General features: G+C 37.5%; 5 protein-coding genes and 1 pseudogene across 5 annotated transcripts; 1 reads left to right on the top strand and 5 right to left on the bottom strand.

Annotated features, from left to right (window-relative positions):
* Window positions 1-4683: 4683 nt before the first annotated feature.
* Window positions 4684-5625, bottom strand: LOC136174686 (olfactory receptor 8K3-like). Its single transcript, XM_065944866.1, has one exon. The coding sequence runs from the start codon at window positions 5623-5625 to the stop codon at window positions 4684-4686; it is 942 nt and encodes a 313-aa protein (XP_065800938.1).
* A 9823-nt stretch (window positions 5626-15448) lies between these two features.
* LOC136174647 (olfactory receptor 8K3-like) lies at window positions 15449-16390 on the bottom strand. The gene has a single exon (XM_065944822.1). It carries the CDS (start codon window positions 16388-16390, stop codon window positions 15449-15451), a length of 942 nt encoding a protein of 313 aa, XP_065800894.1.
* A 12922-nt stretch (window positions 16391-29312) lies between these two features.
* On the bottom strand, window positions 29313-30272 carry LOC136175526 (olfactory receptor 8K3-like). Its single transcript, XM_065945800.1, has one exon. The coding sequence runs from the start codon at window positions 30270-30272 to the stop codon at window positions 29313-29315; it is 960 nt and encodes a 319-aa protein (XP_065801872.1).
* A 14883-nt stretch (window positions 30273-45155) lies between these two features.
* Window positions 45156-46097, bottom strand: LOC136174648 (olfactory receptor 8K3-like). The gene has a single exon (XM_065944823.1). It carries the CDS (start codon window positions 46095-46097, stop codon window positions 45156-45158), a length of 942 nt encoding a protein of 313 aa, XP_065800895.1.
* Window positions 46098-53200: 7103 nt separating this feature from the next.
* LOC136175525 (endogenous retrovirus group PABLB member 1 Env polyprotein-like) lies at window positions 53201-54660 on the top strand (annotated as a pseudogene).
* Window positions 54661-70774: 16114 nt separating this feature from the next.
* On the bottom strand, window positions 70775-71713 carry LOC136174998 (olfactory receptor 8K3-like). Its single transcript, XM_065945290.1, has one exon. The coding sequence runs from the start codon at window positions 71711-71713 to the stop codon at window positions 70775-70777; it is 939 nt and encodes a 312-aa protein (XP_065801362.1).
* Between the last annotated feature and the right edge of the window lie 376 nt (window positions 71714-72089).

Raw genomic sequence — 72089 nt, 5'->3', positions numbered from 1 at the left:
TCTTTGCGATCCCATAGACTATACAGTCCATGCAATTCTCCACGCCAGAATACTGCAGTGGGTAGGCTTTCTCTTCTCCAGGGGATCTTTCTGACCCAGGAGTGGAACCAGGTTCTCTTGCATTGCAAGAGGATTCTTTACCAACTGAGCTATGAGGGAACCCCATTTTGACAACAAAAACGTGTAGAATTTCAGCATAGGATAAAATTATATATATTTTTTTCTTTACAGTTAGTATTTTCTAACCTGAGTCTAATGAGATATATTATCATCTAAAAAGGTTACATTTTCCCTTGCTTTTATATACAAATGCACAAATATATGAGCACCATTTATCAAAAAGAGCAGCTATTTTCTGTTTTGTATCAATTCTTCCTAATTTAGGGATTCATATGTATCTGGAAAACAATTCCCAATCAGCGTTGCTCCAGTATCCTATCGATCTATTCCTGTGCCAGTATTACGGTTTATCAAACACTCTAGCCACTGTGTCTTAGTATGTGCGTGAACCGGGACATGCCCCTTGGTCTTCTTTTTCAGAAGGATTTAGCTATTCTTGACTGACTCCTTATACTTTTCATATAAGTTTTACAATCAGTGCATATTGATGGAGTTCTTTTACTTCTAATGCATGGATACAACTAAAATACACTTGACTTTGTCTTTCACAGGTTTAGTCTGTGTCTCTAAACCATTTACAGTATCAAAAATGCTTCATGGAAAGAACCTGGCACAATTTGAATTTCTTTCAATTTCCTATTTTTCATATTAGAGCTGGCCAACATATTCTTTACAGGTTTCCATTTTCTCATCAGAGATCCCCGGTTTGGATCCATTGACCCAGTAATGTATGTCAGATTAGGTAAATATGCCCCGGGTGGCGGGGGGGAAGGACTGGAATCTCTCAATTGTTTTGAAAACAATCTCCAGTTGAAATTAGAGTTCATTTAAAAATAAGCATTTTTACAGTCACTGAAGCCTTAAATTAGGATTCTAAAAGTTATGTAGCATTAAAGTTTGTTAGTTGAACCACTGCCCCACAGCAGCTTAGCATTTTCTACCTTTCTACTTTAAAGATACTAACTTATCTTTACGTATACAAAAGTAGAAATTCCAATAGGTTCCAGCTTGTTTGAGGAGTTATTCCAGAGGATATAATTATGCATTGACAGTGAGCTGAATCCAGACAGTGGATGTTCCTCACTGCCTCCTCATCCTTGGAATATATGTTCTGCTCAGCATTCCTATAACAGGCATTGTTTAGGGACACAACCCTGAGAGAGGAAGGTGCTGATGAATAATCTGGACTGAATATATGACTGAATCCAGTTAAGGTTTCTCCACAAAGTTTCAAGATTCTGGCAGGCAGGCAGGGGTTGCAATTTACAAAAAATTTGGTCTCCCAAGACAAGCTCATTTGTTAAGTTCCCTTGTTTATTAAACCTACCACCTTCCATCTGGAGTGGTCAGACTCTTTCTGCTGTCTCTATTTGCCCTCCATGTATGGGGGCTAGTCTGCAACCGAAAACAATTATCTGTTAACATTTCCTATCTTGTCTTTACATTCCTTTAACATATTGCTCATATTTATGTTAATATTCACATATAAAATTTCAATGTATTTTTCTAGTTACTCTAGTATTTTTATTGGCAAAAAGATGGGGAAACAGTGACTGACTTTATTTTGTGGGGCTCCAAAATCACTGCATATAGTGATTGCAGCCATGAAATTAAAAGATGCTTGCTCTTTGGAAGGAAAGTTATGACCAACCTAGACAGCATATTAAAAATCAGACACATTACTTTGCCAACAAAGGTCCGTCTAGTCAAAGCTATGATTTTTCCAGTGGTCATGTATGGATGTGACAGTTGGACTATAAAGAAAGCTGAGCATCAAAGAATTGATGCTTTTGAACTGTGGTGTTGGAGAAGACTCTTGAGAGTCCTTTGGACTGCAAGGAGATCAAACCAGCCAATCTGAAAGGAAATAAATCTTGAATATTCATTGGAAGGACTGATGTTGAAGCTAAAACTCCAATACTTTGGCCACCTGATGCGGAGAGCTGACTCACTGGAGAAGACTGTGATGCTGGGAAAGAATGAAGGCAGGAGGAGAAGGAGACAACAGAAAGTGAGATGGTTGGATGGCATCACTGACTCGGTGGACCAAGTTTGAGTAAGATCGAGTCATTGGTGATGGACAGGGAAGCCTGGCATGCTGCAATCCACGGGGTCACAAAGAGTTGGACACGACTGAACTGAACTGAACTGAACTGAAAAATCTCTAGGTCCATTCATGTTCCTGCAAATGGCTTTATTTGATCTTTTAATGACTGAGTAATATTCCATTGTATATATGTGTATATATATTCATTCCTCTGTTTTCGGACATTTATGTTGCTTCCATGTCTTGACTTCTGTAAACAGTGCTGCAATGACATTTGGTAGTGTATATACTTTGAATCATATTTTTCTCCATGTATATGCCCAGGAGTGGGATTCCAGGGTCATATGGTAACTCTACTTTTATCTTTCATGTAACCTCCATACCGTCCTCCATAGTTTCTGTACCAATTTATATTCCCACCAATATTTTAGGAGGGTTCCTTTCTCTTCACACCCTTTCCAACATTTACTGTTTGTGGATATTTTGAAGATAGCCATTCTGGCTGATGTGAGGTAATATCTCATTGAAGTTTTGATTTGCATTTTTCTAATAATCAGTAACACTGAACATATTTTCATATGTCTCTTGACTATCTGTATGTCTTATTTTGAGAAATGACTAGGTCTTCCAATCATTTTGATTGGATTATCTAGATTGTTTTGATGTCATACAAACTTTTCACTAGCCCTTGGTCTTGGTTATAGATTTTCCCTTACTGCTTTATCTGAATGTTTTATGCTTTAGCATTTTACACTGAAGTTTGTTTGTTTGTTTGTTTGTTTTCATTTTGAGTGCATTTTTATAAGGTTAAGGTCAGCATTATTTATTTGTTTGTTTTTGCCTTTGTACTACCAATAACGTCAGCACATGTTTTTATTTATTTATTTATTTTAATTGGAGGCTGATTACTTTACAATATTGTATTGGTTTTGCCATACACTGACATGAATCTGCCACAGGTGTACATGTGTTCCCCATCCTGAACCCCTCTCCCACCTCCCTCCCCATCCCATCCCTCTAGGTCATCCCAGTGCACCAGCCCCGAGCACCCTGTCTCATGAATTGGACCTGGACTGGCGATTCGTTTCACATGTGATAATTTACATGTTTCAATGCCGTTCTCCCATATCATCCCACCCTTGCCCTCTCCCACAGAGTCCAAAAGACTGTTCTATACATCTGTGTCTCTTTTGCTGTCTCATATACAGGGTTATCGTTACCATTTTTTAAAAGCTATCATCCATTTTCTGGATATACCATCTTTTATATCCATATATATATATTAATATATACATATATATATATATATTAAAGGGGATATTGGTTGTTTTGTGTCATGTTGTTTAAAAATTGTATTCCAGTGAAGGTTTTTTATTAAACTTCATGGGATAAACAAATAATTTTATTGCAAGATACTGAACAAAGCATATATTGTAGACTAATAGCCTCAGTAAAGTTGCAGAATTATTAAGTAGAGTTAAAGGTAGCACACGGGAAAATGTAGAAGTCATTTATAAAAAGCAAGATAGCTGCATCCCTGCTATGTATCAGACCTTAGAAATATGGCAGAGTGCCAACAATGAGATCGGTTCCCTTTGCTTCTCACAAGCAGAATAATGAATTGTGTAGTTAAATACTGAAAGTCAGTTAAAACTTACTGCATAAACAGTGTTGATAAAAACTGGAAGCATCAGCCCAAGGAAAGAGAGCCAACACAATTAATTCATCAGTACTTCCTTTACTCAAGAATGCAAAAAAGTAGAACATTACTTTTAAACATGGATAAATATTTTTATTCAAAAAGACAAAATTATTTTACTACCCCTTCAATCAAACTACCAGTTATGAAGAAAGAATTACTACTTGAGAGAACAAGAGGTACCAATCTGGGAGCTACTGAAGGATCCCAAAGATTGTCTTGATTTAAATGTCCTGTGATTTCAACAAAATGTATGGGTTGAGACAAAATCAGGCTGCAGTTGGACCTATGAAATGCTGAATTGCAACATATTTTCAGTTAATAGACGAATAGATTCTTATAAAGAATTAGAAGAATTCATGATAAAAAATGTGGGATCTCAGTGTAAAGAATAAGGGTATTTGAGAAAATGAATGTGATTGATGACTTCAAATACACAGATGAAACATACTGGGGAAAAGTATGAAGGCAAAAACAAAAGAAAATAAAAAACTCACAGACACACCATATGTTGTAATTTTATTCCAAAAGATGAGAAAACATTCAGAAACCTGGACAGTCATTTCTTTGTCTATATCCACCTAACACAGTCTCCTAACATTTACTTAATTTATGTACAAAATTGGTCTTTTGTGCTCAAGGCATTTTTTTCTACTATTTTTTTTTCATTAATCTCTTTGCATCAATTAAAAGTGCCTAGTATATATATTATAATCTATAAATAATTGTTGAACATATTTATACTCACTACTTAATTTGGAGGTACATAGAACAAAATTTAGAGTCCATAACCAGTTTATAGAAATTGTATTGCATGTTAATAAAAAAGGTTGCATGACTTTTTCCACATCCTATGTAGTGCACATTTTACATCTTTATTCCTCAAGCTATAGATTAAGGGATTCAACATAGGGATGGCGAGAGTATAAAATATGGAAGCCAGTTTATCAGTGTCAAAGGAATGGCTGGACTCTGGTTGCACATACATAAACAGTAAAGTCCCGTAGAACACTATGACCACAGTCAAGTGGGATCCACAGGTAGTAAAAGCCTTGTGCCTACCTTCAGCAGAGCTCATCCTGAGAATGGATGCGAGGATGAGAAGATAAGACACAAGAACTACTAGAAGAGAGAAAATCAAATCAAACCCAGCTAAAATCAGAATAATCATTTCTACTTCATGTGTATTTGAGCAGAGCAAAGATAACAAAGGAAGACTGTCACAGTAGAAATGACTAATGACTCTGTAGCCACAGAAAGATAAATTAAATAATTTTATGGTGATGAGAAGAGACACAAACGTGCTGTAGACATAGGGGATTGCTACTAGCACCCAGCACACTCTTTGTGACATGATGACTGGGTAGAGGAGAGGGTTACAGATGGCCACATAGCGGTCATAAGACATTGCCGACAGAATAAAAATTTCGCTAACAATAAACACAAGAAAGAAAGCTAGCTGTATAGCACAAGAGTAATAGGAGATTACATTTTGATCCTCAAAAAAATTTACAAACATTTTGGGTCCCACAGTTGTTGAATAACCAAGATCTGTAAAAGCGAGGTGTCTAAGAAAGAAGTACATGGGTGTCTGTAGCTTGGAGTCCATCTTGGTGAGGATGATCATGCCCAAGTTGCCCACCACTGAGATCATGTAGATGATGAGGAAGAGCCCAAACAATGGAGCCTGCAGCTCAGGGTGGTTGGTAATTCCCATAAGGATGAATTCATTTAGCACTGTTCTATTGTGTGTTTCCATTCAGGTTTATTAGAGAATCTATTCTGGGTAGAAACATAAACATAGTCAATAGGTTCTATGTATCATCACCTGGGAGAGTTTCACTATACAAAGCTAGTATAAACAGATTAAACTTTCCAGTTTAGGATACTTGAAAATAAACTCATCTGGTGGCTCAGATAGTAAAGAATCTGCCTGCAGTTGAGGGGATCTGGGTTCAACCCCTGAATTGGGAAAATCCCCTGGAGAAGGGAATAGCAACCCACTCCAGTATTCTGGCCCAGAGAATCCCAAGGACAGAGGAGTCTGGCAGGCTACAGTCCAGGGGGTTGCAAAGAGTCAAACATGACTGAGCAACTAACACTTTCATCTTCCTGTCTACAATAAAACATATAGTGAGAGAGACAGAGAGAGTTGCTGTTTCTCAACTGGAAATTATGCTACTAGCCAAAGGACATTTGTCAGAATTAAGAAGACATGTTAATTGTTACAAGTGGAATGTGGAAGCTACCAGCATATGATGATTAGAGGTCAGTGATTCCTCTAAACACCCTATAAAGCACCATATCTGTCTAAAATATCAATAGTACTAAAGTTGAAAAACCAGGATGTTATAGATAGATGATAAATAGATACATATATACATATATAGATGTAGAGATACAGACAAGAAATACAATATATAACAGACATAGATAGGACAAAAAAAAAGTTAAGACATAAATTTGAGGGCTACATATATAAACTATTATTGTGCTGTTCTTATAAACTTTCTATAATTTCTATCTAGTCATTTATATAATTGCGATTACATAGTTGACATGTCTGGAGAAGGCAATGGCAACCCACTCCAGTGTTCTTGCCTGGAGAATTCCAGGGACGGGGGAGCCTGGTGGGCTGCTGTCTATGAGGTCGCACAGAGCCAGACAGGACGGAAGCGACTTAGCAGCAGTAGCAGCAGCAGTGACATGTAAAAATTAAATTTAATAATATGATGATGCATATGCCAATTATACAATAAATTATGATGCAAGTAAATACTATCCATTGTAAAATTTTAAAACCAGAATTCAGAAAGTCTACAGAACTTGCTACACCAACACAGAGTTCCATACATTTCTATGCACAGTTGACATATGCTGAAACAGTTGACATGCTTGACACATTTTAGACAGCTGTATAAATAAGAAAACTATAATAGATTGCAGTGAGACATATTTGTATATCTGTGAAGAAGCATATAAGATGTATAATAAGTAGGTAGAAAGATAGATGATAGATAGAATCTCTGTATTAAATTTCCTTATGGTATACAAAAAGGGCTAGTTTGGGCAAATAATTCAACTTATCTGAAAGCTTATTTTCAAACACAAAACCAACACAACTACAGGATTGTTGGGTGGGAAAATGAGGATTAAATAATTAAATGCCTTTATGTTACCTGAAAATCAAGTAGCTATTGGTTTAAATATATATATATGTGTATATATATATATATACACATATATATAAAATGGAGACAATATCTTAGCTCAAAGAGATCTTCTTTATGGATGTAAATTCATCTGCACTGTGACATACCTTATTTGTCAGGGCGATATGATTAACAGGTGAGGATTATATAATGTACGATGGAATACACACAATTTACTCCAAGTCTTGCCCTTTCTGCAGAAATAATATTGGGCCATCAGAGTGCTTGGGTATTTTTTATCTTCTAAGTTTTTTAGTTATTTTAATAAAATATGAATAAAACTTTATTTTGATATATATTTTCTTAAAATATTAATTTGACCCAAAGGGCATATTCATTATAATGGACTTCTACTAACTTGTAAGAATTCAAATGTACTTTGTTATGCAAGAACCCAGGGTAAAATGAGGAAATTTGAGCAACTTGGAAGAAAGAGAAGTCATTAGCATTGTTTTCATATCTTGAATATCATAACTTGCTTTGAATAAAGAGATGCTATGCTTTAAAAGGGTGCTGGGAGCCAGCACACGAGATCCCACCCATGACAAGGTCATGAGGGAGAAAACCTGACGGGCAAGGCGGATCAGGTTTTCAGGGATTCCGAAAAGCTGCCCCTGGCGCTCACCTTAAAGATGATATCTGTCGTTCTGGTGCTTGCTTCAATAGACTACTCCCTAATTTCTGTGACACAGGCAGAAGGCCTTCTCCGATCTCTTCCCAAATAAGAATCAATTTAGAACTTTAACCAATAAGTTTCCCGGGTGGTGGTATTTTATGAAATTATCCAGGGTGAAAGGAGTGTTTTAGTTTAAACTCCTTTGCTGGTATTTTAGTTTGTTTGGCAAATGCGTCTATGCCCTTGGTGCTAATATGCATGATTGCTTATAATACCCTAATCAGAAAACAGCATAAAGAACCTGATCACGTAAAGGCCCTAATAGGCACAGAGCACTTCGAGGGTGAGGAAGCCCTATTAGAGAACATAAAAATATTATTCTAAAAGTGGTTATAGTTAAAGATTTAGAAAAATAAGAGTTTAAAACTGTTAATTTTAACCGGGAATGCTAAACAAGGGCTGCCTCACTGGAGCTGCAGAGTCTTTGTGTGGTAAACCTTTTAGATAAATTTAACTGATAACTCCTGCAAAAGGACTGACCTTTGTGTTCATTAAAGAATAGATTACAGAAAACAGCTTTGCATTCACCTAGGTCATAAAAAGTCAGTAGGCCCCAAGGCCAGAAGATAATGTACAAGACCCTCATAAACAAAGAAGTATGCAGAAAACACCCTGGTTTGGTGAAGAACAAGCTCATGTAATGTTAAACTATCTTCCCCTTAGAAATGTACTAATTTAGGGTTTAAAAGCCACGGTAAAAAATAAAGCATTGCCAGACTCTGCCAGAGCCTGCAAACACCCCCGTCTGGTCACTCTCTCTCTCTCTCTCTCTCCCTCGCAGACTTGGCCTTATCAAGGCTGGTCTCACGTGTCTTCTCCCTCTCTCTCACCGACGCCGTTCATTCTGAGAGCATCCCCTGGATCCTGCCGAGGCTGGACCCCGGCAAGGGGACTTCCCCGGTGCCTCAGTGTTAAAGAATTTGCCTGCCAATGCAGGAGACATGAGTTCAATCCGTGGGTCAGGAAGATCCCATGGAAAGGAGGCAGCAACATACTCCGGTATTCTTGCCTGGAAAGTCCCATGGACAGAGAAGCCTGGCAGGCTACAGTCTGTGGGGTCGCAGTCACCTGGAACTCAGCAACTGAGCACAGCGCCGCTCAGTATGATAAAAACATGTTCAAAGTCCCTATGTGCGTAATAATGTGCTAGGGTGATGGGATAAAATACATACAGAATGGCTACACATGGGTCCTTGCACGCCATTGTAAATTTACATCTTACGCCAAAGAAATTCCTTCAAACTATAATACAAAACATAATTATTTTTATATCATTAAATAAAAATATATCTGAAGGTCCCTAATAATACACACATCAAGAATATAGCAGTGTAAGAAGTGGATGGCAGATTAAGGTAGATAATTGTTAAATTTAAAATATTGTGATCCTGAATGTTTCTTTAAAGAAATAGAAATGATACAGGTTAAAATAAAAATAACAGTGACAGTAATCTCTAAAGGATCTCTATAAGAAAAGGAATAAAAGCACAATTTTATAACATTACATGTAAAAATGATTACATGAAATCTGCATTTAATTCACTCAAAATACTGCTTACAATTTTATGACCTCTTAATCACCAATCTTGACTTGATGCATACACTTTTCTTATATCAGAAATACTGAAATGTGCATCACTAGAGAATAATTTTAGAAAAATATCTTCAATATATTTAATAAGAAGCACGCCAGGCCTCCCTGTCCATCACAAACTCCCAGATAAGACTGAGCGACTGAACTAAACTGGACTGAACTGAATATGAAACTCGTTTTTGTTTCTTTGGTTTGTTTTGTAAATATGAAACAGTGAGAAAATACAAACTTGGCAAATTTCAATTTTCCTGTAAATATGAGAAAAGATAGAAGTGTTTTTTCTTTTCTCTCACGCTTCAGCATTTTACAAAAACCAAATAGTTTTCTCAAAGTTTAATATCTTTGTTGAATACCAATTAATTTTTTAAAGCTAAACCTCATGAGATAATTATATATTTTTTGTCAGCTCTCACTTGAAATCAAAGAACATGTTGATCATTGTACCATTACCGTAAAACTGGCTACTTAAAAGTCTCTTAATATGCGAATAATGTTTTCTATGTCTCAGTGTGAGGTGGGAATTTCATTTTGCCTCATCAAAGGATCTGGAAAGAATTATACTTTTACATGCATTTAAATAATCATTCAATATTAAATTATGTTGAGGGAAGGTCACAAAAAAGCACATGGAGCACTAACTAACTAAGAATTCAGAAAGAGTTAAAAAAGAAAGACAAGACCCCCAGCTTCTGAGTTTTCCCAGTTTCTAAACATTCGCATCTCTTTTGTTGTTTGTCATTTGCTCTGCCCTCCGTTAGAGATATCATCGTTTATGCAAAACAAATATCATGGTAATGTTTCAAAGATGCTTTTCAGCATTTTGCCTGTCATCCTATGGACTAGCATGCAACATATTATTATGAAAAGACAGGAAGAGAGGTCCTATTCCTGCTCAGGAATTATGGAGTAGTGGAAAACAAACAAAACGGTATCAGAAATGGTCTCATTTTGCTTGGGCTTTGCCATTGAGCTAAACTAGAACTTTGAGTATGTCACTGAAACATTGTTGATATTGAAAATGAGGCATCACATGCAATATCCTGTCATTTTACCTGTAAAAGCATCTCTCATGACTCTCACCTGTATTCCTGACATGGCTAAGTGAGAAGAATTTATGGATTTCTTTCACTTTTTGAGATTCTCCCTGAGGAGATGCCAAGCAATTTGTTGATTATCCCTAAAGTATTGAGAGCAAAACAGCATGTCTAGAGATTGTCTTTTAATTGCCTGGGACATTTTTCTTTCCTTCCTTACTTCCTGACTTCCTTCCTCCCACCCCCCCTTCCTTCTTTGCATATATATACATGCATTTATATATCTTTTAAATCTTGGTTGACTTTTCTTTTGTAGCACACACGACTCTTGATTAAATCTTGCATCTATAGGGCGTGCAAACCGAGAGTCAGTATTTCCACAGGTTCTTCTCAAATGTATGACTGTGGAGAAATTTTCAACATTGTTTTATTACAGTATTTAATATATTTAGGAAATTGAAATAATATATTATGCTAATATGAGATGTTTCCTCCTTGATTTGTTGCCCATGTGATTGTTTTTACTTATATCTCAGAGACAGAAATTAGTTACTTCTTATTTCTGGAGAAGGAAATGGCAATGCACTCCAGTATTCTTGCCTGGAGAATCCCATGGACAGAGGACCTGGTGTCTACAGTCCAGGGGTCACAAAGAGTCAGACACAACTGAGTGACCAAGCTCACCGCAGCACTTCTTATTTCGTCGTGAGCTTCTGTCACAGGCTGTTTACAACTTCTGCTTTTTTCTTTTTCTTCACTGCATAAACTACCGTTTTAGTTATTACAGTCTGTTACCCCATTCCAATAAGGACCTGTGTCATCACAAGCTGCCTGCGCCTGCCTCTTTCCTCCTCTGCCACCATTCCCAACCCTTGGTCATCACTAAGCTTTTCCACTGCTACACTTTTTCATACAGAAAATAGGGATTGGAATTTTCTCTCAACATAAATCTCTTGAGATTCTTTGGCACTTTTGTGTGTATAGATCATCTGTTCCCTACATTGTTGAGTAGTATTCCATGGTATTGATGATAATCTGTTTAAACATTCACTTATGGAAAGACTTATGGGTTCTTTCACTTTTCTACTATGATGAATACAGCTACCATGAACTCTCACTTAAAATGATTGCATTTTTGGTGTTGAAGGTTTTCCTCTACTCTTCTAGGTTCTTTTGACCTCACATAGATGGACATTTCTGCTGTTTCTGAGCTTTGACCACGACACAAAAATAAATAAATGAATCAATAGCTAAAGGGGAGGAAAAAATCTTCTTTACACAGTAGCTTTTGCTTGGATTAATAATTAGATTGACAAAAGATTAACAGGATCAAACCATATATATTTTATTTAGTAATTGTACATGTAGACGGGAGTCATCATGAGATTAATTAAGATCCATGAAATGGGTAGGCTTAATTGCTTATATGGGCTTCACAGGTGGCCTAGTGGTAAAGAATCTGCCTGCCAATGCAGAAGACAGAAGAGAATTGGGTTCAATTCCTGGATTGGAAAGATTCCATGGAGTAGGAAATGGCAACTCACTGCAGTATTCTTTCCTGGAAAATTCCTTGAATAGAGGAGCCTGGTGTGCTAGTCTATAGGGTCACAAAGAGTCAGACACAATGGAGCAACTGATCACACAAATGTTTACATGCTATTCTGAACCAAAAGTAGCAATTATAGGAAAGTCACTAAATATAAATGGGAAAACTAAAGACAAAGGAACTTAATTCTGAATATTCACTAAAAGGACTGATGTTGAAGTTGAAACTCCAATACTTTGGCCACCTGATACAAAAAGCTGACTCATTGGAAAAGATCTTAATGCTGGGAAAGATTAAGGGCAGGAGAAGAGGGTGACAGAGGATGAGATGGTTGGATGGCATCACTGACTCAATGGACATGAACTTGAACAAACTCCAAGAGATAGTGAAGGACAGGAAAGCCTGACGTGCTGCAGTTCATGGTCACAAAGAGTCAGACATAACTTAGTGACTGAAGAACAACATTTAAAATGAAAAAAATATATATTAGCAAACTGTAAAACTCTACATATTTTGTTCTCTTTCTGGTTTATCTTTTGAGGGACTATACAATGCACAGCAAGATTTAATTTAGAAATGGGATATTGGGATATATATATAGTCACAGTTTATTTTTCTCAATCCAAATATTAGATTCTTCTACTTTTTTCTGTTATAAAAGTCACACTTATTCACTGAAGATAATTTAGAAAAGTATATATCCAAAAATATTAATTTAAACATTTTCATGTTCTCAGAAGCTATCAATATTAATCATTTTACTGTATCTTTGTCCAACATACATTTTCCAAAAACCAAAATTTTTCTACATTTATATTTGGCATGTTTATATTCAGTACATATTTTTCTTAATAATTAAAAAAATCAACTATATAAATTCCTCACATTTTACCTCACTTGAAAGAGTACCTACAATTATTTTTTTATTCCAATAAATAATTTTAATTTGGATTTAATTGACTATATAAAGAATTTAATCCATGATGGTGGGGAAAAAATGTTTAATCTATGATGCAAATAAAGTTTCATGAGTGTTTAAAATACTAAATATAACCAATGAAAGTGGAAATTTAGAAGGGTTAGAAGAATTCACAAGACATAATATTTATATAGTGGTACTTATCTTACTACACTTTCACTAGAAACATACCATAGAACAAACCATGGAATTACCTTCTTTTGCTTCTTATAAGAAGAATTATCAAATTGATCTTAATAAAAATATATCATAAGCTCTTATGTACCAATATTGAGGAAAGTCACCCCATGAGAGAGATAGCAAGCCTAATTCAGTATAGTATAGACCACTTATGTAAAGATGCACAAATATTAAATAAGAAATATTCTTGATCTTCACAGACATCAGGAAATGTAACAACCTCATGAAATAAAGGTCCGTATAGTCAAAGCTATAGACTTTCCAGTAGTCATGTACAGATGTAAGAGTTGTACCATAAAGAAGGCTGAGAGCTGAAGAATTGATGCTTTCCTATTATAGTGCTGGAGAAGACTCTTGAGAGTCTCTTGGAGTACAAGGATATTAAATGAGTCAATTCTAAAGGAAATCAACCTTGAATATTTATTGGAAGGACTGATACTGAAGCTGAAGCTGCATAATTTGGCCAACTGATGGGAAGAGTAATCTCGTTGGAAAAGACCCTGATGCTGGGAAAGATTGAGGGCAAGAGGAGAAAGGGGTGGCGGAGAATGAGGTGGTTAGTCAGCATCAATGACTCAAATGATATGAGTCTGCTCAAACTCAGGGGGATGGCATAGAACAGGGAAGCTTGGCATGCAGCCATCCATTGGATCTCAAAGAGTCGGACATGACTTACCAGCTGAATAACGTCATTAAACAAAAAGAAACAGTTAGGAATCATAATCTCCAAAAGTTATAAATACAAAGTTGAAAGTGTCCATGGGAGACCTCAAGAGATTTATTTTTTCTGCATCTCTGAGATATAATTGGCTTACAGCATTGTGTAAGTTTGTGGTGTACAATATGTTATCTGATACGCTTACACACTGCAGCATGATTACAACTTAGCATGAGGCAATACCTCCATCAGTAGAAGGAGAAGGGAGTGTCAGAGGATAAGATGATTACATAGCATCACTGACTGAATGGACATGAATTTGAGCAAGCTCTAGGATTCCCTGGTGGCTCAGTGGGAAAGAATCTGCCTGCCAATGCAGGAGATGCGGGCTCACTCCCTGGGTCAGGAATATCTCCTGGAGAAGGAAGTGGCAACCCACTCCAGTATTCTTGGCTGGGAAATCCCATGGAGTGGAGCCTGACTGGCTACAGTCCATGGGGTCTCAAATAGCCAGACATGACTTACCAACTAAACAATAAAGATGGGATATAGTGGCGGACAGAGAAGCCTAGAGTGCTGAGATTTATGGGGTTGCAAAGACTTGAACATGACTTTGAGGTTGAACACCACCAACAACAATATCTCCATCAAATTACCGTTTCTTTTGTGATGAAAGCATTTAAGTATTGCTTTCTTAATCTTCAGGCATACAGTAGAGATTGCTAACTGTAATCAAGGAAATTGATCTTGATTGGAATGCCCACTGGTACAGAGAATGAACTGGTTGAAATAAAACATTGTGCTGATTTTGTGGGTTACTGAATTGCAAACTGTGCTGAGTTAATGGCTTTCTAGGGCTCATGTATGAGAGCAACTTCACGGATGAGAACAGGTCAGGACTCTAGCCTCCTCCATGCAGTATGGAAACACCTGGGAAAGTTCAGATAATCCCTGAGGTCCGATCATCGCGCTACACTGGGCCTCCTTGAAACCACAGTAAGTTTAAGTTTTGTGCTGTGTTCTCAGTCATATCCAATTCTCTGTGACCCCGGGGAGTGTAGCCCACCAGGCTTCTCTGTTCATGGAATTTTCTGGCAAGAATACTGGAGTGGGTTGCCATGTCCTTTTCCAGGGAAGTTTAATTTTTCAGATGCCTTCGAAGTGTATGGGGGCTCAAACAGATAGATATCCTTACAAAAAAACATATGCATACGCCCAAATACAGACATAGTCATGGGGAAGTTCATTCTAGTAGCTGAGAATGTATGGCAAAACCAATACAATATGGTAAAGTAATTAGCCTCCAATTAAAACAAATAAATTTATACCAAAGAAAAAGAGAAAAGCAATAATCATTTAAACTCACTTTTTATATCTACCATTCTTCCTTTCTCACACACAGCATACCCACTTTCCTCACCTGCTTGAATATCTGTAGTGTCCTCACTAATTCTTGTGTATAATAACATTTATTTAATTATATTTGTGATTAATCTCTCTTGGTCAAATAAGGCAGATATTTTCTTGTTTTGTGTGCTAGTAAGTACAACACATTAAAGTGCTACTGGCACATAAAAGGCAATCTCTAAAAGTACATTGAACTTATTTGTGTTCACTATTCCATTTAAAGACACATAGAGAATCTAAAGGATAGGAATCTAAGGGAAGCCCAGAACCTAAAGGATAGGAACTGTACGTAGGCTTTAAGAGGAACTGTTACAAAGCTTATTCCACACCTTTTGTAGTGCATATTTTACATCTTTGTTCCTCAAACTGTAGATCAAGGGATTTAACATGGGGATAACAAGGGTGTAAAATATAGATGCCATTTTATCTGTATCAAAGGAGTGTCTAGACTCTGGTTGTGCATACATAAATATCAAAGCCCCAAAGAACACAGTGACCACTGTCAGGTGGGATCCACAGGTAGAAAAAGCCTTGTGCCTGCCTTCAGCAGAGTTCATCCTGAGAATGGCTACAAGGATGAGCAGATAAGACATAAGAATTATTGGAAGGGAGAGGATCCCATTAACACCTGCGAAGATCAGAATGATCAGTTCAATTTCTTGTGTATTTGAACAGAGCAAAGGTATCAAGGGGAGACAGTCACAGTAGAAATGTTTGATGACATTGTAGCCACAGAAGGACAAATTAAAAATCTTTACAGTGATTATAAGAGACACGGATATGCTATAGAGGTAGGGGATTGCCACCAGCACCCGGCACACCCTTTGTGACATGATGACCGTGTAGAGCAGGGGGTGACAGATGGCCACATAGCGGTCACAGGACATTGCAGCCAGAATAAAAAGCTCACTAATCATGAACATGATAAAGAAAGCCAGCTGGGTGGCACACAAATAATAGGAGATTGAATTTCGATCCACAATAAAACTTGCCAACATTTTGGGTCCTACAGCTGTTGAATAGCCAAGATCAGTAAGAGCCAGGTGTCTGAGAAAGAAGTACATGGGTGTCTGCAGCCTGGAGTCCACCTTAGTGAGGATGATCATGCCCAAGTTGCCCACTGCTGAGGTCACGTAGATGATGAGGAAGAGTCCGAACAGTGGAGCCTGCAGCTCGGGGCGGTCTGTGATTCCCATGAGGATGAATTCATTTGGCACAGTAAGATTTTGTGTTTTCATGCAGTTTTATCAGGATATGTATTCTGGGTGGAGACATCAAGCATAGTAAGCAGATTTCAGGTATTATCACCTGGCAGATTTTTCATATGTGAAGCTTGTATAAGTAAAATACATCCTAACTTCCCAAAACAGGATATTTTTTAAAATCCCTTATCCTATGTATAATAATATGCATAAATAAAGATAGAGACAGAGTCTGAGATATTCATTAGTTCTCAAATAGGAGTTATTTTACTAAGCAAATAACAGCTGTCAACATCTGAAAGACACACTGGTTATTGCAAGTGCAAGGTGAGCAGTGCGTGCACATAATGGTCCGTGGTCAGTTATGCCTCTAAACATCTCATAGCACCCTTATCATCCCAAAATCTCAGCAGTGCTAAAGCTGAAAAACAAGAAAGGCATAGATGGTATACCTAGACATAAACACAGAGATAGATCAATATCCTCTGTCCGTGGGATTCTCCAGACAAGAATACGGGAGTGGATTGCCATGCCCTCTCCAGGGGATCTTCCTGACCCAGGGACTGGACCTGTGTCTCTTATGTCTCCTGCCTTGGCAGGGAGATTCTTTACCACGAGGGCCACCTGGGAAGCCCCATATAAACATATAGATACACATATAGGTGTGGATACCTATAGACACATGGATAAAGATACAGAAATGTATGCATAGAAGTACATTAGAAATGAAATAAACTTAAAAGTGTGATTCATATATAAATTTATACATATATAAACTTATATGATACACATTTAAAGTTTTCTGCTAGTCATTTATGTAATTCAACCACATTGTGATATTTATAAATTATACTTGATAATATCACTTACATATCGCTTAGCACATGTAAGAATTGTATTATTCAACTATGTGAGAATTATGATAAAAATGTAAAGCCATAAATTCCAAAAGCGTAAAGAACACGGCGGGCTTCCCCGGTGGCTCAAATGGTGAAGAGTCTGCCTGCCATGTGGGAGACCCGGGATTGGTCCCTGGGTTGGGAGGATCCCCTGGAGGAGAGAATGGCTACCCACTCCGGTATTCTTGCCTGGAGATTTCCACGGACAGAGGAGCCTGGGGGTCGCAAAGAGTTGGACGCTTTCACTTCACTTTCATAGAACCTGTTACTTCAACGCCTAGCCCTCAAAATCCTTTGTTCAGGTGATACAGACTGAAATAGTTAACAGACAACAAATATTGGACAGTTGTATAAATAAGAAAAATATAATAGATTACAGTGAGAATTATGCCTCTATAAAAATATGTGTGGCATGTATGTATATAGATATGCTGCAGCTGCTGCTGCTAAGTCACATCAGTCGGGTCCGACCCTGTGCGACCCCATAGAAGGCAGCCCACCAGGCTCCGCCGTCCCTGGGATTCTCCAGGCAAGAACACTGGAGTGGGTTGCCATGTCCTTCTCCAATGCATGAAAGTGAAAAGTGAAAGTGAAGTCGTTCAGTCATGTCCGACTCTTCACGACCTCATGGACTATAGCCTACTAGGCTCCTCCATCCATGGGATTTTCCAGGCAAGAGTACTGGAGTGGGTTGCCATGTCCTTCTCCAGTAAACATATATAATCTCTGCTATATTTTCTGTTATATACAAATGATTACTTTGGGTAAATAATTTATCTGAAAATATTTATTTTCTTATGCAAAACTGATATTTCTTTACAGGGTGGTTGGGAGAGAAAAATGAAGATTAAGGGATTCAATATGTTTAGGCTTACCTGGAAATCAGATAAAAAACAAATATATATACATCTTCCATGTGGCAATAACTTAGCTCAAAGAGAGTTTCTTTATATATTTGTGTGTCAGTTCTTCTGTACTGTGACATTGTCTTATTTGTCAAGGCTGTGATGTAATGATCAACAGGTGAGGACTAGGTCAAGTAGAATGGAGCACATTTAACTTACTCCAGGCCCTTCACTACTCCCCTCTGCAGGGCTAAAATTGGACCTCTGAAGTCTATAAAGTGGGTTCTTTATGTTCTAGTTTTATTTATTATGTTAGCAAAAATGAAAGTTCATTATGAGGCAAATTTTCCTAAAACATAATCTTTCCCTAGGAACATTTTCACTACAATTGGCATATATTAATTTGTATGTAACAATTCAAATATACATTGTCATGCAAGAACCCAGGAGAATGCGAGGAGATCTAAGCAAATGGAAAGAAAGAGTAGCCATTGGCATTTTTTCCGCATAATGAAGATTCATTAAAAACTCCGTTTTGAAAAGAAGATGCTGTGTTTTAAAAAAAAAAAAAAATGTGTAAGGTTACTATGTCACACAATGCTACGCTGTTGTTTAGTCACTAACTCCTTTCTGACTCTTTGTGACCCCATGGGCGGTATTCTCCCAGGCTCCTCTGTGCCTGAGGTTTCCCAGGCAAGATTAGTGGAGTGGGTTGCCATTTCCTAACCCAGGGATCGATCCTGCATTGACAGATGCATTCTTTACCACTGAGCCTCCAGGGAAACCCCACACAATACTATAGACATGAATAAAATACATTAAATAGATATACATGGATTATATGTTACTTAACTTTTTTTGTATTTTAAGGTCACAAAACTCCACCAAAATGATAATGTAACACAAAACACAAATCAACATTTTATAAAATCAAATGAAAGTGTATCTGAATATGATAATAATAAACATAGTATGAATATATCAGAATAAGAGGTGGGCTTCCCTGGTGGTTCAGACGATAAAGACACTGTCTGCAATGCAGGAAACCTGAATTCAATCCCTGGGTTGGGAAGATCCCTTAGAGAATGGAATGGCTACCCACTCCAGTCTTCTTTCCTGGAGAATTTCATGGACAGAAGAACCAACGGGCTACAGTCCATGGGGTCTCAAAGAGTCAGATACATCTAAACAACCAACTCACAAGAGTAGGAGGTAAATGGCAGATCAAGGTAAGAGGATTATTAGGTGCAAAACATTGTCAACATAAACACCTCCTTTGAAAAATATAAATAACATTGGTTACAATAAATTATCAGTGACTGTAGTCTCTGAGTGGTCTGTAAGAAAATTAGTTAAAAAATTTATAACATTAAAGATAAAAGTATTTACATGAAATTAGCATTTTGCTCACTTAAAATATTGTTTACAATTTTAAGACCTCCTGATAGTCTACCTGGACTTGATGCAAACAATTTTCTAATATCAGAAACATGAAATGTATATCACTCAACAGTTACTGTAGAGGAATATCTTAAATAAATGTAACAATAAGTAGTATAAATCTTGTTTTCTTGTCTTCGTTTTGCAAGCTGAAAAGCTGAAAAGAAAAATCAGACTTTGTAAATTCCAATTTTCCTGTAAAGGTAGGAAATGATAGAAATCTTTTTGGTTGTTTTGTCACAGCTTTATCATTCTATGGATAGACCCAAATAGCTATCTCATAGTTTAACATTTTTTTTAAAAATCCTGATTGTCAGTTTTTTAAAGCTGTGCCCTGTGAGATAATTTTATCTAATTTGCGGTCAGATTCCACTTGAAATTAAAGGACACGCTGAAAATTGCACCATTGCCATAAAACTAGGTACTTAAAAGCCTGCTAATAACCAAATAGCAATTTCCACATCTCATTGTAAGGAGGAAATGCTCTTTTGTCTCATCAAGGGATCCAGAAATAATCATATTTATGTACTGAAGTACATAATCATTAAATATTAAATGATATTGAAACAGTCACCAAAAAACACCCAGAGCACTAAATGAATAAGAATTTAGAAGAACATCACAATGCGAGATTGAATACATGAGGCTTCTTATTTTTGCCAGTTTCTAAATATTCCTGTGTTTTTGGCAGTGGTGGTGTTTCAGTTGCTAAAGCGTGTCTGACTCTTGTAACCCCTGGACTGCAGCCCGCCAGGCTTATCTGTCCACGGGGTTTCCTTGGCAAAAATGCTGCCATGCGTTGCCATTTCTTTCTCTGGGGGTCTTCCTGATCCAGGGAAGGAACCAGGGTTGTTGCAGGCAGATTCTTTACCAGCTGGGCCACCACGGACACCCTCACGCATCTTTAGTTTTGCTTTACTTACTCTTGGTTTTGCCTTCCACTGGAGATATCGTTATTTGTATAAATGGGCTTCACGATGATATTTCAGAAATGCTTTTCAGGGATTAGTCTATAAATATGTGAATATTTTCAAATAATTAATATGAAGACAGAAGAGGAGTCCTATTCCTGAGAGGACTGAATCAGAAATGGTTCATTTTGCTCAGGCGTTGCCAGTGAATTAATGTGAAACTTTGAATTTGTCACTGAACCGCTGTCAGCATGTTGGAAACACGGCATCACATGGAACACTCTCTCACTTTACCTGTAGTGAAGTCTGTCGTGACTCCCCCATGTGGCTCCCACATGGCTAAGGGGGACAATTTATGGATCTCCTTCACCTTTTGGTACTCTCCCTGAGGAGGTGTCAGAGAATTTGCTGATCATCCCTAAAGTCCTGAGACCACAGCAAAATATCTGGAGATTGGCTTTTCAGTTTTCTAGGGCAATTATTTCTTTCCTCTTTATTCTTTCCTACCTTTTTTTTTTTTTAAACTCTTGGTTAACTTTCCTTTTGTAGTATACAAGTCTCTTAGTTAAACCTATCTCTAGAGCAGGCCCATTAAGTCTGCAAGTCCACAGTGGTCTTCTCAAATGAATGATGGTATAGAAATATTTAAAAAATTGTCCTATTTAATTATTGAAAAGTAGGGAATTATATATGGGCTTCTTAGGTGGCTCAGTGGTAAAGAATCCGCCTACCTAGCAGGAGACACAGGTTCTATTCCTGGGTCAGAAAGAGCCCCTGGAGAAGGAAATGATAACCCACGCCAGAATTCTTGCCTGGAAAATCTCATGGACAGAGGAACCTGGTGGGCTACAAACCATGGGGTCTGAAACAGTTGGACACAGCTGAGGGACTGAGCACGTATGCATGCTATGAGCTCTTCACCAGACCTAGATCCTAGATATAGATTTCCCCTATTGCTTTATCTAAATATTTTATTTGTGGCTGTTATTTAGTTGCCAAGTCATGTCCGACTCTGTTGTGAACCCATGGACCGTAGCCTGCCAGTCTCCTCTGTCCATGGGATTCTCCAGCAAGAATACTGAGCGGATTGCCATTTTCTTCTCCAGGCTCTAAATAACAGCCACAAATAAAATATTTAGATAAAGCAATAGGGGGGAATCTATGTCTAGGATCCCAACCTGGAGTCTCCTGCACTGCAGGCAGTTTCTTTACCACTGGGCCACCAGGGAAGCCCCAAGTATTTCATAGTTTAGCATTTGACAGTCAAGTTGTTCTTCATTTTGAGCTAACTATTGTATTAGGTCAACATTATTTATTTGCTTGCTTAGTTTTTCCCCCATATCCCTAACTACCTCTGCACAATGATTTTAAAAGGCTACACCCCTTCTTCTGAATTACCTTTGCAACTTTAGGAAAAATTAGTTGAACTATTTGTAAAAATCTATTTCTGTGTTGTCTATTCTGTTCCATTAATTTATATGTTTGTGTTTCTACCAATATCAAAATCTTGACTATTTGGTTATATAATTAATCCTAACATAAAGGAGTGTTTTTTCCTAGTTATACTAAATTTTAAAATGTGTTTTCATTTATGTTCTGCCCTTAACCTTTCAATAAAATGCAGTATATCCTTGCCTCCTTTGTCAAAGATAAGCTGTCCATAGGTTCGTGGATTTATCTCTGGGCTTTCTATTCTGTTCCATTGATCTATATTTCTGTCTTTGTGCCAGTACCATACTGTCTTGATGACTGTGGCTTTGTAGTAGAGTCTGAAGTCAGGCAGGTTGATTCCTCCAGTTCCATTCTTCTTTCTCAAGATTACTTTGGCTATTCGAGGTTTTTTGTATTTCCATACAAATTGTGAAATTATTTGTTCTAGTTCTGTGAAAAATACCGTTGGTAGCTTGATAGGGATTGCATTGAATCTATAGATTGCTTTGGGTAGAATAGCCATTTTGACAATATTGATTCTTCCAATCCATGAACACGGTATGTTTCTCCAACTGTTTGTGTCCTCTTTGATTTCTTTCATCAGTGTTTTATAGTTTTCTATGTATAGGTCTTTTGTTTCTTTAGGTAGATATACTCCTAAGTATTTTATTCTTTTTGTTGCAATGGTGAATGGTATTGTTTCCTTAATTTCTCTTTCTGTTTTTTCATTGTTAGTGTATAGGAATGCAAGGGATTTCTGTGTGTTAATTTTATATCCTGCAACTTTACTATATTCATTAATTAGCTCTAGTAATTTTCTGGTAGAGTCTTTAGGGTTTTCTATGTAGAGGATCATGTCATCTGCAAACAGCGAGAGTTTCACTTCTTCTTTTCCTATCTGGATTCCTTTTATGTCTTTTTCTGCTCTGATTGCTGTGGCCAAAACTTCCAACACTATGTTGAATAGTAGTGGTGAGAGTGGGCATCCTTGTCTTGTTCCTGATTTCAGAGGAAATGCTTTCAATTTTTCACCATTGAGGGTGATGCTTGCTGTGGGTTTGTCATATATAGCTTTTATTATGTTGAGGTATGTTCCTTCTATTCCTGCTTTCTGGAGAGTTTTAATCATAAATGAGTACAAGTGGTGCTGGGAAAACTGGTTAACCACTTGTAAAAGAATGAAACTAGAACACTTCCTAACACCATACACAAAAATAAACTCAAAATGGATTAAAGATCTAAATGTAAGACCAGAAACTATAAAACTCCTAGAGGAGAACATAGGCAAAACACTCTCTGACATAAATCACAGCAAGATCTTCTATGACCCACCTCCCAGAATATTGGAAATAAAAGCAAAAATAAACAAATGGGACCTAATGAAAATTAAAAGCTTTTGCACAACAAAGGAAACTATAAGTAAGGTGAAAAGACAGCCCTCAGATTGGGAGAAAATAATAACAAATGAGGAAACAGACAAAGGATTAATCTCAAAAATATACAAGCAACTCCTGAAGCTCAATTCCAGAAAAATAAACGACCCAATCAAAAAATGGGCCAAAGAACTAAACAGACATTTCTCCAAAGAAGACATACAGATGGCTAACAAACACATGAAAAGATGCTCAACATCACTCATCATCAGAGAAATGCAAATCAAAACCACAATGAGGTACCATTACACGCCAGTCAGGATGGCTGCTATCCAAAAGTCTACAAGCAATAAATGCTGGAGAGGGTGTGGAGAAAAGGGAACCCTCTTACACTGTTGGTGGGAATGCAAACTAGTACAGCCACTATGGAAAACAGTGTGGAGATTTCTTAAAAAACTGGAAATAGAACTGCCATATGACCCAGCAATACCACTTCTGGGCATACACACTGAGGAATCCAGATCTGAAAGAGACACGTGCACCCCAATGTTCATCGCAGCACTGTTTATAATAGCCAGGACATGGAAGCAACCTAGATGCCCATCAGCAGATGAATGGATAAGGAAGCTGTGGTACATATACACCATGGAATATTACTCAGCCGTTAAAAAGAATTCATTTGAATCCGTTCTAATGAGATGGATGAAACTGGAGCCCATTATACAGAGTGAAGTAAGTCAGAAAGATAAAGAACATTACAGTATACTAACACATATATACGGAATTTAGATAGATGGTGGCGATAACCCTATATGCAAAACAGAAAAAGAGACACAGAAATACAGAACAGACTTTTGAACTCTGGGGGAGAACGTGAGGGTGGGATGTTTTGAAAGAACAGCATGTATATTATCTATGGTGAAACGGACCACCAGCCCAGGTGGGATACATGAGTCAGGTGCTCGGGCCTGGTGCACTGGGAGGACCCTGAGGAGTCGGGTGGGGAGGGAGGTGGGAGGGGGGATCGGGATGGGGAATACATGTAACTATATGGCTGATTCATGTCAATGTATGACAAAACCCACTGAAATGTTGTAAAGTGATTGGCCTCCAACTAATAAAATAATATTAAAAAAAAAAAAAAAAAAATGCAGTATAAAATCACCTCTGCACTAAATCTTGCTGAGATTTTATTTAGGTTTGCATTAAATCTATGGATCAATTTGGGAAGAATTTTATGTTAAGTATACAGATCTGAGCTAAATATAGCTACTAAATTATTCAAATCTCCTTTGATTTTTAAAATTGGAGTTTATACTTTTCAGCATACAGATCCTGTGCAAGCTTTGATAGTTTTTATGTACATTTTCATTAGCTATAAAGTGACTATAAATCATCTTGTTTTATTAATACCTATATGTATATATAAATATTTTTATATAATTTTTGTTAATCATATATCTTGTCTTCTTTGTGAACTCATGTTTTTCCAGATTGTTTTACTTTCCATAGTTTTGTGGAGATTGTCTATTAGAAAGCATATCTTTTGCAAATAGGGATGTTTCATTTCTTTCTTTGAAATTTCTATGAATTTTATTAGTGTTTTTTTTTTTCTTTTTCTTTTTTTTCTTACACTTGAACACTACTGAAGCAGTTAACAGTTTCACTTTCACTTTTCTGGGAATATAAAAGCAATAATTTCAATGAGCCCAGTCTCTTGCACATTTCCATTAATAAAAAGATGCTAATTTATCAATTTGAGACGTCCACTTTTTCTTTAATTTAACAGTAATCTGGTAATCTGATGATGTTCCAACTACCCATGTTTTGGTTTAAGTGTCTAGGATAGGATTTTTTAGAACGTTGACTCTAAATTTGAATGTCATCCAATGAGGTATGTGATTTGTTTGAGCCTTCACTGCTTTATCTCAGCAATCAATTTTGTACTGAAAGCTCATTGCAGGTCAAATGCAATATGAAAGTAACACCTAAAGACAAAGTTGGAGTATTCAAACTCATGTTTTAAAGATATATATCCACTTTAGCATATAAGTGATTGCACTCACTGAGTATTTAAGAATCACACTTTGTTTATTCACCCATTCGTTTGCTCAGTCATTAAGTGGCTCCCACTCTTGCAACCTCACGGACTGTAGTCTGTCAGACTCCTCTGTCCATGAGATTTTCCAGGCAAGATTATTGGAGTGGGTTGCCATTTTCTTCTCCAGGGGATCTTCTGGACCCAGAGACTGAACCCAGGTCTCCTGCATTGGCAGGAGGATTCTTTACCACTGAGGTACCTGGGAAGGCCCAAGCCTTTTTATTAACTCAAAAGTATTAATAATAGGCCTTTCTATGGCATTTGTATGGGTTTCTCTGATGACTCAGTGGTAAAGAACCCACCTGCTAATGCAAAGGCGCAGGTTCAATCCCTGGGTCGGGAAGATCTCCTAGAGAAAGAAATGGCAACCCACTCCAGTATTCTTGCCTGGGAAATCCCACTAACAGAAGGAGCTTGACAGGCTGTAGTCTATGGGGTCATAAAGAGTAGACACACTTAGTGACTAAACAATGATGACATGGCTTATCTATGGAAGCAAGAGACATTCTAAAAAAAGGCAAAATGTGTAGCTTCCTCTCCCAAGGTCCAAAGTTCTTTCCAAAGATAGCCTAAGAAAGCAAAGTCCTTTGTGTGCCTCCAGCTATGACAACAGGTAGGCAAAACTGGGATTGAATTTTTCCAGAACTGGATATTTTCCAGAAATGAAGATAAGAGTGACAAAGTTCTCTTATGGATTGGAACTTGTTCTTAAGGGTAACTCCCCTGAGAACCGGTATGGCTGGACAAGGGAATGCTGCCTCTCACGTCATGACTCTGGCCCCAGCCAGCTGGCTTGCCTTGATACAAGTCCGACAACCAGCATCTTCAGCCAGCAGAAACCAGAGGGAATGCCCCCACTGGTTACAAGGTCTCAGGACAGAAACAAGATGAAAGGAGAACTTGAAAGTCTATGCTTTCTCCACAAAATGGCTTTTTTCTGTTTTTCTCTTTAACTTATGGAACATTTATTATTCATACACACATGAATCTATTTCTGATCTATCAATATCTTTTCATTGATATATATTGCAAATTGTTATATCAGGAGCAGACTTTTAAAAAAATAACTGTAGCTTTGAAATAAGGCTGTATACCATTACTGTTTGTCTTAATGCTAATATTGCAAGTTTATTCCTGCTTTTAAAGTTAGTTCAGCTATTCTAGATCTTTTGCTCTGTATGGTTTGATTTTAGCTCCTTTATGTATTTTGGTTTCAGCTTCTCAATTCCTATCAAAAAAGAATTTCTGCTTAAATTTTAATTGTGTTTGATTTGAGAAATTGTGATATTTACCTAATATTGAATAAATCAGTAAATAAATATGGTAAGATCTCATTTGTTTATGCCTCCATTAATATATTTCAGGAATATTTTCTAATTTTTACCATACAGGCTTGCATATTTTGTATGTATCTTTAAACATTTCATAATTATGATGAATTTATAACAGGTATTTAACAATTTAACAAGGTTTTCCAGTAGTCATGTATGGATGTGAGAGTTGGACCATAAAGAGCCTAAGAATTGATGCCTTTGTACTGTGGTATTAGAGAAGACTCTTGAGAATCCCTTGGACTGCAAGGAGATAAAACCAGTCCATCCTAAAGGAAATCAACCCTGAATATTCACTGGAAGGACTGATGCTGAAGATGAAGCTCCAAAACTCTGGCCAGCTGATGTGAAGAGCCGACTCATTGGAAAAGACCCTGATGCTGGGAAAAATTGAAGGCAGAAGAAGAAGAGGGTGACAGAGGATAAGATGGTTGGATGGAATCACCAATTCAATGCACATGAGGTTGGCAAACTCCAGGAGATAATGAGGGAAAGAATGGCCTGGCGTCCTGCGGTCCATAGGGTCATGAAGAGTCAGACACGATTTGTTGACAGAACAATAACAACATTTAACAATCCCATTTCTAATTTTTCATTTGTAGTATATAGAAATAAAAATTATTGTGTGTACTGATCTCTCTTTGAAACATTCTTAATTCACCATTTAATTCAATGCTTTTTTTTTATAGTTTAGATTTCCACTTGTACAATCTCATCATGTACTAATAAACAGTTTAAATTCCTTCTTTCCAATATGGACTGTTTTTTTTTTTTTCTTTACCATATTGAATACCACCTCCATTAAAATGTCAATATCATGGGAAAAATTAGTCCTACTTGCCTTTTTCTTGATTTAGTGAAAATGTTTTTGAGTTTTTAAGGATGATGAACAAAGAACAGTACAGTCTCTATATGATGTAAATACAATTTCATAAATGTTAAAAATAAAAAATTAAACAAAAAAGTGACAATTTAGAAGAGGATATTTTTATACATATTATATATATAACAAATTGTCACATATCTTATTACATTCGTCTTAGAAATATTGACCAAATCATGGAATTTTGTCTTGTGTTTACTACAAAGAGATGATCAAATCATGGCAATCAAACAATAGAATAAAAATTATAGAATATAATAAAATATATTAAATACAATGTATAATATAGTACACATATATGCATACATATATAGTAAAGGAGTTTTTACACACTCTTATGAACCAATACTGAAGAAGGTTATCCCATAACAAAGGCACAAAGCTAGTTCAGCATAGAGTAGACCTCTTACGCAAAAGTACAAAAATAATTAAAACACCAATTTTAAATAAGCAATATTTTTGTTTTTCAGACAGATAAGGAAATGTAACTATCTTGTTTGATCAAAAAGCAGATAAGAATCAAGATCCCAATAAAATATAAAAATATAACTCAAAGCTTCCATGGCAAACTCTCAAAGAAATTTACCTTTTTTCCCTCTGGGTTTGTTGTGACATAATTGACAGTTAATATGGTATAAATTTAAAGTCTACAACATGTTGATTTGATGAATTTATATAGTTCAATATGGCCACAATTTAGCACTAGCTAGCATTTTCATGTTACATGATTACCGTTCCTTTCTCTGAGGTGAAAATACTTAAGGCCCACTCTCTTAGTGACTTTCAAGTATAGAATATTGTGAAAAACAATTAAGAAAATGTATCTGGCTCAGAGAGTACTTTGGCCACCAGATGCGAAGAACTGACTCTTTGGAAAAGATTGAAGGCTTTCCCCTGCTGGGAAAGATTGAAGGTAGGAGGAGAAGGGGACGTCAGAGCATGAAGCTGTTGGATGGCATCACTGGCTTGATGGACGTGAGTTTGAGCAACCTCTGGGAGTTGGTGAGGGACAGGGAAGCCTGGTGTGCTGCAGCCCATGGGGTAGCAGAGAGCTGGACATGACTGAGCGACTGAACTTGAATTTACAGAGAAACGGTCTGATTTAGATAAATATGTTGTGAGTTACTGAATTGCTAAATGTGCTGAGTCTAAGGACTTTCTAGGGCTCATGTATAAAATCAACTTCACTGACCAGAGCAGAGCAGGATCCTAATATCTTCCACGTGATAAGGGAGCATCTGTATCAATTGAGATGAATGATGAATTCAAATCACTGTACTACACTGAGCCTCCTAGAAACCACCATAAGTTTAATTTTAACACATGCCTTAGAAAAGTACAGCGAATAGAAAACAGAAGTATGTGCTTACATAAAACCACATGTACATGCACAAACACATGTAGACACTAGGAAATTTATTCTAATAGTTGGGAATAACAAAAATTCTTTGAATCCTTTTGTATATGCTATTGTTCCTCATTTGACTCTCTTTACTTGTCCTTGCAGAGTCCTAACTCATTCTAAGGTATGGTGCTAGTTGCTTAATTATATTTGTAATTCATCTCTTCCCCTTGGGAAAGGCAGATATTTCCCCCCTCTGGGTGCTAATGTATATATAGCACATAGAAGCATGATTAGCCCTTGGAAGGCAATTTCTAAATATGTGTTGAACATTGCCATACTTTTATTCTTTTTAGAGACACACAGGGAACATCTTGAAGCCCATCACCTAAAGTATAGGATTCATATTGTACAGAAGCCTGAAGAGAAAGAATTGCATAGTCTTTTCCACATCCTTTGTAGGGCATGTTTTACATCTTTGTTCCTAAAACTGTAAATCAAGGGATTTAGCATAGGGATAATGAGAGTGTAAAATATAGATGCCATTTTATCTGTGTCAAATGAATGGTTGGACTCTGGCTGCACATACATGAATATCAAAGCCCCGTAGAACACTGTGACTACCGTCAGGTGAGACCCACAGGTAGAAAAAGCCTTGCGCCTGCCTTCAGCAGAGCTCATCCTGAGAATGGATGCAAGAATAAGAAGGTAAGAGACAAGAACTATCAGAAGAGAGAAAATCAAATTAAAACCAGCTGAGATAAGAATAATCAGTCCAATTTCATTTGCATTTGAGCAGAGCAAAGATAACAAGGGCAGACTGTCACAGTAGAAGTGCCTGATGACATTATAGCCACAGAATGATGAGTCAAATATCTTTACAGCGATAAGAAGAGACTCAAATACGCTATAGAGATACGGCATTGCCACCAGCACCTGGCACACCCTTTGCGACATGACCACTGGGTAAAGCAGAGGGTTGCAGATGGCCACGTAGCGGTCATAGGCCATTGCTGCCAGAATGAAAAGCTCACTAATAATGAAGACAAGAAAGAACGTGAGCTGTGTAGCACAAAAGTAATAGGAGATTTCATTTTGATCTGCCACAAAATTTACTAACATTTTGGGGCCCACAGTTGTTGAATAGCCAAGATCAGTGAAAGCCAGGTGTCTGAGAAGGAAGTACATGGGTGTCTGCAGCCTGGAGTCCACCTTAGTGAGGATGATCATGCCCAAGTTGCCCACCGCTGAGGTCACGTAGATGATGAGGAAGAGCCCAAACAATGGAGCCTGCAGCTCGGGGCGGTCTGTGATCCCCATGAGGATGAATTCGCTCAGCACGGTTCCATTCTGTGTTTCCATCCAGGTTTATGAGGAAACCTGTTCTGGGTAGACACAGCAGCAGGGTCAATAGATTTGGTGTAAAATATCCTCTTAGATGGGCTAGTATGCAGAACTGGTAAGTAAGATAAATTTAAATTTCCAGTTTAGAATATTTAAAAGTAAGTCCACCTGCCACACATTAAAATATGCATAAATAGAGACAGAAGGAAATACGAAGGTAGATCAGGTCTTCTCAATTAGAGTGATTTTACTCCCCCAAGAATATTTTTCCACTGTCTGGAGACATTTTGGCTCTCATAAGTGAGAGTTGAAATGCTATTGGATTCTAATGTTTATAGGTCAGTTAAAGAGCTCAATATCTTAACATGTCAAATATGCAGCCTGTAACATTATTGAGCCAGTAGTCACAATAGTATCCAGGTTGACAAACACTATAGTATAGGTATAGAAACATAGACAACTAGATAAAATAATAATAATAATTAATAATTAATAATAAATAAAAAAGAAACACAGACAACTAGACAGACATATGCAAATATAGATAACAAAGCAAAACCGAGAAGTTAAACAATCATAAAACTTTAGGTATTATGGATAATTATTGCACTATTCCTTAAAGTTCTATTTTTATTCTTTATAAGATATAACCACATAATGGCATTTTAAAAATTCATCAATCTTAGGATATAGTTCAGTTCAGTTCAGTTGCTCAGTTGTGTCTGACTCTTTGAGACCCCATGGATTGCAACACACCAGGCTTTCCTGTCCATCACCAACTCCTGGAGTTTACTCAAACTCATGTCCGTTGAGTCGGTGATACCATCCAACCATCTCATCCTCTGTTGTCCCCTTCTCCTCCCGGCTTCAGTCTTTCCCAGCATCAGGGTCTTTTCAAATGAGGCAGCTTTTGCATCAGGGTCTTTTCAAATGAGGCAGTACTTTGCATCAGGTGGCCAAAGTATTGGCATTTCAGCTTCAACATCAGTCCTTCCAGTGAATATTCAGGAGTGATTTCCTTTGGGATGGACTGGTTGGATCTCCTTGCAGTTCAAGGGACTCTCAAGAGTCTTCTCCAAAACCACAGTTCAAAAGCATCAGTTCTTTGGCACTCAGCTTTCTTTATAGTCCAACATGACTACTGGAAAAACCATATCCTTGACTAGGTGGACCTTTGTTGGCAAAGTAGTGTCTTTGCTTTTAAATATGCTGTCTAGAATATAATGCATATATTAATGATACAATAAATTTTCAATTCAAAAATCCCAACATTCATATAACCCACTACTCAAAACATAGTCTGTGAAAGGTATTTTTCCTTCAGATGGTACTGACTCAAATTTAGCACACTTGACAGGTATGAATAAGTGTATGACTAAAAAATGGATAATGGACCACAGTGGAAATTAAATTTGCTTACATGGTGAATCATACCAGGGCATACCTGACTATTATAGGACACGTATGTCTGTGTATAGGACATATATGTCTGCAAATTCAGTTTCTGCAATGCCTTCATTTATGGTGAGAAGAGGGCAGCAGAGGATGAGATGGTTAGATAGCATCACCAACTCAATGAACATGAATTTGAGCCAACTCCAAGAGACAGGGGAAGATAAGTAGGCACAGCATGCTGCAGTCCATGGGGTCGCAAAGAGTCAGACAGGATTTAGCGACTGAACAGCAACTACTAAGGGTTAATCTGGGTCAACAGTGTGGATTATTAAAACGCTTTATGACCATGTGTAATGGAAAACAGTGTGCACAGTTTTGGGGAAAGATTCACGAAGAGTCAATAATTCAATGGGTCTATCTTACATGGAAAGAGTTCTCAAATGTCAAATACATAGTTTTGTGGGGTTTTTTAATGTTTATTTGTTTCTAATAGTGATAGTAACTTACCCAAAAGAGATTTTCTTCCTCATATAAACATATTCTCTGGACTGTGGTTTTATGTCTCTGTCAGGGCTATAGTGATGGGTGAGTGAGGAGCTGGTCAAGTAGGATGTAATACATGTAATTTATTTCAGTTCCCACCCCATCCTCATCCCATAATCAATGTAGATTCTACGTCACAGAATTAAGGTGGAACTTGGCGAATGTCTCTGAAATATTGTGGGTACTGGTAGCATACTGTGCCACAGGAAATGTTATGTTTACCTGTAATGAGTTTCTGAGTTGACTCCTTCCTCTATTTCTTACACAGCTGTGAGAGCAATATATGGATTCCCTCACCTTTGAGGCTCTCTCTGAGGAGATGTCAAGCAATTTGCTGATTAGCCCTAATGCCTAGGAGAACACAACAAAGTGTCTGGAGGTCTTTCAATAATCGCCAAGGACAATTTATATTCACCAGTGAGAAAGTTTAGTACTTATTTGACTCCTATTTTTCACTCTTAGTTAACTTCCCACTTTTAGCACATGGGGCTCTTCATTCAAATGTTGTATTAATACATTTAGGAAAGGCCCGTTTCCACAATGTTCTCCTCAAAGGGGTGACATGGTAGAGACATGTCAAAATTCTTTTTTAATATATCATTTTTTAAAAAAATTAAAGGGAGTTAAAATTACACATTAGGTAAATGTGGCTTGTTATTTCCTTGATTTAGTTGGTTTTGCTGTTTTTCTTCACTTCTGAGGCAGACATTAGTTGCTCATTTTTCTCATTTCATAGTTAGTTGCCATTTTCGACTAGTTACAACTTCTTTTGCTTTTTTTCCCCTTAATGGCATAGTGCAGCATTTCCTTTATTTCATTCTGTCCAATTCCAATCCCTATTCTAATTTTCTTTCCCATCTAGGAATATTTTATACTATGAGCTCAGTATGTCTTATAATGTATTCAGATCTTTGATTTCTTTAACCAGCATAATTTTCAACATACACATCCTGCACATTTTCTGAGTTTCTTACTATTTCATTACCCTTTGTATTGTAAATGGCATATGTATATGTATATGTGTATGTATATATACACAAACATGCATACATAATCAGTTGTTTCAGTTGTATCTGACAATTTTCAACCATATGGATTGTAGCCCACCTCTGTCCATGGGATTTTCCTGGCGAGAATACTGGAGTGGTTTGCCATCTCCTCCTCCAGGGGATCTTCCAAACCCAGTGATCAAACCCACGTTTCCTGTGTCTCCTACATTGCAGGCAGATTCTTTACCACTGCACCACCTGGAGAGTCACATATATGTATATTTTTGGTTCTTGCATGTTATACATTATATCAATATATTCATATATATATGTGTATATAATATATGCATTGACAAGATATTTGCTTGTTGAGTTTGTATCCTTTTATCTTGCTGAACTCACAATTGTGAGGGGATTCCTGAACTCACATTCATAATAGTGTTCCTTGAGGTTTTCTGTTAGAAAACATGTCATTTGTAGTTATAAGAGAATCTAATTTCTTTGTTTTTCCCACATTGTATGCCTTGTATGACATCTTTTGTTAATTTCTGAGATTTCTTGTTTGATCTGCTTTGTGCAACTATATATGAATCTTCATTTTAGAATTTTTTTGCAACTAAATTTTAGATTATCTGATCTTTGAAGTCTGTCATCCTTTACTATGCTTAATTATTTTTGAGAGTCATTATATTTTTGTGTGTACCAATAATTTATTACTCTTTAGAGCAGCACAGAATCCACTTGTCACGATTTACTTATTCATCCTCAGTATAGAAACATTTAGATGGTTCCCAGGGTCTAACTAATATAAATAAAGCTTCTAATGACATTTGCATACAAAGAAATCTGCTGTCCTTTCTCTCGGGTAAGTACAAGGCAGTGGAATGGATAAATATTATATCACAGGTGAGATATGTTTAAAGTTTTAAGACAACTTTTTTGGTATTTTTATTGAAGAATAACTTACTTATAATGCTGTGTTAGTTTTAGGTGTATAGCAAAGTGATTCAGTCATAGGTAAACATTTATATTTTTTTCATCTTCTTTTCCCTTAAAGGCTATTACAAAACATTGAGTATAGTTTTCTGTACTATGCAATAGGTACTCATGGCTATCTATTTTATACACAGTCATGTGCTTATGTCAATCCCAGACTCCTAAACTACCCTCTTTTTCCCCACTCAGGTAGCCATCAGTTTCTCTTCTATGTCTGAGGGCCTATCTCCATTCTTTATACAGTTTCATCCACATTACTTCTTTTCATATTCCACATATAATTGACATCATACAGCATTTGTCTTTCTCAGCCTGGTTTATTTTATTGAGTATGATTGTCTCTAGATCCATCCATGTTGTTTCAAATGCCATTATTTCATTTATTGTTACTTATTTTTATGTCTGAGTACTATTCCATTCTGTAAATATACCACATTTTTTGTCTGTCATGTCCAACAGTTTGTGACGCCATGGACTGCAGCACGCCAGGCCTCCCTGTCCATCACCAACTCCTGGAGTTTGCTCAAACTCATGTCCATCGATTCAGTGGTGCCATCCAACCATCTCATCCTCTGTCGTCCCCTTCTCCTCCTGCCTTCAATCTTTCCCAGCATCAGGGTTTTTTCCAATGAGTCAGTTCTTTACATCAGGTGGCCAAAGTATTGGAGCTTCAGCTTCAGCATCAGTCCTTCCAGTGAATATTCAGGACTGATTTCCTTGCGCTTTCCGAGGAAACCAGCTTGGGCTTCCCTGTGGCTCACCTGATAAATAATCCACCTGCATTGCCAGAGACCTGGGTTTGACCCCCGGGTTGGGAAGATTCCCTGGAGAAGAGAAAGGCTACCCACCCTAGTATTCTGGCCCAGAGAATTCCGTGGACTATATATATACATATATCCCAATATAAATGGGCAGAAGGTCTAAATAAACTTTTCTCTAAAAAGATATACAGATAGCCAATGGGCACATAAAATCATGCTCAACTTTGCTAATTATTATAGAAACACAAATCAAAATAGAATGAGATACCATCTCACATACAGTCATCATCAAAATCTCTACAAACAATAAATGCTGAAGAGGGTGTGGAGAAAAGGAAACCCTTCCACATTGTTGATAGAAATGAAATTGGTATGGCCAACATAACAAACAGTATGGAGGTTCCTCAAAAAACTAAAAATAGAGCTCCTGTATGTTGCTGAAGAAAAGAGTGAATCTTAAATGGATTTAAAATATTTATACCATTTTATTTTCTACTAACAATGTGTAAGTTTAGGTTCCTCCAAATACTCACAAACTACTATGTATTCTAGTTGACATATAGTATTATCTATTTGAAATCTAAATTGAAAGTATTCAATATGTAATGACACTGAGCATCTTTTTATGGTATGTAGCAGTTCCTGATTTTTACATTTATATTCTATAGAAAGTAGCATATTTTCTGATATATTATGTATCAACTTAATAATGTGATTAAGTTTTAAATGAATGAAAAATATACAAATGTGTAACTCAGTATTTTTTTTTTTGGTTTATAATCTGAAGGATAACCAAAGGTGCTCTAACATGTGTTCTAGGAGTGGGACATCAGGTTATGTTTATTCACAGTCTATCTTTTCAAATACATGTGCTGTTTGCATTCCTGTGGATTTCTGCTCATTATACATCATCTCAGATGTGCATATTTTTATGTTTATATATGAATAGATGAGACATATATATATACATTCATTAATAATTTTAAATGACCTATAAAGTATAACTAATAATTATTCTCACTTGATTATTCTTATAAATTATTTTATTCAAATTTGTTTTGTAGCATTGATTATTTTAAATCCTGATTATGTACATAGAAAACAGTCCAATATCTCTATGATGTAAATAAATCTATTGAATGTTAAAAAGTAATCAAAATAAGCAAAAACGAAATTAGGAAAGTTAAAGAGTTATGTAAGAAGTATGTTCAAAAGACATGGCAGATTTATAGAATACAGAATATTACACTACACTTTCACTAGAACTATCACCTTTCAAATCATAGAATCATCTCATGCTGCTTTCTCTAAGCAGGATCACCAAATGCATAGAGTCAAACAATGTATCTTAATCAAAACATGATACACATTTTAACCAAATTTGTGGCAAGTGAGCCAAATGAAAGAGAGGCAAGACTCCTATTTGTCATAGAGTAGACTTCATACTGCAGTCCATGGGGTCGCACAGAGTCGGACACGACTGAGTGACTTCACTTTCCCTTTTCACTTTCATGCATGGGAGAAGGAAATGGAAACACACTCCAGTGTTCTTGCCTGGAGAATCCCAGGGATGGCGGAGCCTGGTGGGCTGCCGTCCATGGGGTCGCACAGAGTCGGACACGACTGAGCGACTTAGCAGCAGCAGCAGCAGCAGACTTCATATGTAAGGAGACAAAAACAACTAGAATATTGCTCATTTGTTAATGTGTTCAGAGCACTCAGAAGTTTAACTGGTGCACAGAAGTCAGTCGCTAAATGTATGTAGAAATTATTTATCCTTGCATTTCCCTCTGAGAAAACTTTAAAAATTTCAATGTTCATAGCCCAATTCAAGGAACCACACAGCAAAATGAACTTAAGAAAAGATATTACATAGTTCTTCCCATAGTCTATGAACAGCATATTTTACATCTTTGTTCCTCAAGCTGTAGATCAAGGGATTTAACATGGGGGTAATCAGCATGTAAAATATAAGTGCGCTTTACCACCATTAAAGGAATGACTGGACTCTGGTTGAACATATGTAAATATCAAAGTCCCATAGAACACTGTAGCCACAGTCAAGTGGGATCCACATGAAGAGAAAGCCCTGTGCCTTCCTTCATCAGAGTTCATCCTGAGAATAGCTGTAAGAATAAGCAGGCCAGCCACAATAACTATTAGCAGGAATGAAGTTAAATTAAAACCTGCAAAGATCAGAGTAATCAGTTCAATTTCACGTGTATTTGAACAAAGCAAAGATATCAAAAGGAGACAGTCACAATAGAAATGTCTGATTACATTGTAGCCACAGAAGGATAAATTACAAATTTTTATAGTGATTAGAAGAGACAAATGTGCTATAGACATAGGCGATTGCCACCAGCATCCAGCATGCCCTTTTTGACGTGATAACTGTATAGAGAAGAGGGTGACAGATGGCCCTGTAGTGGTCATAGGACATTGCTGTCAGAATAAAAATCTCACTAGTAATGAACATAGTGTAGAAAGCTCCCTGAATGGCACAAAAGTTGTAGAAGATTTTATTTTGATTCGCAAGAAAATTTGCCAACATTTTGGGTCCCACAGTTGTTGAATAACTGAGATCAGTAAGGGCCAGGTGTCTGGGAAATAAGCACATGGGTGTCTGCAGCCTGGAGTCCACCTTAGTGAGTGTGACCATGCCCAGCTTGCCTGCTGCTGAGGTCACGTAGATGATGAGGAAGAGCCCAACAGTGGAGCCTGCAGCTCAGGGTGGTCTGTGACTCCCGTGAGGATGAATTTGCTCAGCACTGTTTGACTGAGCTTTTCCATCAAGGTTTACCAGAAAACCTATTCTGGATAAAGACATACGCCTAGTCAGTAGCTGTCATATAGTATCATCTGGTAGTGTTTAGTACACAAAACTCATACAAATATGATAAATTTGAATCTTTAGTTTGGGGTATTTTAAAATGATCCTGACTGCCACAGTAAATATATATAACAAAGATAGATACATGATAGATAATCAGTGATGATAGAAATAGGGTTGGCAATAGAAATAAATCAGTGGTTTTTCAACTTTTGAAGATCTGTTCTCCAAATAACTTTGATAATCTTTTGAGAAATTTGTTTTCAGTAATTGCAGATATTGGAGGGAGGCTACTGCTGGTCTCCATTGGTTAGAGTCCAGTGATGCTACTGGAATCAGCATCTCAACACCAAAAACAAAAGTTTACCAAAAACACAAAATATCAACAGGGTCAAGATTCACAAAGACTTTTATAGACAGATGTAAATAGATACAAAGATATAGGAGGTAGAAATGAAAAAAATAGTAACTATTTTATATGTTAATTTTACAGATAATAATTAAAATTTTAGGATGTCATTTATATAATGATAACATAATTGGGGATTCCAGGTGGCTCAGTTTTAAAGACTCTTTCTGCTAATGCAAGAGAGCTAGTTTGATCTTTGGGTTGGGAAGAACTCCTGGAGAAGAGAATGGTAAGCCCTCTAGTATTTTGGCCTGGTAAATCCTGAGGACAGAGGAGCCTGGTAGGGCGACAGTCCATGGAGTTGCAAAAGGTTCAGGCATGACAGTGGCTAAAAATCAGCAACAACATAAATACATTATCAAACTACAGGCCCTGATGGCTCAGACAGTAGAGAATCTACCTACAGTGTGGAAGACCTGAGTTCAATCCCTGGGTCAGGAAGGTTCCAAGGAGAAGGAAATGGTTCCTCATTCAAGTATTCTTGCTTGGAAAATTCCATGGACAGAGGTTACAGTCTGGGGCTGCAGAGTCAGACACAACTGAACGACTAACACTAACTAGCTAATATATGTTAGTTACATAATGAAAACTAAAACCAAATTTTAATAATCTATGGAAACATTCAAGCAGTTTATAGTAAAAGTCTTGTGAGACCCTTTTTGAATGCAGATGGTGCAGGATGAAGCAGTTAACACTTTTGATATAGGACTTAAGCCTTCAAAAGAAATCTCTAACAGATTGTAGTAGAAATTACTTGTGTATATCCTGGGAAATACTCCAGGAAATAGACATAGATAGATAGAGTCAGCTGTACATACAATTGTGGTATATGTAAAGGAATGCTTTGAAAAAAATGATATAACTAATCTTACTCTATGTTTCCATACTGGAAAAACCAGCTCTTCCTTTTTTTGCAGAATTTGTGGGAAGATAAATGAGAAATGTTTCAGCGTGTCAATAGTATTTGGAAATATGCCTCAAATATCATGTATTTAGTGTGTTCTTAGTGTGTTTATTTGGGGATCAATTATCTGATTATTATTTTTTAAGACTATCCATTTTGAGAAAAATATATGTATTTGTTTCAGATTCCCCTGGAAACTGAACATGTTATATATCATAATACAACCATAAGCCTGAATACTTAAAAAATTCCTAACCACCAAAATTTGTTTTTCATGTCAATGTAAGATAGAAATACCCATTTTTGCTTTTAAAATATCAGAAAAAAAAATCAAATTTACAGATTTTTAAAATTTTGTATTAATTCCCTGGTAGCTCAGCTGGTAAAGAATCCACCTGCAATGCTGGAGACCCTGGTTTGATTCCTGGGTCAGGAAGATTCACTGGAGAAGGAATAGGCTACCCCCTCCAGTATTCTTGGGCTTCCCTAGGGGTTCAACTGGTAAAGAATTCACCTGCAATGCAGGAGACTTGGGTTTCATCCCTGGGTTGGGAAGATATCCTGGAGAAGGGATAGGCTACCCACTCCAGTACTCTGGCCTGGAGAATTCCATGGACTGTATAGTCCAAGGGGATGCAAAGAGTCAGACATGACTGAGTGACTTTCATTATTAATATTTCTGAGAAGAAAATAAGAAAAACGTCATAGACCAAGATTGACGAAAATTTATCTGGAAACTAACCACTTGCAGCTTCATGATTCTGCCATGATTTTCATTTTTATTCTTAACCCTTTAGTTAGGTTTCTTGTGTTACACTTTTCAATTCTTATCTGCATACTTAAGTATTTATAAAAGCATAAATATTACATAAATAACATGGCACTGATGTTTCAAAGATGCTCATCTGTGTTTGTGAAAATATTTGTATAATTAGTTTGAAGAAAAAGTGTTGAGGTCCTATTCTGCTTGTATATTAACAATAGCAAGGTGTACACAGAATTAAATCAGAAATTCTCTTATTTTGCTGTGGTTTATCATAAAACAAAAGTATTTTCTTAATAATATCTTCAGAATTATTATTAAAATATGACACTACATGAGCTATCCTGCTTACCTGTCATGAAACCTCTGTCTTGGCTTCCTCATATGCTTTATGACATGCAACGTAAGAACAATTTATGGATTCTTTTCCATCCTCTGAGACTCTCCCTGAGGAGATGCCAAGCAATTTCTTGATTGCCTCTGAAGCATTTGAAAGCTTAATAGAAACAAGGGAGCGGGTATTTTTATTTGTGGTCCAGGACAATTTATATGCACCAATGAGTTAGAATATTTACAGGTATTTTTGTGTTCCATTTTACTTTTTACTCTTGATTAATTTTCTTCTTCACATGATGCTAAAGTTTATTTTCTGTGTCTATGTGGCAAGACTATGCTACCCAGTTGTTTAATAAAATATCAGTCAAGGTGTCACTTTTTTAGAGGTGATAAACTTTTTGAGCAGTAGATTTTGAGTACAGCTGATTTCCTTTCAGAATATGGTGAGACTCTTTCAATCAAGAGTGAGGAATCCCAAAGAAAAAGGAAGTTTGTTTTCAGATTGCCACAAAAAAGTCTGCCTCAGTTTCCTGCATTTGTCCTCAGCATCAGCTAGTGCAATCTGCCAGCCTGGCCCACAAATTTCTGCCTTACCAGCTCCCATTATAACATTGCACACTTTCTTAGAAACATCTATGTATCTGTCTATCGTATATCTATATTATGCTCCCTGGAATACCCTAGTACAGCCATATAGGAATCTGGATTAATATATTTCATCCACAAGACAAACCCGTCGGCATTCCTCTAGCCCTCCAATAGTCTCTCTCGTTAGATGACAAAAGCTGTGCTGAATTGCTGTTCTATGGGGGTTTTTTAAATGTTTAAATGAAATAAAAATAATAAATTTTGTATATATATTCTTTCCTTTTTCTAACTCTATGGAGGGAAATTAGTTACTCTCATTTCTCACTCCCACTTCACACTGAGTCATCATCTATCTGTTTTGGACTTCTCTTGCCCTGCATTTGTCTTTGTACTTGCTGACTGCCGTCATGTCCGACTCTTTGAAACCCTGTGGACTGCAGCCAGACTCCTCTGTCCATGGGATTCTCCAGGCAAGAGTACTGGAGTGGACTTGCCTTTGACACATTTCAATATTTCTTGCTTCTCCATCATGTCCAATATCCTCTCCAGCTCTTCTTATCTACCTTGACATATGTTCTGATGTGTCTCACATAATCCATATATTCCACAAGAATGTAACTTGTTAATGAGCTGTAAATGTCCATTGTTGAATATAATTCAGTAGTTATTTGTGGTTTATCTATGCTGTAACTTTTCGCTATTTATTAAGCTAAAATTCATGGATTTTTTCTTTATTGATTTTGTCTTTATGGCCAAGTAATCTACAACCAAGTAGGAAATAACTCTGTAATGGAGAAAAGATGGTCTCTTCAATAAATGATGGTGGGGAAAATGGGCAACTGTGTGTAAAAGGATTAACTTAGAACATTCTCTATCACTATACACAGTAGATTAAAGGTCGATATGTAAGACCAGATACTATAAAACCCTTAGAAGAACATATAGGCAGAGCACTTTTTGATTTAAACCACAACAATATCTTCTTCAATCCATCTCCTAGAATTATGGAAATATAGACTACTCTTTCTTATCCCACATTGTCCCAGGTAGCCTTAAACTTGATATTTAAATATTTTTATGTTGAAGTAATTATAGGATCACAAGAAGGTTTCAAAAAAAAGAACACAGAGTCTTCTGTCCATTTTAGTTCTAGTGGTAACAACTTGCATAAAGCGGTACAATTTCATAACCATGAAACTATCAATGTACAATCCACTGAGTTTGTTCAGACTTCACCAGACTTGCATGTACTAGTTTGTGTATCTTCATTTGTGTAATCACACGCCCTCCTCAGTGTTATCATATATGCTCAGCTGTATAACCACACCAGAGTCAGCACACAGACTTACTTCATCACATGAATACCGCTCATGTCATTTCTTCACAGCCACACCCATTCTCTCCTCTAATTCTTCTCTTTAACCTAAATGCTAAGCAGGTTTTCATCACTATAGGTTTAACCATTGAGAATGTTTTATAAAGGAAATACCATGTGTAATCTTTACCAATAGGCTGTGTTCACTCAGCATACTTTGCTTGAAGTCCTTTCAGGCTTTTAATATATCAATGCCCGTTCCTTCATCAGGGCTGAATATTATTACATGATGATACACCTTATTCATTCATTGAAAGACATGTGGCTTGTTTTCAGTATTAAACTATGTGAAGCGAGAAAGTTTACCAATCATTCAGTTTGTCTTTGGTTTTGTTACTCAGCACTTTGTACTTTTCAGTATACTGATCTTGTTTATGTATTTATTTATTTGTTTGTGTCACCAAAACATTTCCTTTTGCTTGGGTAATTTACATGCCTTCTTAGTTTCTACTCAATTATATCATTATATTAATATTGGGGAGATTTAAGTGCCATGTAAATAAATTGATTTTTTAATGTGAAATATATTCTTTTCTCTTTATGCATTATTGTTTCCATATTTTGCTAGAATCAGTTTGATACAATTTTGTTTAGAATTTTTGAATATATGTTAAGACTGATACTATTATTCTTTTCTTAAAATAACTTCTCTTGCACTTTTATAACAGGAAAGCTTGCCAAGTAGAGTTAGGAAATGTACTTTCTCTTTAGTTTTCTGAAAGAATTAGAAGCTATTTGTTTACTTCTTTACCCTAAACACTATGTAGAATTTTGCAATCAAGGTACCTGAATCAGATTTTGGAGTGGAGTTATGTTAACACAAATTTCTGCTTGAGATCATCTTAATTCTTGACTTTTTAATAGTGTGTCTTAGTGTCCAAACACATCAACATATATATTTAAATTATATCCTTTCATATCATTCTGCCCTTAAGCACAAATTGCTATTTCAAAGAAATATTGGTGTTGGTAAAGTGTCCTTGTAATTTCCTTTTTATCTAATTCCATTTATTTTTAAAAATATTATTGTATTATGCATTAAATTATATTGACATCCAAAATGTTCATTCAAATTATCATTTGTGTAAAACTGCTAATTTTCAATGTTTGCATTCTATGGGAAATTAGCCAACTTCCTTAAATAACTGATATGTCTAATGAATATAACAAAGTAGCATAAAATAAATGAAATATATGGGATATTATGTATGCTTAGTCACAGTTGATTTTTAAAATTGAGATATTAGACACTATATCTTTCTTCATTATGAAAGTTATAGTGTTATTTGCTCCGTCCTGTCTGACTCTTTGTGACCCCATGAACCGTAACCCATCAGGCTCCTCTATCCATGGGATTCTCCAGGCAAGAATACTGGAGTGGATTACTATTCCCTTCTCCGGAGGATTTTCCTGACCCAGGAATTGAACACAGGTCTCCTGCATTGCAGGCAGATTCTTTACCATCTGAGCTACAGGGAAGAACATGAAAGTTATAACTATTCATTTAAGATGTTTTGGGGAGAATATATAAACAAAAATATAAAATTAAACATTTTAATCATCTCAATAGCCACCACTATCTCATGCTATTTTACTGCATTTCTGTCAACAAAATTTCCTAGAAACAAATATTTTTATTTTACTTATATGTGTATTGTTCATACTTTTTTCCTAATTAAAAATCAATTGTAAAAACTTTTGGGAATATTTATTTTATATGTGTGTGTGTGTGTTAGTTTCTTAGTCATGTCCGACTCTTTGCAACCCCAGAGACTCTAGCCCACCAGACCCCTCCATCCATGGGATTCTCCAGGCAAGAACACTGGAGTGGGTTGCCATTTCCTTCTCCAAAAGGAACTATAGAAAGAAAGAAAGTGAAGTCGTTCAGTCGTGTCCAACTCTTTGCGACTCCATGGACTGTAACCTATCAGGTTCCTCCATCCATGGAATTTTCGAGGCAAGAGTACTGGAGTGGGTTGCCAAGTCCTTCTCCATGTTTTTATATGACATTATAAATATTTCCTTGATGCTGGGTACGATTGAAGGAAAAAGGAAAAGAAGATGAGAAAGTAGTAGATGAGATGATTAGGTAGCATCTCTGACTCAATGGACATGAATTCAAGCAAAATCTGGGAGATAGCAGAGGACGTAGGAGTCTGGTATTCTGCAGCCCATGAGGTTGCAAAGAGTTGGACATAACTTAGCAACTGAACAGCAGAAACAGCATACACACAATTATTTTATTTCAATAAGTGTTATTTATTGAAATTTAATTGACTACATAGAAAATTCTACTTCTTGGTTGGTGAACAAAGGAATGAGTCTAGTCCTTCCTTGATGTAAAGAAAATGTCTTGAATGTTAAAAATACTAAAAGTAAACAAAAAATGGGGGATTTAGTGATGGTTTGAAGGAAGTTAGTCCAGATATCATAAGATATATAACAATTGCTATAGTTCACATTACACTTTCACTATAAGTGCAGCATAGACAAAATCATGAAACTGCCTCTTTTTTACTTCTTAAAAGAGGAATTGAGGTTGCTTTTAACATACCTTGTGTAAGAACACGAAGACCGAAATGGAGTGAATATGCTAACACAAAACACACACGTGTACACAAACACAAATAGATATTTTAAAGTTTACTCTAAAGGCTGACTACCCTAAAAGTCACTTCATTCTCCTTTTGTACCTACTGTTCTTCATCACTTTGACATAGCTTACTCTCCTTAACTGCTCTTACGGTCTATTGTGTCCTAACTCATTCCACTGTACTCTAAAACTGATTTCATATTTTGCTTATGTTTCATCTCTTATCAAAGATGGCAAATATTTTTCCTGTTTTTTTCTTATACTAATAAACTTATAGTACATAGAAGTGTGAATGGCACATAGAAGTTATTCTCTAAATATCTAAACTCTTGTGTTTGTTTTCCCCCTTTGAAAACACAAAAAATGAGCTATCAAGTCCTTAACCTAATTTGTAGAAATCACATTGACAGTGATCGTTACAAAAAGATGCTAAACAGTTTTCTCCACATCTTCTGTAGTGCATATTTTACATCTTTGTTTCTTAAGCTGTAAATCAAAGGATTCAACATGGGAATAACAAGAGTGTAGAATATAGACGCCACTTTATCAGTGTCAAAGGAATGACTGGACTTGGGTTTCACATACATAAATGTCAAAGTGCCATAGAACACGGTGACCACTGTCAGGTGGGAACCGCAGGTAGAAAAAGCCTTCCGCCTGCCTTCCGCAGATTTCATCCTGAGAATAGCTGCAATGATGAACAGGTAAGACGCAAGAACTATCGTAAGGGTGAAAATCAAATTAAAAGCTGAGAAAATCATTATCATGAGCTCAATTTCATGTGTGTCTGAGCAAAGCAAAGATAACAAGGTGAAATTGTCACAGTAGAAATGATTGATGACATTATAGCCACAGAAGAATGAATTAAAAAGCTTAATGGTGATCAACAGAGACACGAATGTGCTATAGACATAGGGAACTGCCACCAGCACTTTACACACCCTTTGTGACATGATGACCGTGTAGAGCAGAGGGTTACAAATGGCCACATAGCGATCATAAGACATTGTCGCCAGGATAAAAAGTTCATTAATAATGAATATGATGAAAAAACCCATCTGTGTAGCACACAAATAATAGGAGATTTTATTCTGATCCACAACAAAATTTACCAACATTTTGGGTCCTATGGCTGTTGAATAACCGAGATCAGTAAGAGCCAGGTGTCTAAGAAAGAAGTACATGGGTGTCTGCAGCCTGGAGTCCACCTTAGTGAGGATGACCATGCCCAGGTTGCCCACCGCTGAGGTCACGTAGATGATGAGGAAGAGCCCGAACAGTGGAGCCTGCAGCTCGGGGCGGTCTGTGACTCCCATGAGGATGAATTCACTCAGCATGGTTCTGTTGTGTTCTTCCATTTTATCAGAAAACATATGCTGGATAGAGACCTCAGAATAGTAAATAGTGTTATGCTTTAAATCCTGGTGATTTTTTTAGCATTCAAAGTTAATATAAATATAATAAATTGAATTTTAAATTCTATTAAAATGATTGCCTCCTGGAAGTAAAGCATACATTTGTAGAAATAGAAACGGTTACAGAGATAGCAATACCGTTGGAGAGAGGGCTAAGTTTGTCATTTTCCAATGGGAAAAATCAGTTCCCCAAAGAGCATTCAATAATATCTTGAGGCATTTTGATTGTCACCGATGGAGGAAGTGTGCTGCTGGCTTCAAATGGTAATAGTCCAGTGACACTTGTAAATATGATACTGTATTATGGTAGCCCCCAACCAGAAAGAATTATGATGCTTCCCTTGTGGCTCAGATGGTAAAGAATCTGCCAGCAATGCAGCAGGCCTGGGTTCAATCCCTGAGTCAGGAAGATCTCCTGGAGAAGGGAATGGCTACCCACTCCAGTATTCTTGCCTGGAGAATTCCATAAATGGAGGAACCTGGTGGTTAGAGTCCATGGGATCACAAAGGGCCCACCGACAGATACTTTCACTTTTGCAGGCTGTCCTGGTAGCTCAGATGATAAACAATCTGCCTGCAATGCAGGAGGCCCTGGTTCAATTCCTGGATTGGAAAATTCCCTTGGAGAAGGTATAGATGAAGCACTCCACTTTTCTTGGGCTTCCCTGGTGGTTCAAATGGGAAAGAATCCGCTTGCAATTCAGGAGACCTGGGTTTGACCCCTGGGTTGGGAAGATTCCTTGGAGAAGGGAACAGTTACCCCTTCCAGTATTTTGGCCTGGAGAATTCCATGGACAGAGGATCTTGGCAAGCTACAGTCCATGGGGTTGCAAAGAGCTGGACACAGCTGAGCAACTTTCCCTTCTCTCAAATGCCAAATGGCAATTTTTGGCAAATGTTGACACATGTGTAGATATATAGATTGATATAAAAGTAGATAAAGGAAACAGAAAGGAAAAGTACTGACATAACATTTATTTCTTGACAACTTTTTTATTATACATTATATGCTCTCAATTCTGTAACTATAAACCTTAATTTGCAAGCTTTCTAAGAGGCAAGCCTGCTTTCGTGTGTACAGTTGTGTAAGTTAGTTCAGGGGTCTGGCGTACATTACAACGCCCCTGCGTCCATGCGGCTGTGATTCTTTTGTACTTTACTGTACAACAGCTTGTACTATAATACAGCATCTTTACTTCTATCCCAGGATATCTGGAAGCAAGTGTACAAACAAGGTGATGGGTGCTATAAACCTATTACAGCTCAGTACCACATAGTCAATTGCATTAGTTGGGGACCTAGGGTAACTTTACTGATGAAAAAAGAAAGTGCTAGCTCCTCAGTCCTGTCTGACTCTTAGTGACCCCGTGGACTGTGGTCCACAGTCTCCTCTGTTCATGGGATTCTCCAGGCAGGAATACTGGACTGAAATGCCATTCCCTTCTCCAGGGGATCTTCCAGACCCAGGGATCAAACCCTGGTCTCCTGCATTACAGGCAGGTTCTTTACCATCTGAGACACAAGGAATCCTGCAGACAAACTCACAAACATGCTCTAAGAAGGAAACCCGTTATTATGTAGAGGACTTACTGTAATTATAATTATACTTGCATAATTACAATCATATAGTATAACATAGTCATGTATGAATTGCATACATTTTTAAAATCCTATTTGCAATTGTGTGTGGACACATTTAGTAGCCCTTGTATACAAGCATATTTATGTGAAAGACTTTATGTCTCTTGATAGTACAAGATGAATTGACTAATATTGCACAGAGGTGTAAAAGTAAAGAAATTCTATCAGAACATATTAGACATTTGTTTTCATATAAGGAATTTTCTAAGAAATATACATAGGCTGATATAATCTGCTATTCCTATATTTTGGTATATACAAAGGAATAATTTGGCAAGTGTAAATTTTGTGAATACCTTTATATACATCAGCAAAATCAACTGTTTCTTGCAGGGTTGCTGTGAAGACAATCAAAAATAAAATATGTCAAGATATTCATAGCTCCTGAAATACCTTCAAAATCAATTGCATAGGAATTTTTGTTGTTTGTTTTCAATTTCTTAGTAGAGACAACAGTTTACCTAAAATAGATTATGCCTGCACAGCTACATATAAATTCATTTTTTTGTGACTTAACTTTTTGTCATGATTTTCATGATGATGAATTGGCTGAATATCTGTGTTCAGGTAACAGGTCCTAGGGTCCGTCACTGTGACCCAACCCCGTGACTACAAGGGGACCATCACTTCTTTGAGTAATTTATGGACTACCTTACCTCATATATGCAATGTATATTTACCTAAAATTTAGCACATTTCTTCTATATTTTCAATATAGCTACTGAGAGGGTAACAGGCAGGAAGGCAGGGGTCTCCAAAAGGAGGAAATAGGCTGCAAGTGCCATACATTCTTCTCTCTCTTAAGTGGCAGGAGGAAACAAACTAGTGATACTTTTTTTCCTCTCTATACAAATTGAAAAGAAGGTTTCTCTTAAAATGCTGTGTTGGCATGACACCTGGTTTCACCTGAAACTAACTATTCTCAAACCTTGAGTTAACCAATACATTTTTTCTTATGGAAGTGTTTGTCTTAAGCCATGTTAATGTACCCCAGACTCAGACTTCAAGTTCCCCCAAATGGTTCAGAACCTACTTGACAAACCAGTTTGTTATACTCGGATATTGTTCCCCTAAACTATGTAAGCAAAACTATTTGTATGGTAATCTGCCCTTCTACAAGATTCAAGTCAATTGTCTTATGGCCTGGGATGAATGATCTGGTGCTAGGATTATCACAAAAGGCAATTTATGGATGAGGGGCCTGGTGCCGTTCTGAGTTTTAAGATATTCCTTTCTTTTCATTAACAGACTGCTAGTGACTGTATAACATCCAGCTGAAGACTAGTGGGGGGTGCTCTTTCTGCCCCTTCTGATGCCTGTGTCAGAAGCTTCCTCTATCTCCTTTATACTTTAATAAATCTTTATTACACAAAATCTCTGAGCAATCCAGTCTCGTCTCTGGCCCCGGATTGAATTCGTCTCCTCCGGAGGCCAAGAATCCTGGCGTCTTATCGTTCAGCAGCAACCTTTCATCTTGTGGGCTCCTCTGGGATCCTTCAGGACAAGATGGGAGCTAACAATTCCAGCCTCACCCCTTTGAACTGTATCCTGAAAAACTGGGATAGATTTGGTCCCCAGGACTTAAAGAAGACACACCTGGTCTTCCTATGTGATACTGCATGGCCACGGTACCCACTGGAAGAAGGCAAACGGTGGCCAGTTGGAGGGTCTCTTAAGTATAATACTGTTTTACAATTAGACTGGTTCTGTAGAAAACGAGGGAAAAATGATCTTAAAAGATAGATTTCTCAGTCAGCTCCAGATATTCGCCGTAAGTTATCAAAACGGGCATATGGACCAAATCAGTCTTTAGATAATCTGTTACAACTGGCTCAGACAGTCTATTATGGAAGGGAATATGAGGAAAAGAAAGAAAGGCAGAGAAAGACAAAGGAACAGGCAGAAGCGTTCGCAATGACTAGGAAAACCGTCTTCAAGCAGCCTAAGAGAAACGCCCAGAGGGACCCAGGTGAAAAGGGATGGGTTTGCTATTGCTGTGGAAAGGAGGGGCATCTCAAGCAGGATTGCCCTCAGGCATCTAAGCCGCCCCGGCTCCTTGTCCAGTCTGCAAGGGACCACACTGGAGGAGAGACTGCCCCCAGAGGCGTAGGTTTCAGGGGTTTCTGACTCTCAAGGCAATCAGGACTGAAGGTGCCTGGGGGTCCCCACACAAGCTCCAGTCCTAATTACACCTGAGGAACCCCGGGTATTGATAACGGTGGGAGGCCAATCCGTCAATTTCCTTTTAGATACTGGGGCAACTTACTCTGTGCTTACTGAAGCCCCGGGTCCACTTTCTTCTTGATCCACTTCTGTAATGGGGTTGTCTGGACTAGCCAAAAGGTATTATTTCAGTTATTCTCTATTGTGCAACTGGGATCCTGTGCTATTTTCACACGAGTTTCTTATCTTGCCAGAATCCCCCTCACCCCTTTTGGGGAGGGATATACTGAGCCAGGTCCATGCCTCTCTTTTCATGAATATAGAGCCCTCCCTTTCTCTCCCTTTAGTTGAACAAAATGTGAATCCTAGAGTATGGGCTGATGGAAGATCTGTGGGTCGAGCACAAAATGCTATTCCTGTAGTTGTCAAGCTCAAAGACCCGCTCTTATCCCCACATAAGAAGCAGTATCCACTGAAACCTGAGGTTAACGAAGGGTTAAAACCCATCATTGAGAATTTAAAGGAGCAGGGACTGTTAGTTCCCAGTAACAGTCCATGCAACACTCCTATTCTGGGTATAAAGAAACCAAATGATAGATGGAGACTAGTTCAAGATTCACGAATAATAAATGAGGCTGTGGTTCCTTTACACCTCGTGGTGACTAATCCTTATACTCTATTGTCTGACATTCCTGAACGAGCCAAATATTTTTCAGTAATTGATTTAAAAGATGCCTTCTATTCAGTGCCTTTGGCGGAGGAAAGTCAATTTCTATTTGCCTTTGAAGACCCCACGCAGCCAGCTTCTCAGTTAACCTGGACAGTTTTGCCCCAGGGATTTCGTGACAGTCCTCACATACTTGGGCAAAGTTTGTCATGGGATCTACAAAACTTTAATAGCTCTGAAGCGGTGGTGTTACAATATGTAGATGATATTTTGCTCTGTGTTGAGACAGAGGAAGCTTGCTCACAAGTTTCAGAAGATTTCTTAAACTTTCTGGCAGGCCGCGGTTACAAGGCATCAAGAGAGAAGGCTCAGCTTTGTCAACAATCTGTTAGCCATCTGGGCCTAATCATATCAGAAGGGACTAGGGCCATAGGCCCTGAGAGAATTAAACCTATACTAAATCATCCCCTACCTATGACTTTAAGGCAATTGAGGGGATTTTTGGGAATCACAGGCTACTGTCATATTTGGATTCCGTGTTATGGGGAACTTTCCTGGCCTTTATATAAACTTATAGCTGAAACTCAGCAGGCCTAAACCAACAAACTTGTTTGGTCTCCAGATAATCAAAAGGATTTAAGGTTCTTCAGACTGCTCTCCTGCAAGCTCCCGCTTTGAGCTTCCCCACAGGGTCAAAATTTAATTTGTTTGTCACTGAAAGAAAAGGTATGACCTTGGGAGTTTTGACACAACCAGCAACCTATTGCTTATATAAGCAAAGAATTAGATGTAATTTCATGTAATTTCACTGCCTAAGAGTAATTGGGGCAGCAGTTTTATTAGCACCTGAAGCTTTAAATGGCAGACAGTGAAGAGGAACTGAAAAGCCTCTTGATGAAAGTGAAAGAGGAGAGTGACAAAGTTGGCTTAAAGCTCAGCATTCAGAAAACTAAGATCATGGCATCCGGTCCCATCATCGCATGGGAAATAGATAGGGAGACAGTGGAAACAGTGTCAGACTTTATTTTGGGGAGCTCCAAAATCACTGAGGATGGTGACTGCAGCCATGAAATTAAAAGACGCTTACTCCTTGGAAGGAAAGTTATGACCAACCTAGACAGCATATTGAAAAGCAGAGACATAACTTTGCCAACATAGGTCCGTCTGGTCAAGGCTATGGTTTTTCCAGTGGTCATGTATGGATGTGAGAGTTGGACTGTGAAGAAATCTGAGTGCCGAAAAATTGATGGTTTTGAACTATGGTGTTGGAGAAGATTCTTGAGAGTCCCTTGGACTGCAAGGAGATCCAACCAGTCCATCCTAAAGAAGATCAGTCCTGGGTGTTCATTGGAAGGACTGATGCTGAAGCTGAAACTCCAATACTTTGGCCACCTCATGCGAAGTGTTGACTCATTGGAAAAGACCCTGATGCTGGGAGGGATTGGGGGCGGGAGGAGAAGGGGAAAACAGAGGATCAGATGGCTGGATGGCATCACCAACTTGATGGGCATGAGTTTGAGTAAACTCCAGGAGTTGGTGATGGATAGGGAGGCCTGGCGTGCTGCGATTCATGGGGTTGCAAAGAGTCGGCCACGACTGAGCGACTGAACAGAACTGAACTGAACTGAAGCTTTAAAAATAATTAATGGACGAAACCTTACTGTACTGACTTCTCATGATGTAAGTGGAATCTTAAATTCTAAGGTTCGTATTTGGATGATAGACAGTAGACTTCTTAAATATCAGTCATTGTTGTTAAAAGGACCAGCAATTAAGCTTAAGGTTTTTGGAAATTTAAATCCTGCCACTTTCCTTCCTGGGAAGAAAAATGATGCACCTGATCACGATTGTTCCCAATTCCTAACTTTAACCTCTGCAGCTCGGGAAGATCTAATGGATACCCCATTAGACAATCCTGACATGGAAATATTTACAGATGGCAGCTCTTTTGTTTGGGATGGAAAGCGTAAAGCAGGTTATGCCGCGGTGACTGCTGAACAGGTTTTAGAAGCAAAATCTCCCCCAGGGAACCAGGGCCCAGTTAGCGGAGCTTGTGGCTCTGACCCGAGCTCTAGAGTTAAGCAAAGGGCAGCGAGTAAATATCTCCACTGATTCTAAGTATGCTTATTTGACTTGGCGTGCTCATGCTGCAATATGGAAAGAAAGGAAGTTTAAAACAGCAACAGGAGGACCTATTAAGCATTTCAGAGAGACTGAGAGACTTTTAACTGCTAACCCTGAAGAATTAACTAGTTATGTAACTCAACTCTCAGCTTTTCAACAGGCATTAACAGAACTCTGGGAGACGACTCTTGGCCCAGCCTCTGAGTCAAGCAAGCCTCTATTTGAGCCAGGAACCAGGTCCTCATCAAAACACTGGCATCTGAGGGCCCATCCCTCGAGCCCCTCTGGGAAGGCCCTTACCGGGTTATTCTTTCTTCTCCCACAGCTGTCAAAGTGCCAGGAATTGATTCGTGGGTGCATCACACTCGAGTTAAGAGGTGGCACCCTGACCAGAACTAAGTGATTTCATTTTATGTCTTTTCTTTCTATGCTCTGACTTTGTACTTTTCAGATGGGCCTGATAATCTATGTGAGGCTACTTCTGCTGACTCCAGAAATACTGAGTCTGCCCTTTGATCCTCAAGACAATGCCTTCCTGTCCTGGGCTCACTCCTATGCTGCATTCCACAATCGGTCTAACTGCTGGGTCTGCGGAGTGCTCCCCTCTGCATTGGTGGAAGGCTTCCCGTGGTGGACATCTCCACTTCAAGGAAAAGACTTTCTCCAAGTCTGCAAATACCTTCCACAACAATCATATGTGATGCCTCTTCTTCGTCTGATGACATCTAACAACCCTAGAATGGACTGGTGTAATACTTTGTACCTTAACTATGGACATAACGTGACTTTTGATTTTGATTATACACTGTCTCAGTTTAATGACTATTTTGCTGCACATAAGACAAATAGGTTTAGATCTGATGCCTTTTTACCTGACATTTATCAAATATGGGATGAGGTTATATAATTAACTCCTGAGAAAGGACGTCTAATATCTACTGCCCCTATATGCTGGGAACAAACAGGGTCATCCCCAAAAGTTAACCAACAACTTAATTACAATGATTGGAAACAATTGGGATTTTTGCCTCAGGAAATATGTAACGCAATCATTCCCGTGTTTTCCAACCCCAGTTCAGGCCCTCCCTTTGTCTGGCCAGGCGCTAATTGGGACTGGGTATCTCAGCCACGCTGGCTTGCTCCAAACGGGACTTCCTGGATATGTGGCTCCTACCTATGGGCTTGGCTTCCCCCTGGCTGGTTAGGGAGATGCACCCTGGGTCTAGCCTTTACTCACGGCTTTATATTTTCAGAGCTTCCAGAGAAGCCTGTTAATGTACCCCACCTTAAAACTCGGTGGGCAAGGTCTGTATTTCACTGGTATGATTATTTGGCTGCAGTGTCTGTCCTCTCTTTGGAAACTACAGATGTTATGCTACGAGTGGATGCTTTGACTGATTTTACTCAACAGGCATTACAAGATTCTCAAAAAGCGATTTCAGCTCTTAATGCTGAACAAGCACAAATTAGAAAGGTGGTTTTACAAAACAGATTGGCTTTAGATTTCTGACAGCTGTGCAAGGAGGAACTGGTGCCATCATTCATACTCAATGCTGCACATATATACCTGATATGAGCACTAATGTTACTCATTTTACTAAACACATGAACAAGATGATCCGGGCCATGGATACTCCTGAATCCTTGGTTGCCTCACTTTGGGAGACGTTAACTAGCTCCCCATGGTAGAAAACTATCTTAATTGCAATAACTCTGATTGTTTTGTTTTTGCTCTTTGCTCCCTGCATCTGTAACGGTGTAACTGGATTTGTTTCTAGTCACATGAAAGCTTTTAGGTTACAGATGGTTGCGCAAACTCCTGCTATCCCTAATTGTATGGCAATCTGCCCTTCTACAAGATTCAAGTCAATCATTTTATGGCCTGGGATGAATTATGTGGTGCCATTCTGAGTTTTAAGACATTCCTTTCTTTCATTAACAGACTGCTAGTGACTATGTAACATCCAGCTGAAGACTAGCAGGGGGTGCTCTCTGCCCCATTCTGATGCCTCTGTCAGAAGCTTCCTCTATCTCCTTTATACTTTAATAAAACTTTATTACACAAAAGCTCTGAGCGATCCAGCCTCATCTCTGGCCCCAGATTGAATTCGTATCCTCCAGAGGCCAAGAATCCTGGCCTCTGGATCAGCAACAACCTTTAGCTAGCATACTCCAAGTTGTTTGTAACACGTAATATATATTTTGTCAAGGAGGAACCAAAGATATTGTAAGGAAATTGACCAAATTGAGAGAAAGTGATGTCACTGGAATTTGTTTTATATAATAAAATTTTGTAAACATTACTTTTGGATAAAGACATTTTCTACATTATATAAAAATAAGTTTTAAATCACTATATTACACAATAGGATACTGGGAAAATAAAATACATGTATGTGTTAGTTACTTAGCCATGTCTGACACTGCAACCCCATGGGCTGGAATACACCAGGCTCTTCTGTCCCTGGGACTCAAGGCAAGGATCCTAGAGTAGTTTACCATGCCCTTCTCCAGGGTATCTTCCAGACACAGGGGTCAAACCCAGGCCTCTCACATTGCTGGTAGATTCTTTATCATCTAAGCAACCAGGGTCTACCCTTATATATATACTCCTTGCTGCCCCATGAACTGTAGCCCATCAGGCTCCTTCATCACGTAACTTCCTAATTACAAACAAAATAGTGGTGTCAGGAGTTTCTGAATTTTAATAATTCAAAAAATTTATTAAAAAATAAAAATACTTTATAATGTTAAATTATAAATAAGTTTATGGGAAATAAACATCTCAAATAAATCTTGTGTACAAGGCTGTGAGCTTCTGATAACATGTATTTGTGTATATTAATTTCTTATGTCAGAAATACTGAGCTACAATTAATTTTTTATAAGTAATGAGAGAAGGCATATAAATCTTGTTTAGGTGCAATTTTGAAAGGCTAAGGAATAAATAATTACACTAGCAAGTGCTGATTTTCCTTTAAGATAATTAAGGACTTATTCTTACAATAAGAAAAGCTTATTCTTAACAGCATCAGAATTGTATGGAAAGCATCACAATACTTTTTCCTATTTGTTATCTGTGTTGATTTTCTGATGATTCATTTTTGAAATCGTAGTCTGAGAAAATTATATGTGTTTTCTGTCTGATTCCAGTGGAAACATGCTGGACATTATATCATCACCATAACATTAGGTAGTCAAAGTACCCTAGGCTCCAAAAATTAATTTTCACATCTCAATGCAAGGGGGAAATCCCCATTTTTCTCATCAAAAGATCAGAAAAAAAAATTATGTGTTCATTTAAATGTTAATTAAATATACAATTTTTGAGAGGAGACTAAGAAACACTCAGAATCAGTAACTAAAGATTTGGAAAGACAATAACCTGGAAATTGACTACTTGCCACTTCATAATTCTGCATATATTATATATATATACATATATATATATATATATGTATATATATATATAACTTCATACACTTTAGGCTGTCTTATCTCTCAGTTTTGTCCTTTCTTATTTGAATTGTTTGCTGAAAAGGCTTTTAAGAGTCTCTTGGACTGAATGGAAATCAAACCAATCAACCCTAAAGGAAACAAACACTGAACATTCAATGGAAGGACTGATGCTGAATCTGAAACTTCAACACCTTGGCCACCTGATGTAAAGAGCTGATTCATTGGAAAAGATGCTGATGCTGGGAAAGATTGAAGGCAAAATAAGAAAAGGGTGGCAGAGTATGAGAAAGCTGACTAGCATCACCATCTCAATGGACATGAATTTGAGCAAACTCCAGGAGATAGTTAAGGACAGAGAAGCCTTACATGCTGCAGTCCATGGGATCGCAAAGAGTTGGATACAACTTAGCAACTGAACAACAAATTCATATATTGAAGTCTTGATATAAAACATAAATATTACATAAATGTTGTGGCACTGATGTTTCAAAGGTTGTCATCAGCACTGGTGAAAATATGTGTAAATTAATCTAAAGAAAAAGGGGAGCAGTCCTGTTCTGCTTGTGCATTATTAATAACAGGATGAACACGGAACAACCAGAAATCTTGATATTTTGATATGCTTGGTTATAGAATAAGTGTCCTACTGCAGATTACCAAACTACTTGGATATTGGTAAAATATGATACCACATGAAGCATACTATCTGCTTACCTGTCACAAAAGCTGTGTCTTGACTTCTCCATGTGTTTCAGAATATGCGTAGTGAGAGCAATTTACAGAAACTTCTTCACTCTCTGTGTCTCTCCCTGAGGAGATGCTAAGCAATTTTGTGATTGTCCCTGAGGTATTGGAAACCTTAATGAAACTAGGGAGTAGATGAACTTGTTACTAGTCCAGAATAATTTGTATTCCCCCAAAATGAGAAAGATTTAGTTGTGTGTTTCTCATTCTATGTTTACTCTTAGTTCGCTTCCTATTGATTCTGTTTCTCGGGTGTACTCTAATCCCATCAGACAGGGATCAGGTATAATGCATTTTACCTATACAGCAAGCCTGTCAGTATTCCCTTCGTTCTGTAATGGTCTCCTCAAGTGGGTGACGCAAAGGGGATCTTTTGTGTCTTCTTGTGTTACATAAAATATGTAAATAAACTAAAAATAATAGTACATTGTGCATGCATAAAATGTTTTCTTTCATTTTTCTTTCGTTTTATTTTTTAACACAGGGGATTATTCTTTAAATTGGTGTGCTGTGCTAAGTCACCTCAGATATGCAGATGACACCACCCTTATGGCAAAAAGTAAAGAGGAACTAAAGAGCCTCTTGATGAAAGTGAGAGAGGTGAGTGAAAAAGTTGGCTTAAAACTTAGCATTCAGAAAACTAAGGTCATGACGTCTGGTCCCATCACTTCATGGCAAATAGATGGGGAAACAAAGGAAACATTGAGAGACTTTCTTTTTTGGGACTCTAAAATCACTGCAGATGGTGACTTCAGTCATTAAATTAAAAGACACTTGCTTCTTGGAAGAAAAGTTATGATCAACCTAGACAGCTTATTAAAAAGCAGAGACATTCCTCTGCTGACAAACGTCCATCTAGTTAAAGCTACGGTTTTTCCATTTAGTCATGTATGTATGAGAGAGTTGGACTATAAAGAAAGCTGAGCGCTGAAGAATTGATGCTTTTGAACTGTGGTGTTGGAGAAATCTCTTGAGAGTCTCTTGAACTGCAAGGAGATCCAACCAATCCATCCTAAAGGAAACCAGTCCTGAATATTCATTGGAAAGACTGACGTTGAAAACTCCAATACTTTGGCCCCCTGATGCGAAGAACTAACTCATTTGAAAAGACCCTGATTCTGGGAAAGACTGAAAGCAGGAGAAGAAGGGGATGAAGAGGATGAGACGGATGGATGGCATCACGGATTCAATGCATTTGAGTTTGAGTAAACCCAGGAGTTGCTGATGGACAGGGAGGCCTTGCTTGCTGCAGTCCATGGGGTCGCAAAGAGATGGAGATGACTGAACGACTGCTCTGAACTGTGTCTATAGAATATCTGCTGAAACTTCATGGACTTTGCATTAAATCTATATATCACTTTAGAGAGAACTAGGAGTTTTATCACATTTAGTCTTCCAACTCTAAACTAAATATGTTTAGCATCTCATTTTGATCATCTTTCATTTTGCTAATCACTATAATGGGTGAATTTAATTCTGATGATCATTAAATCTACTACTGTGGGCAGGAATCTCTTAGAAAAAGTGGAGTAGCCATCATAGTCAATAAAAGTGTCTGAAATGCAGTACTTGGATGCAATCTCAAAAATGACAGAATGATCTCTGTTTGTTTCCAATGCAAACCATTCAATATCATGGTAATCCAAACCTATGCTCCAACCAGTAACACTGAAAAAGGTGAAATTGAATGATTCTATGAAGACCTACAAGACCTTTTAGAACTAAAACCCCAAAAATATGTCATTTTCATTATAGGGGACTGGAATGCAAAGGTTGGAAGTCAAGAAACACCTGGAGTAACAGGCAAATTTGGCCTTGGAGTATGGAATGAAGCAAGGCAAAGGCTAATAGAGTTTTGCCAAGATAATGCACTGGTCATAGCAAACACCCTCTTCCAACAACCCAAGAGAAGACTCTACACATGGACATCACCAGATAGCCAACACCAAAATCAAACTGATTATATTCTTTGCAGCCAAAGATGGAGAAGCTCTATACAGTCAGCAAAAACAAGACCGGGAGCTGACTGTGGCTCAGATCATGAACTCCTTATTGCCAAATTCAGACTTAAACTGAAGAAAGTAGGGAAAACCACTAGATCATTTAGGTATGACCTAAATCAAATCCCTTATGACTACACAGTGGAAGTGAGAAATAGATTTAAGGGATTAGATCTGACAGACAGAATGCCTGATGAGCTATGGACAGAGGTTTGTGACATTGTACAAGAGACAGGGATCGAGCCATCCCCATGGAAAAGAAATGCAAAAAGGCAAAATGGTTGTCTGAGGAGGCCTTACAAATAGCTGTGAAAAGAATAGAAGAGAAAAGCAAAGGAGAAAAGGAAAGATATTCTGATTTGAAAGCAGAGTTCCAAAGAATAGCCAGGAGAGATAAGAAAGCCTTCCTCAGTGATCAATGTAAAAAAATAGAGGAAAACAACAGAATGGAAAAGACTAGAGATCTCTTCGAGAAAATTAGAGATACCAAAGGAACATTTCACACAAAGATGGGTTCAATAAAGGACAGAAATGGTATGGACCTAACAGAAGCAGAAGATATCAAGAAGAGGTGGCAAGAATACACAGAAGTGTACAAAAAAGTCCTTCACGACCCAGATAATCACAATGCTGTGATCACTCACCTAGAGCCAGACATCCTGGAATGTGAAGTCAAGTGGGCCTTAGAAAGCATCACTACAAACAAAGCTAGTGGATGTGATGGAATTCCAGTTGAGCTATTTCAAATCCTAAATGATGATGCTGTGAAAGTGCTGCACTCAATATGCCAGCAAATCTGGAAAACTCAGCAGTGGCCACAGGATTGGAAAAGGTCAGTTTTCATTCCAATCCTTAAGAAAGGCAATGCCAAAAAATGCTCAAACTACCGCACAATTGCACTCATCTCACACGCTAGTAAAATAATGCTCAAAATTCTCCTAGCCAGGCTTCAGCAATACGTGAACTGTGAAATTCCAGATATCCAACCTGGTTTTAGAAAAGGCAGAGGAACCAGAGATCAAATGGCCAACATCTGCTGGATCATCAAAAAAGCAAAAGAGTTCCAGAGAAACATCTACTTCTGCTTTATTGACTATGCCAAAGCCTTTGACTGTATGGATCACAATAACCTGGAAAATACTGAAAGAGATGGCATTCCAGACCACCTGACCTGCCTCTTGAGGAAACTGCATGCAGGTCAGGAAGCAAGAGTTAGAACTGGACATGGACCAACAGACTGGCTCCAAATAGGAAAAGAAATACGTCAAGGCTGTATATGGTCACCCTGTTTATTTAACTTATATGCAGAGTACATCATGAGAAACGCTGGGCTGGGAGAAGCACAGGCTGGAATTAAGATTGCTGGGAGAAATATCAATAACCTCAGATATGCAGACAACACCACCCTTATGGCAGAAAGTGAAGAAGAACTAAAAAGTCTCTCGATGAAAGTGAAAGAAGAGAGTGAAAAATTTGGCTTAAAGCTTAACGTTCAGAAAACTAAGACCTTGGCATCTGGTCCCATCACTTCTTGGGGAATAGATGGGGAGACTGTGGAAACAGTGTCAGACTTTATATTTTGGGGCTCCAAAATCACTGCAGATGGTGATTGCAGTCATGAAATTAAAAGACGCTTAGCCCTTAGAAGGAAAGTTATGACCAACCTAGAGAGCATATTAAAAAGCAGGGACATTACTTTGCCAACCAAGGTCCGTCTGGTCAAGGCTATGGTTTTTCCAGTGGTCATGTATGGATGTGAGAGTTGGACTGTGAAGAAAGCTGAGCACTGAAAAGTTGATGCTTTTGAACTGTGGTGTTGGAGAAGACTCTTGAGAGTCCCTCGGACTGCCAGGAGACCCAACCAGTCCATCCTAAGGGAAATCAGTCCCGGGTGTTCATTGGAAGGACTGATGTTGAAGCTGAAACTCCAATACTTTGGCCACTTCATACAAAGAGTTGACTCATTGGAAAAGACCCTGATGCTGCTAAAGACAGGGGACAGGAGGAGAAGGGGACGACAGAGGATGAGATGGCTGGATGGCATCACCGACTCGCTGGACTTGGGTTTGAGTAAATTCCTGGAGTTGGTGATGGACAGAGAGGCCTGGCGTGCTCCGATTCATGGGGTCGCAAAGCGTCAGACATGACTGAGCGACTGAACTGAACTGAAGTGAACTGATTTTGTACTTTTCAGTATACAGATCTTCTTAATTTTTTTCTTAGTTTCACAAAAGTATTTCACTACACTTGGGTGATTTCCATATTTTCTTAGATTTTACCTAAGTATTTGATTGTACTTGAGGTGAATTAAATGGTATGTATGTAAACTTTTTTTAATATTAAACTTATGATACTTTTCAGGGATAAGCTAGTCACTGATGTATTATTATTTATATATTTTGCTAGATTAAATTTGTTAAATTTTTGTTTAGAATATTTGAATATCTATTAAGATTTTCTTTATTTTTTCCCTTAATACCTTTGCCTGCTTTTCATACTATTGAAAGCTTTGCTGAAAAATTTGGAAAATGCAATATTTTTTGTTTTCTGAAAGAAAAGAAGAAAATCAGTTACTTCTTTTCCCTCAATATCAAGCAGAACACCCTAGTCAATGCACATGAACCTGGTTTGGGTTTTGAGGGAGTTATATATATAAATGTATGTATGTATTTATGTATGCACACTAAGAAACACTAAGAAATTTATAAATTTCTATTTGAGAGAATCCTTTTCTGCAACTTGTTGTAAAGTGTTTCTTAGTGTGCCTACATAAATACATACATACATTTATATATATGTTTAAATTACAGCTTATATTTCTGAATTAAAACTCAGATTGCTGTTTCAAATACAATAGTACTCTTGTTAAATCTCATTTGTATTTATTATTTTAATATTGTAGTGATCTTTTAAAATCAATTTTGTATTATGTATTATTATGTATTATGTATTACTGATGTTCAAAATACTCTATCTAATTATTCATTTATGCACCAACTCCTGTTTTTTCAAGTATTCATATTCTATTAAAAACTGGAAAACTTCCTTAAATAAAGTGCGTGTGTGCTATGCTTCTTGTTTGAATCTTTGCCACCTGTGGACCGCAGCCCACCAGGCTGCTCTGTCCAAGGGGTTTTCCAGGCAAGAACACAAAAGCGGTTTGCCGTGCCCACATCCAGGGGATCTTCCTGACTCAAGGATTGAACCCGTGCCTCTAACCTGCATTGATCGGTGGGTTCTTTACCGTTAGCACTACCTGGGAAGCCCAAATAAAGTATTCATTCATATAATAATGAAATAGAGAGTAATTTATAGGATGAATAAAATATATCAGAAACATCAGTGAATCTGAATACATTTTTTCCCCTTTTGTACATCATTTCAAGGGGACCATCATGTGAAGTACACTAAGACTGATTTTAGAAAAGGTATATAGCATTATGTTTACTAATGATTTTTTTCAATTCCTTATATTAGAAACTTCTTTTTATCATAAAAGTTGCAATTATTTGCTAAAGATATTTTGGGAAAAACATAAAAGCAAATTTATTAAATTAAATATATTAATAATCTCAACAGCCATAAATAACTAAAATTAACATTTCTTAGGATCACTGCCTAACATAATTTTCTAGGAAGATAGTTTGCATTTATAAATACATATTTCTTAGCTATATTATTTTTCATAATTAAAAAATCAACTATAAAAGCTTATTAGTAATATTTACTTTTACATGATAATATAACAATTTTAATCCAAATGAATTTTGTTTATTCAAATGAAAAATTTTTAATAGTTTTTAAAAGAAAAATTAATATTTATTTATTTTTGGCTGTTCTGGGTATTTGTTGCTGCATGCAGTCTTCCTATAGTTGCAGCAGGTGGGGACTTATGCTTTTGTGAAGCACAGGCTCTAGGTATGCTGGCTTCAGCAGTTGTGGCAAAAGGGCTTATTTCATCCAGAATATAAGGGATCTTCCACGACCAGGGATTGAACCTGTGTCCCTAGCATTGGCAGGCAGATTCTTAGTCACTGGACCGTCAGAGAAGGCCTGATCACATGCAAAATTTTAGTCCTTGACAGTAGCTGAAGAGAAGAATCTAGATCCTCTCTGATGTAAATAAAACACCATTAATGTTAAAAAAGATACTACAAGTAAGGAGAAATATGGAAGAATGTAATGGTATTTTATAGTTAGTCCAGATATCATAGCATCTACATCAATTGTTACATGTCACACTATACTTTCACTAGAAATACAGCATAGACCAAGTCATGGGAGTGCAACTATTTATTTCTGAGAAGAGAAACTATCAAATCAATGCAGTGAGATAATGCATCCTTATCAACATGTAATACACACTCAGTCAAATCCTAGGAAACAGCAACATGAAAGGGAAGCAACAAATAATTTATCATACAGTGGACCTCTTATGCAAATATAGTTTGCATATGACCCTCATATGGTCAATTTGCAAAATGACCATTAAACAAAAATTATTTAAAATCATTTTTGTCTTTAAGAAATCTGTCTTAACTGACATATTCACAAGTGTAGACAGAAAGACTGAGTAAAAAAAAAAACAGATACTGTAATGATCTTCTGAGCTGCTGAAATGCCATGATGTTGAGTGAATAGGTTCTGTAGAACTCAGATGGGATAATAATAGAACTGAGGAGAAAAAAATAGGACCCTGAGGTCCCCGTGTGGAACGAAGGTGTTTGAGCAAATTCATATGACTGTTGAGTTTAAGTCCTCCCACTCTAAGGAGCTTGCTTGAAACCACAAATAAGTTTGCTATTAACATGAACCATGAAAGAGTATGAACAATAAATCACACCAAATGTTAATAAACAAAACCCCACACATGTACACAAGCAAAGGTAAATAAGTAAAACAGAAAGGAAAAGAAATAATATACACTTTAGCTTCTTTATGGGTGGGGACATTCAGAAGCCCTCACTTTAAAACATACTTATGTGAAAGACTTTATGTCTACTGAATGCACAGGATGAAATGATGAATACACTTGCCTAATACTGGAAAGAGATCTGAAGTTAAAGAAATTAAAGAAATTCTATCAGATCAAGTTAAACATAATTGACTTTCATTACAGGAAACATTTTGAGAAGTGTGCATAGGTGGTATAATCTGTTATATGTGCATTTTTGGTACATACAAAGCATTACTTTGGCAAATATAAACGACCTTAATCTCTATGCATTCGTGCCTGCTCAGTCACTTGAGTTCTGCCTGACTCTTCCCGACCCCATGCATCTTGGCTCACCAACCTTCTCTGTCCACAGGGCTATCCAAGCAGGAATCCTGGAGTGGGTTGCTGTGCCCTCCTCCAGGGGATTGAACTCTTGTCTCCTGCAGTGCAGGTGGAGTTTTTGCCACTGAGCCATTGGTGAAGCTCCTAATCTCTTTATATCCATCAGTGAAAGGAACTATTTCTTGCAAGTTTGTTGGGAAGATAATCAAGAATGAAATCTTTCAGTATATTCATGGAACCTGGAAATGTCTTCGTATGTCAGCTAAATAGGATTTTCCTGTTATTTATTCTTCATTTCTTAATAGAGACAGCAAGTTACCTGAAACAGATTACTTTTACGCATGTACACGCAAATTCTTTTTGGGTGACAAAAGTTTTTTTCAGGGGTGTGATGATGAATTGATACCGTGTTTCCAGGTAAGAGTCCTCCGTGCCCCCACCATGGCCCAACTTGATGCCTACAAGGGGCGTAGAATCAGTGCTATATTGCAAATCATCAATCTGGATATTGGTAAAATACAGCACCACACAAAATACACTATGTTTACTTGTAATGAAAACTCTGTCTTGGCTTTCTCATGCGCTTCATAAAATACATATTGTGAGCAATTTATGAATTCTTTTCCACCCTTTGAGACTCTCCTTAAGGAGATACCAAGCAGTTTCTTGATCATCCCTGAAGTTTTAGAAATCTTAACAGAAACCCCACTCACAACTATGGACAGATCAACTAAACAGAAAATCAATAAGGAAACACAAACCTTAAATGACACAATGGACCAGCTAGACCTAATTGATATCTATAGGACATTTCACCCCAAAACAATCAATTTCACCTTTTTCTCAAGTGCACACGGAACCTTCTCCAGAATAGATCACATCCTGGGCCATAAATCTAGTCTTGGAAAATTCAAAAAAAATTGAAATCATTCCAGTCATCTTTTCTGACCACAGTGCAGTAAGATTAGATCTCAATGACAGGAAAAAAATTGTTAAAAATTCAAACATATTGGAGGCTAAATAACAAGCTTCTGAATAACCTACAAATCATAGAAGAAATAAAAAAAGAAACCAAAATATGTATAGAAACGAATGAAAATGAAAACACAACAACCCAAAACCTATGGGACACTCCAAAAGCAGTGCTAAGGGGAAGGTTCATAGCATTATAGGCTTACATCAAGAAACAAGAAAAAAGCCAAATAAATAACCTAACTCTACACCTAAAGCAATTAGAGAAGGAAGAAATGAAGAACCCCAGGGTTAGCAGAAGGAAAGAAATCTTAAAAATTAGGGCAGAAATAAATGCAAAAGAAACTAAAGAGACCATAACAAAAATCAACAAAGCTAAATGCTGGTTTTTTGAAAAAATAAACAAAATTGACAAACCATTAGCAAGACTCATTAAGAAACAAAGAGAGAAGAACCAAATTAACAAAATAAGAAATGAAAAGGGTGAGATGACAACAGACAACACTGAAATCCAAAGGATCATAAGAGACTACTACCAGCAGCTTTATGCCAATAAAATGGACAACTTGGAAGAAATGGACAAATTCTTAGAAAAGTATAACTTTCCAAAACTGAACCAGGAAGAAATAGAAGATCTTAACAGAACCATCACAAGCAAGGAAATCGAAACTGTAATCAAAAATCTTGCAGCAAACAAAAGCCCAGGACCAGACGGCTTCACAGCTGAATTCTATCAAAAATTTAGAGAAGAGCTAACACCTATCTTACTCAAACTCTTCCAGAAAATTGCAGATGAAGGTAAACTTCCAAACTCATTCTATGAGGCCACCATCACCCTAATTCCAAAACCAGACAAAGATGCCACAAAAAAAGAAAACTACAGGTCAATATCACTGATGAACATAGATGCAAAAATCCTTAACAAAATTCTAGCAAACAGAATCCAACAACATATTAAAAAAATCATACACCATGACCAAGTGGGCTTTATCTCAGGAATGCAAGGATTCTTTAATATCCGCAAATCAATCAACGTAATACACCACATTAACAAATTGGAAGATAAAAACCATATGATTATCTCAATAGATGCAGAGAAAGCTTTTGACAAAACTCAACACTCATTTATGATTAAAACTCTCCAGAAAGCAGGAATAGAAGGAACATACCTCAACATAATAAAAGCTATATATGACAAACCCACAGCAAGCATCACCCTCAATGGTGAAAAATTGAAAGCATTTCCTCTGAAATCAGGAACAAGACAAGGATGCCCAGTCTCACCACTACTATTCAACATAGTGTTGGAAGTTTTGGCCACAGCAATCAGAGCAGAAAAAGACGTAAAAGGAATCCAGATAGGAACAGAAGAAGTGAAACTCTCGCTGTTTGCAGATGAAATGATCCTCTACATAGAAAACCCTAAAGGCTCTTCCAGAAAATTACTAGAGCTAATCAATGAATAGAGTAAAGTTGCAGGATATAAAACTAACACACAGAAATCTCTTGCATTCCTATATACTAGCAATGAAAAAGCAGAAAGAGAAATTAAGGAAACAATACCATTCACCATTGCAACAAAAAGAATAAAATACTTAGAAGTATATCTACCTAAAGAAACAAAAGACCTATACATAGAAAACTATAAAACATTGATGAAAGAAATCAAAGAGGACACAAACAGATGGAGAAAAATACCATGTTCATGGATTGGAAGAATCAATATTGTCAAAATGGCTATTCTACCCAAAGCAATCTATAGATTCAATGTAATCCCTATCAAGCTACCAACGGTATTTTTCACAGAACTAGAACAAATAATTTCACAATTTGTATGGAAATACAAAAAACCTCGAATAGCCAAAGTAATCTTGAGAAAGAAGAATGGAACTGGAGGAATCAACCTGCCTGACTTCAGACTTTACTACAAAGCCACAATCATCAAGACAGTATGGTACTGGCACAAAGACAGAAATATAGATCAATGGAACAGAATAGAAAGCCCAGAGATAAATCCACGAACCTATGGACACCTTATCTTTGACAAAGGAGATAAGGATATACAATGAAAAAAGACAATCTCTTTAACAAGTGGTGCTGGGAAAACTGGTCAACCACTTGTAAAAGAATGAAACTAGAACACTTTCTAACACCATACACAAAAATAAACTCAAAATGGATTAAATATCTAAATGTAAGACCAGAAACTATAAAACTCCTAGAGGAGAACATAGGCAAAACACTCTCCGACATAAATCACAGCAAGATCTTCTATTACCCACCTCCCAGAATATTGGAAATAAAAGCAAAACTAAACAAATGGGACCTAATGAAAATTAAATGCTTTTGCACAACAAAGGAAACTATAAGGAAGGTGAAAAGACAGCCCTCAGATTGGGAGAAAATAATAGTAAATGAGGAAACAGACAAAGGATTAATCTCAAAAATATACAAGCAACTCCTGCAGCTCAATTCCAGAAAAATAAATGACCCAATCAAAAAATGGGCCAAAGAACTAAACAGACATTTCTCCAAAGAAGACATGCAGATGGCTAACAAACACATGAAAAGATGCTCAACATCACTCATTATCAGAGAAATGCAAATCAAAACCACAATGAGGTACCATTACACACCAGTCAGGATGGTTGCTATCCAAAAGTCTACAAGCAATAAATGCTGGAGAGGGTGTGGAGAAAAGGGAACCCTCTTACACTCTTGGTGGGAATGCAACCTAGTACAGCCACTATGGAAAACAGTGTGGAGATTTCTTAAAAAACTGGAAATAGAACTACCATATGACCCAGCAATCCCACTTCTGGGCATACACACTGAGGAATCCAGATCTGAAAGAGACACGTGCACCCCAATGTTCATCGCAGCACTGTTTATAATAGCCAGGACATGGAAGCAACCTAGATGCCCATCAGCAGATGAATGGATAAGGAAGCTGTGGTACATATACACCATGGAATATTACTCAGCTGTTAAAAAGAATTCATGTGAATCAGTTCTAATGAGATGGATGAAACTGGAGCCCATTATACAGAGTGAAGTAAGCCAGAAAGATAAAGAACATTACAGTATACTAACACATATATACGGAATTTAGATAGATGGTGGCGATAACCCTATATGCAAAACAGAAAAAGAGACACAGAAGTACAGAACAGACTTCTGAACTCTATGGGAGAAGGGGAGGGTGGGATGTTTCGAAAGAACAGCATGTATATTATCTGTGGTGAAACAGACCACCAGCCCAGGTGGGATGCATGAGTCAAGTGCTCGGGCCTGGTGGGCTGGGAAGACCCAGAGGAGCCGGGTGGAGAGGGAGGTGGGATGGGGGACCGGGATGGGGAATACGTGTAGCTCTATGGCTGATTCATATCAATGTATGAAAAAACCCACTGAAAAAAAAAAAAAAAGAAAAAAGAAACAAGGGAGGAGAAGTGGCTATTAGTCGTCTTGAGCAATTTGTGTTTCCCAATAGCCTGGTCAGATTTATTTGTGCACATTTCATTTTCCTTTTCCTCATACTTGCTGCTGCTGTTGCTAAGTCACTTTAGTCGTGTCCAACTCTGTGCAACCCCATAGACAGCAGCCCATACTTAGGTTCATATTAATTTTGTTCCTATGCTTCACCCTAATACAATCTCATAAGGATTTGGATTAAGATATATTTTACCCATAGTACAAGCCCTTCAATGTTCCTGTAGCTCTGTAGTGATCTCCTTAAGTGGATGACATAAGGGAGATGTTTTAAATCATTGTCTTATTTAAAATGTTTAAATGCATTAAACATAATAATATGATGTGTCTAGATAAGCTAGTGTTTCCTTTTTTTTTTTTTTTTTCTTTTTAAAACTCTAGGGAGAGGAATTAGCTACTTCTATTTTACATTCTCATTCCATACTGCATTATCATCATTTTATTACAGAATTCTCTTTCATTTGCTTTGTATTCATTACATTTCAATGTAATAAAACATTCAATTCAGCATTTTCACTACCACATGCAATACCCACTCTCATTTTTCTCTCAATTCACAGATTCTACTCTGCTTCACTAAAGTCTTGCATGATCAATATATTTTGCAATATTGCCATGTTTTTTGCACATACGTTTTACTATGTCTACATATTATTGAGCAGTAAAATTGCATTGTTGAATATAATTTGCTAATTAGTTGTCATACACGATGAGGTGACTTTTTTCCTCTTTATTCATTACAGCAAAAAATACATAAAGTCGTAGATCTTTTCTTTATTAACGCATATGTTGTTTTTCCTTATCCTCAGCTATCATGAATACTACCACAACACATAGGCCAAGAAAAGTCTTGCGTTTGACATGTTATTATGTTGTGAACAAATTCCACACGATACACACATCACATATCTGCCTCTGTGAGTGTTCCTGTGTAGACAGAGATATAGACAGGACTTTTGAGTTTTTATGCCAGGCTGATTTGAGAGTCCATACCACAGATCATGGGAGAAGTGCTTGCTTTTATCAAATGCCTAATTTTTAACAAAATATCACAGGACATCCCAAAGAAACACACAAAAAGATCACAAAGAAACAAGGAAAATAGATCAATTCAAACAAACATAACTCTCCAATATATAAACAAACTGAGGACCTAAACAGAGGTAGAAAGTAATTTAAAAAGAATAAAATAAAAAACTCAAAAGCTGAAAACACAACAATTGAATTAAAATTTTACTACCTGGTTTCACCAACAGATTAGAACAATCAGACGTTAATAATCAGGGAATTAAACTCAAGTCATTTTAAAGTATTGAGTATGAGGAGTAAATAATAATAATACTAATAGTAATAATAATAAGTGAATAGAGACTAAGGGGCTTAGAAGACACCACTAAAGAAGTTTATTTACAGAAATAATGGGCAAGAATTTCCCAAATTTGAAGAAAGGCTGATACAAAAGTACAAATGCAAGAAACCAACACATGTAAGTGGGGGAAAATTTTTCAGATTTCACACAGAAACTTATTATGATCAAGATGTGGCAATTAAGCCATTTGGCTCAGAGATTAAAGCGTCTGCCTGGAATGCGGGAGACCGGGATTCAATCCCTGAGTTTGAAAGATCCGCTGGAGAAGGAAATGGCAACCCGCCCCAGTGCTCTTGCCCGGAGAATCCCATGGAGGGAGGAGCCTCGTAGGCTACAGTCCATGGGGTCGCAAAGAGTCGGACACGACTGAGCGACTTCATTTTCTTTCTTTCTTTCTTTCCTTTTCTGTACCTACTATTCTTCCTTACCCCCACAGAGCATGCGCCCAGTCCTTGATTGCTCTTATGGTCTATTCTACTGTCCTCTAAAATATACTTACTTGTTATGCTTACATTTCATCATTTCTCAGAGATGGAAAAGGGTTTTGCCTTTTTCTTTTAGCCAATGTGTTTATACCACTTAGGAGTATGACTATCAAATAGAAACTCTAAATTCATGATGATCTTATATGTATTTGCTTTTCCCTCTGAAAGCATCCACAGCAAGGCAGAAAGTACCTAACCTAATTTGTAGGAATGACATGGATGGTGACTTTTAAGGATAGATATTGCAAAGTTTTTTCCATGTTCTTTGTAATGCATATTTTACATCTTTGTTTCTTAAACTATAGATCAAGGGATTTAACATGGGAATAAGGGTGTAAAATATGGAAGCAACTTTATCAGTGTCAAAGGAATGACTGGACTCTGGTTGCACATACATAAATATCAAAGCCCCATAGAACACGGTGACCACTGTCAGGTGGGACCCACAGGTAGAAAAACCCTTGAGCCTGCCTTCAGCAGAGCTCATCCTGACAATAGCTGCAAGGATGAGCAGGTAAGACCCAAGGACTATTAGAAGAGAGAAAATCAAATTAAATCCTGATAAGACCAGGATAATTAATTCAATTTCATGTGTGTTTGAACAGAGCAGGGATAATATGGGGAGACTGTCACAGTAGAAATGACTGATGACATTATAGCCGCAGAAGGATGAATTAAAAATGTTTACAGTGACTAGAAGAGAAACAAATGTGCTATAGAGGTAGGGGATTGCCACCAGCGCCCGGCACACCCTTTGTGACATGATGACCGTGTAGAGCAGGGGGTGACAGATGGCCACATAGCGGTCACAGGACATTGCTGCCAGAATGAAAAGTTCACTAATGATGAACACAATGAAGAGAGCCAGCTGCAAGGCACACATATAATAGGAGATTGTATTCTGATCCACAACAAAATTCATCAGCATTGTGGGTCCTACAGCTGTGGAATAGCCCAGATCAGTAAGAGCCAGGTGCCTGAGAAAGAAGCACATGGGTGTCTGCAGCCTGGGGTCCACCTTAGTGAGGATGACCATGCCCAGCTTGCCCACCGCTGACGTCACGTAGATGATGAGGAAGAGCCCGAACAGTGGAGCCTGCAGCTCGGGGCGGTCTGTGACTCCCGTGAGGGTGAATGCACTCAGCACGGTTCCATTCTGTGTTTCCATTTTATCAGAAAACCTACTTTAATAGAGACATTGTGTAGTCAATGATATCATGAATGAAATACAGTAACTTCTTTCAGTTTACATACATGACATAAATACATCTAAATTATATCTTAAACACAAAGAGGGACTTCTGTGTCCTTTAAATGAAACATACAAATATAAATAGAAATAAAAAAGAGAGATAAATATACATCTGGAGAAAGAGAGAGACCTGTAGTTTTTCACTGGTGAAGATTAACCCCCCAAAGAACATGTAACAATATTTTGAGGCGATTTGGTTGTAAGCATTGGAGGTAGTTAGAAACCAGTGAGACTGGTATTTATCCTAATATATTAGGGCTGCCGCCAAAACAACAAGGGGGCTTCTCCATGG

The sequence above is a fragment of the Muntiacus reevesi genome, chromosome 9 (genome assembly GCF_963930625.1).
Source record: "Muntiacus reevesi chromosome 9, mMunRee1.1, whole genome shotgun sequence".
NCBI lineage: Eukaryota > Metazoa > Chordata > Mammalia > Artiodactyla > Cervidae > Muntiacus > Muntiacus reevesi.
This window is presented reverse-complemented; position numbering and strand designations above follow the sequence as displayed.

Bases quoted from the DNA above. Each gene is read 5' to 3' on its own strand.
- LOC136174686 (XM_065944866.1), bottom strand. From the start codon at position 5,625: ATGGAAACACACAATAGAACAGTGCTAAATGAATTCATCCTTATGGGA.
- LOC136174647 (XM_065944822.1), bottom strand. From the start codon at position 16,390: ATGAAAACACAAAATCTTACTGTGCCAAATGAATTCATCCTCATGGGA.
- LOC136175526 (XM_065945800.1), bottom strand. From the start codon at position 30,272: ATGGAAACACAGAATGGAACCGTGCTGAGCGAATTCATCCTCATGGGG.
- LOC136174648 (XM_065944823.1), bottom strand. From the start codon at position 46,097: ATGGAAGAACACAACAGAACCATGCTGAGTGAATTCATCCTCATGGGA.
- LOC136174998 (XM_065945290.1), bottom strand. From the start codon at position 71,713: ATGGAAACACAGAATGGAACCGTGCTGAGTGCATTCACCCTCACGGGA.